This window comes from Magnolia sinica, chromosome 9 (assembly GCF_029962835.1).
Source record: "Magnolia sinica isolate HGM2019 chromosome 9, MsV1, whole genome shotgun sequence".
Taxonomy (NCBI): Eukaryota; Viridiplantae; Streptophyta; class Magnoliopsida; order Magnoliales; family Magnoliaceae; genus Magnolia; species Magnolia sinica.
Genome location: NC_080581.1, coordinates 86,568,347 through 86,640,435, shown reverse-complemented (window position 1 = coordinate 86,640,435; position 72,089 = coordinate 86,568,347). Strand labels below are relative to the sequence as shown.

The 72,089-nt window shown below is 42.7% G+C and overlaps 3 protein-coding genes, 2 long non-coding RNA genes and 2 other non-coding genes across 8 annotated transcripts; 4 read left to right on the top strand and 3 right to left on the bottom strand.

Moving 5' to 3' along the window:
* The first annotated feature begins 4,224 nt into the window (after window positions 1-4,224).
* Window positions 4,225-6,179, top strand: LOC131255317 (uncharacterized). The gene is made up of 2 exons (XM_058256015.1): window positions 4,225-4,674; window positions 6,036-6,179. Exons 1-2 carry the CDS (start codon window positions 4,225-4,227, stop codon window positions 6,177-6,179), a joined length of 594 nt encoding a protein of 197 aa, XP_058111998.1.
* Window positions 6,180-20,744: 14,565 nt separating this feature from the next.
* On the bottom strand, window positions 20,745-25,117 carry LOC131256524 (uncharacterized). 2 transcript variants are annotated; one of them, XR_009176865.1, is made up of 5 exons: window positions 24,056-25,117; window positions 22,535-22,658; window positions 22,251-22,378; window positions 21,476-21,785; window positions 20,745-20,934 (listed from the first exon to the last, which is right to left on the bottom strand). It is a non-coding gene; the product is annotated as an uncharacterized LOC131256524 (long non-coding RNA). The 2 variants fall into 2 exon arrangements; XR_009176864.1 differs by having other exon boundaries at window positions 20,745-21,785.
* Window positions 25,118-35,118: 10,001 nt separating this feature from the next.
* On the top strand, window positions 35,119-37,399 carry LOC131255951 (uncharacterized). The gene is made up of 4 exons (XR_009176531.1): window positions 35,119-35,679; window positions 35,842-35,891; window positions 36,979-37,040; window positions 37,134-37,399. It is a non-coding gene; the product is annotated as an uncharacterized LOC131255951 (long non-coding RNA).
* LOC131257104 (small nucleolar RNA SNORD25) lies at window positions 36,453-36,531 on the top strand. The gene has a single exon (XR_009177123.1). It is a non-coding gene; the product is annotated as a small nucleolar RNA SNORD25 (small nucleolar RNA).
* On the top strand, window positions 36,761-36,905 carry LOC131257272 (small nucleolar RNA snoR136). Its single transcript, XR_009177280.1, has one exon. It is a non-coding gene; the product is annotated as a small nucleolar RNA snoR136 (small nucleolar RNA).
* Window positions 37,400-55,732: 18,333 nt separating the features above from the next.
* On the bottom strand, window positions 55,733-56,596 carry LOC131255316 (uncharacterized). Its single transcript, XM_058256014.1, has 2 exons — window positions 56,330-56,596; window positions 55,733-56,224 (listed from the first exon to the last, which is right to left on the bottom strand). The coding sequence occupies exons 1-2, from the start codon at window positions 56,594-56,596 to the stop codon at window positions 55,733-55,735; spliced, it is 759 nt and encodes a 252-aa protein (XP_058111997.1).
* Window positions 56,597-57,061: 465 nt separating this feature from the next.
* On the bottom strand, window positions 57,062-58,534 carry LOC131255315 (uncharacterized). The gene is made up of 2 exons (XM_058256013.1): window positions 57,897-58,534; window positions 57,062-57,806 (listed from the first exon to the last, which is right to left on the bottom strand). Exons 1-2 carry the CDS (start codon window positions 58,532-58,534, stop codon window positions 57,062-57,064), a joined length of 1,383 nt encoding a protein of 460 aa, XP_058111996.1.
* Window positions 58,535-72,089: the final 13,555 nt, after the last annotated feature.

Sequence of the window (72,089 nt, the reverse complement as noted above, 5' to 3'; positions counted from 1 at the left end):
GAAGAGCCAGAAGCCGTCTTCTGGTCATTCGAGCCTTCCTGGTCCTTCGTCAAATCAACCTGGGGCCTGTGTAAAGAGTCCAGGTAGCGTAGAGGGTGGGCGAAGTGGGTTTGGCATGCGAAGATGTCGCTAAAAATTTTTGTTTTCGTCTAGAGAGTGCTCAAGAATGCAATCCTGGTGGATGAAGTAGTCTAATCCAGAGGCATCCCGCTAGTGTCTAGATGTGCTTGTTATTCGAGGAATCCGCTCGTTCGACCAGTTTGTGAGTCCTTGCATCACCTCTTCCTTCAGAGCAATCTAGCCGAGTCAGTTTGGGATCATTTTCCAGTCCATTTTCGGTCTCCCGCCCATGCCCAGTCTCTCCGTGCAACACCGACTTCGGCTATGATGTCAATTTCAGCCACCTTCGGGCCTGCCACACATCAGGGGAGGGTTGGCCCTGTTCTTCATCCTGTGGGAGATGTGGATCTCTAGAAATGCCTCTAAATATGATGGGACCCCCCTCCCCCTCCCCTTTGGTAGCTAGAATCATTGCTCGAGTTACATGCATGGATGTTGTCTTCATCTTCCTCGCTACCCCAAGGCATCTCAGTTCGTCAAGCGGCCAACTTTTCGGCCCTTTATGCTCTGGGTAATGGGGATTGTTTTAGGCCAAGGCCCCATTTGAAACTGGTGAAATGGAGAAGGCCTAGGTGCGGCTGGGTCAAGCTCAACATCAATGGGTCTCCAATAGGTAACCCTGGACCCTCGGGGGGCATTAGCAGGGGAGCTGGTGGAGGGAGCTGGTGGAGATTTCCTTTTCGCTTTCTCTTTGGCATGTGGTTTTGGTTCCAGCATATGAGTGGAGCTTCAAACCGTCTACAATGGCCTTGTTTTCTATAAATTGATGGGATTCTCTAATGTCAAGGTAGAGTCAGATTCCATGGTGGTGGGCCTCCTAAATGGGGCTTTGAAGCTAAGCTGGCATTGGATGTATTAGTTGTGGAGGATAGAAAGATTAAGGGTCAGTGGTCAGGTAACTTTTTTCCACATTCTAAGGGAAGGGAATGGCCTAGCGAATGGTCTGGCCCGTCTAGGGTCCGAGCAACAACTCTCCTTCCTAGTGAAGGCCACTTCCGATCTTCCACCCCACATCAAGGGGCTAATCATTTTGGATAAAGTTGGCCTCGAAAGGATTAGGGAGGAGTTTATGTCTGCCTAAGTCCGGTCTTGTTTTGTCCATAGCTTTTATTTTCAGTTTTCCTACATGATAGGCTCCTTGGGCTTTTTATCGAGCAACCCGAAGAGGTTGAGGTCTCTGTATATGTTGCCTTCTTCTTCTTCTTCTTCTTTTTTGTTCTTTTCTTTACTTTTCAAAAAATACAAAACTAATTTAAAAATAAGCTAAAATTCAAAAATTAAAAATTAAAAAATTAAAACTAAAACAAAAAAAAATAGCAATTGCAGTAAACCACACCCAAAAACATGAATCTATAAATGAGCACTATATATATATATATATATATATATATATATATATATATATATATATATATATATATATATATATATATATATATATATATATATATATATATATATATATTTCATGCTTCAATTTTATGCAAAAAATATATATATACTTTTTTGGATTTTTTTTCATAAAATACATTATTCATCTAAAAATTAGCCGGAGTTTAAAAAATAGCAATTATTATAAAGGTAATAAGAAAAAGGTGTAAATAGGTACATACAAGCATCCTACACCTATTCTATACATCAACATTAAGTTTTAAAGATTTTTTTAGTGAGTTTTCTGTAAAACATACTATTCATTTGAAAATCAACAAAAATTATAGGAAAAATAGCAATTGTGATTGTTGGGGAAAAATATACAAGTCCGAAAGTTGGCTTATTGAATGGACCAACTCTTCTAAATGAACCCGGACCCATTGTGGTCCGAGCCTAGTATGACCTCCATATGCAAGAGCAAACTGCCCTCCTAGAAAGGGTAACAACGCCTATGCGAATGCCATAAAAGCCTTAAGAGGTCGAAAGGCCGACCCAATTACTAGGACGGCCAAGGGTCGATTAAGGATTGACCATAGCTTGGGCAAAGATCAGCCACAAACTGACTATAGCTCGGTTACAGGCCAATCATAAGTCAGCTATAGATCGGTCACAGGAGGATCACAGACCGACCATAGCTCGGCCATAGATCGGTCGAATATTGGACATAAGATCAGCCACAGACCGACCATAGCTTGGTCACAGGCGGACCACATGTCAACCATAGATTGGTCATGGGACGATCATAGACTGGCCATAGCTCGATCATAGATCGGTCGAAGATTGGATACACGATGATCATAGACTGGCCATAGCCCAGTCACAGAAATGTCGTAATCCATAATAATTTCCTCGACAGGGTCGAGACATCTTGAAAGATCTTAAAGCTTGATTTACAAGGAGGGCTAAGTCATCCAGAGTGGCTCCTGCCTTAGATCCGACCCAAAATCGAGCCAATGTCGAAAGAATCTTACGAATCCCGAAGATCTCTCCTAAGATCTCGAAGAGATAAAGATTAGATCCCGATGTTCTCGACATCCTAAAATCTTGGGAAGATCCCATATCATATCAAATCTCCAATACAATCGGAGAGAGTCCCTTTACAATGGATCTCTCCCTTCCCTATAAATTAGGGATGCACTTCGCCAAGAAGGTACGTTCACAAAAAATCCTAATCACCACTTTGATCTCTTTTCTGGACATCCTTCCTAGACCATGAGCCTGACTTAGGCATCGGAGAGTCCCCTGAATGAACCAGGGCCTCCTTTATCTCTCACCTTCGCTTGTGCAGGTTTAAGGGAAAGACGCATAGAAGGTCCGTCAGAAAACTGCATCAACATCTTGGCGTTGTTTGTGGGAATGATAACAAAGCTATTCTAGTTCTATCAGTGAATGTTCAAAATTCAAAAAATGGCCAAATGAAAGAAGAAAGCCCAGTCTTCACCCTTGGCCATCTCGATCGCCACCGTTCCTACTTCCATCATGCAAACCCCGAACCCCATTGAGGCCCCTGAGAGACAGGAGAGCCGTCGTGGCTCCCCTCAACACCAGGCCACTTCAGGTTCGAGTCGACGTCGTCAACAAAGGCATGACAGAGGCGGTCGACGAGACACTCTTGAAAGAGAAGTTGGAGACATGAGAGACGATTTATGTTTTCTGAAGTGGATGATGGAAAATATGCAACCTCTGTATGCTCATTAGCCAAATTTCCAGGGAGAGGGCCAGTCGAGCTATCCTTGACTGCGTGCCGACCCCCCTTAACCCTCCGTGTTGCATATCCCGTCACAACTGACCCCGCAGTCTGTTCCTGCTGAGCCCATTCCATCTCACATATCAGGGACGGCACTGCTGCCTGCCTCCGACCTACGGCACGATATAGATTGGCAGCGACGCAACAGAGCCCTAGTCGAGGCTACTGCCGATAGTGAATAACCTTGGAAAAATGAGCTGCAAAACTTGCAGCGACAAATCCCCGATATGAGGCAGGGCTACGGAGGCAATGTGATCGCCCCCGAAGAGACAAAATCTCCTTTCATGGTTGATATTATGTGAGCATGACTACTGGACAGGTTTTAATTACCTTAAATAACCCCCCACACAGGGAGCACTGACCCAACAGAGCACATGGAGTTGTTCTGGACGTACATGGAGCTCCATGATGCCACTGATGCAGTTATGTGTCGAGCCTTCTTACTGACCCTAACTGGTGCGTCACGACTCTAGTTTAAGCAGATAAAACCAAGGTTCATCCGATCGTTCACCGAGTTCAGCGAGGCCTTCGTCACCAACTTCATCGGAGGGAAGAAGAGACTCAAAGTGCCAGCACAGCTGATGAATATAGTCCAGAAAGACGGAGAGCTCCTAAATGACTATATCAAGCGTTTTAATATGCAGGTGCTTCAAGTGAGAAAGAACTCAAACGAGACCGCTCTTAACGCCATCATGACCGGACTGAGGGACAAACCATTCGTCTTCTTGTTGAACAAAAATCCCCTTGCCACATTGGCCGAGTTCCTGAATCGGTCACAGAAGTATGCGAAGAAGGAACCAGACTCGGCCAATACGAGAAGAAAATGAAAAGAGGATCGGTCTCATGACGATCGTAGGTTGAATAAACGACCCGACAACAAATTTACCAATTACACCCCGCTGAACAAATCTCAAGAGCAAGTGCTAATGGAAATAAAAGATGAACGTTTTATCCAATGGCCGAACAAGTTGCGCGGCAATCCCGATAGAAGGAGCAAGAACAAGTATTGCCATTTTCATTGGTACTACAAGCACAATACAAGCGACTGCTACCACCTCCAGTACAAGATCGAGAGGCTTATCGAGGAAGGCCACCTCGGCCAGCATATAGATCAAAAAGAAAACCGAGCCTCGGCGACCGAGGAACAGCCGATTGACAACAAACCAACTGGAGAAATCCGGACAATCTTTGGTGGTCATAAGGGCAGAGGAGATTCAAACAACGCATGGAAGGCCCATGCGAGATGCATCAGACGCCCGGAAGTGAAAATAATGATCCTCGCCCGACCCTCGAAAGAAAGAAAGCTGGACGGATACAGCGTGATTTTCACCGATGAAGATGCTCGAGGTGTTCATCATCCTCATGACGACACACTGGTAATCACGGTCATTATAGCCAATCAGAAAGTATTCTGAATTCTTGTCGACATAGGGTTGTGGGCTGATGTGCTTTTCCCCAAGCTTTCGATAAGATGGGGGTCAGTAAGAACTCTCTTCGTTCCATCAAAACGCCCCTGCTCGGATTCTCCGGGGGCAAAGTTATGCCAGAGGGAGCTATTCAGCTCCCACTCACAGACAGAGACGACCCAACTCAGACCACTGTGATGGTCGACTTTCTTGTGGTCGACCAACCATCTATTTACAACGCCATTTTGGGTTGACCATTGTTGTGCCTCCTCCGAGCAATAGTGTCAACTTACCACCTTGCCATGAAGTTCCCAATTGAGCGTGAGGTAGGACTCGTCAAGGGCGACTAACAAGAAGCCCACCAGTGCTATGCTACAACCCTGAGAATTCCCCGCGAGGTAATGACGATCAAGTCTCTGGACCCACGAGAAGAATCCCAAGTGCGTGGCCAACCCATGGAAGACCTTATTCCGATCCTCCTAGACGAGTCCAACCCCTCCAAAGCGATATAGATCGGGTCGTCTTTAACACCTCTGGTGCACAACGGGTTGGTAGCTCTCCTTCAACGCTTCACCGACATTTTCGCATGGTCTCATAAAGACATGTCCGACATAGACCCCACTATCATGACTCATTGGTTAAATATTAATCCGTCTTACCGTCCAATCTGATAGAAGTGACGCGCCCTCGGACCCGAAAGGTATGTCATAATTGGAGAAGAGGTCAGCAAGCTCCTCAAAGCCGGATTCATCGAAGAAATCTACTACCCAGAATGGGTGGCTAACATCATACTAGTGAAGAAGGTAAATGGAAAATGGCGAGTCTGTATAGATTACACCGACCTGAACAAAGCCTGCCCAAAGGACAGTTTTCCTCTTCCCAGAATCGACCAATTGGTCGACAGCACAGCGAGGCATGAGTTAGTTTTATGGATGAGTACTCAGGATACAACCAGATTGTAATGCACCCAACTAATAAATCTAAAACTACCTTTATCACAAACAAAAGGCCTTTACTATTACCGAGTGATACCTTTCGGTTTAAATAATGCAGGAGTTACCTACCAGAGGTTAGTTAACAAGATGTTCGCACAACAGATAGGTTGGACCATGGAGGTCTATATCGACGACATGCTCGTCAAGAGCGTAAAAGTCGATGACCACGTGGCCGACTTAGAGGAAATGTTCCTCATCCTCCAAAAATATCAAATGAATCTCAACCCGAGCAATTATGCCTTTGGCGTAAGCTCGGGGAAGTTTCTTAGATTTTTTGTCAGCTAGCGAAGAATAGAAGCCAACCCTAAAAAGATAAAAGCCTTTCTCGACATGCAGTCTCTGAGGACGATAAAAGACATCCAAAGATTAACTGAAGAGTGGTTGTTCTCAATCGTTTTGTATCTAAGGCCACCGATAAGTGTTTTCCCTTCTTCAGCAGTTGAAGGGGTGGCAGCTTGTCGATTGGAGCGAAGAGTGTGAGGTTGCTTTTTAGCAGCTCAAGGAATATTTAGGGTCGCCCTCGCTACTCTCCAAGCCTGAGCCTGGGGAAACACTTTTGCTCTACCTTGCCGTGTCTGACATAGCAGTAAACTTGACATTAATAAGAGAAAGCGAGGGAAGGCAACTGCCTATCTATTACGTCAGCAAAGCATTAATTCCAACTGAGATAAGATATCCGACCCTGGAGAAATTGGCCTTAGCCTTGGTTTCATCTTCCTGGCGATTGTGACCGTATTTTCAAGCCCACTCGATCAAGGTCCTAATCGATCATCCACTTCGGCAAGTCTTGCAGAAACCCCAAGTCTCAGGTCGACTAACCAAATGGGTGATTGAATTAAGAAAGTTTAAAATCAAGTTCCAGCCACGTACAACAATAAAAGGCCAACCAGTAACTTACTTCATTGTCAAACTAATGCATTTGCCCGAGCAACAATCGACCGAAAGTCGCCCCCTAGCCGACCTCGATAGACCCGAAGTTCTGCCCAATTAGTCAGCCACTAAACATGAAGATGCTTATAAATTTTCCGACCCCCCACTCTGGACACTTTACGTCGACGGATCATCCAACTCCAAGGCAAGTGGGGCCGGGATAGTCCTAGAGACTCTTGACCATACGTGCATACAGTATGCCTTAAGATTTGGATTTCAAGCCTCCAATAATATAGCCGAATATAAAGCTCTGATTATCAGCCTCATGTTGGCAGCAAACATGTGGGCTCGGAACCTCAAGGTTTTCAGTGACTCACAGTTGATCATCAACCAGATAGCCGACGTTTAACAAGCTAAGAAAGATCGCCTGAGAGCTTATCTCTAGAAAGCTAAAGAACTGATCACGAGCTTCCAGAAGTGTCACGTCGCCCTAATCTCTCGAGCGAAAAACACTAAGGCTGACATGCTGGCGAAGCTCGCTACGGCAGAAGAGGGCGAGATTCCGAGGTCCATCCCGATCGAGTTCTTAGCTAAACCAAGTATCCCAGAAGCCAACCCTACTCCCGTTCTTCTCGTCAGTTTGGAACCAACATGGATGGACCTGATCATCCAATAGCTTGAGAACGGCAACCTTCCCGAAAATTTGGCAGAAGCGCGATGCATGAAGGTCAAGGCAGCCCGATACACTATGCTCAACAGCATACTTTACAAAAAAGGGCTCTACCTCCCCTACCTAAGGTTTGTTCGACCAGACGAAGCGGACTACGTCCAGAGGGAGATCGACGAAGGAATTTGCAGAAATCACTTTGGAGGGTGATCTTTGGTACACAAAGTCATTCGGCAGAGATACTGCTAGCCAACCGTCCAGCACAATGCCCGACAACTCGTCAGAACATGCAATAAATGCTAGAGATTCACCAACATCCCTCGACAGCCCCCAGAAGAGCTCACACCGATGGTCGGGCCCTGACCCTTTGCTCAGCAGGGGATTGATATTGTCGGTCCTCTCCCTACAGGCAAGGGTCAGACAGAGTTCGCCATTGTCATAGTCGATTACTTCATTAAGTGGGTCAAAACCAAGCCTCTAGCCAAGATTACTGAGCAAAAAATCAAAGACTTTGTCTGAAAAAATATTATATGCAGATTTGGAATTCCTCCACTATTGTCTCGGATAATGGAAAACAATTCGACAATAAGCAATACTGAGAGATGTGCAAGAATCTTGAGATTCGTAACATCTACTCGTCGCCTTGACATCCTCAAGCGAACGGGCAAGTAGAGGCCGTCAACAAGGTCATCAAACACCATCTTCGAACTAAGCTCGATAAGGCTAAGGGAGACTGGGCCGAAGAACTCCCCAAGGTCCTATGGGCTTATCGAATGACAGCTCGGACCGCTGCCGGAGAGACCTCATTCTCTCTGGCCTATGGGGCAAAGGCAGTCACCCCAGTAGAAATTGAATTACCATCGGCTCGGATAAGTTCGTTTGACGATCCATTTAATGATGAGCTCATGTTCCTCAGCATCGACCTTCTCAAAGAACGAAGGGAACTGGCTCGGCTTCGGACCATCGTTCGCCAGCAGCAAGTGTCATGATTCTATAACGCCCAGGTCAAGGAAAGAAGATTCCAGGTCGAAGACTTAGTCCTCCGAAAGGTATTTCAGAACACTAAAGAAGAGGGGGCAGGAACCCTAAGACCAACCTGGGAAGGACCCTACGTAGTGTTGCACACAAGCCTTCTCAGATCTTATCGACTGGAAGACCTTAGTGGCCAGTTACTCCCGCACCCCTAAAACAACGAGCATCTGAAGATCTACTATCCGTAGGAAGAACGAGATAATGTTCATTCTCCTTTGTATTGATAAAAAAGAAATGACAAAGAGCTTTATCAGATCTATGTCTAATCGATATCTAGCCTATTATCGAACTGAGTCTGAGAGAGATCCGTTCGGGGCCCGACCAAGGCTCGGTCGGCAATAACGACCCTGGCCTGATCCAAATTGGTGCCCAGATAGTAACTCGGCATCAACTCAAATAATCGCATCAAAAATTGAAAATGTTATTCTAATAGATCGGTCTGAACACATGCAGGTGGACACAGATAAGTTGAAAAAATGCCTTTCATTGATAAAGATCCAAAGGCCTATTTACATTGGCTTTACATCGGTTTTACATCAACTATAAAGTCAAAGGTTATATAATAGAGGACGACCCAGAACCCGAAGAGGAAGGAGGAGCCCAAAGAGGAAGAAGGCGTAGCATGTGTCTTAAGAGACGCTGGATGTGCCTAAAGTGCTTGAAGCTTGACCTCTCGGTGTGCTTGAAATGCCTGAAGCCGAAAAGGTCCGAACTCTCAGACGTACTTAAATTGCTTAAAACCGAGAAGATCTGTAAAATTAACTTCAAGACTCAATCACCGCTTCAGAGGCCATCTGCAAGGCCACCTTGGGAGCTACCTCAAGAGCTGTCTCGGGAGCTGCTTTGTCACCTGAGCCATCGGTGCCTGACTCGAGCTCGTTGAAGGTCAAGAGATCTAGCTCAGGGAAGTTCTCCTTCATTATCATCACATACTAAGCATAACCTTGATGAAAAAGAGTATCCCTTTCATCCGAGAACGCTTGGGTGGGATAATTGGAAGTCCTTCACAACATCCCTCCACGAGATGGCAAGGATCGCCTTGGTCTCTCTCTTCAGCCGATCTAGCGTGGTGGTCGTGTCAACGAGCCACGTGCGGCAATCATCGTACATTACCTAGCCTCACGCAATCGCGAGGTCATCCCAGCCTTCTCGACAGAAGCTGCTTAAAGGGCAGCCTTCATCGCCTCTAGCTCGACCTCCATAGTCGATGCCCGAGCTTCAGCCTCCTTTACCCACTTGTGAGCCCAATCAAGATCGACGCGGGCCTTCAACGCGCACAGGGCAAACTGCAATAGAGAAAAGGGAAATAAGAACAAGCTATCAGAAGGAAAACAACAACACCACATATTCACTATATCAAAAACTTTAAGTACAATGTGTATAAAAGGGAAATACAATATAATGAAAGTAACAGAAACTCCAGAAGCTTGGCTGCACGCTCCAAGCCCAACGCTGCTGCAACCTAACGTCACCTACACATATCTATCGTGCATAAGCTTATAAAAAGCTAGAGGGTGGTGAAAGTGTGTGTAAGGCGAGTGTCAAGTGTACAATATCAGAGTAATACGGAAATATGCGGTAAGTCCATGAATGCTATCAGCTATACCAAAGCTATGTGATGCAAGGCATGAATGCTATTGGCCACACCAAGGCCATGCGATGCGAGGCCTATGTAGCTAAATGTCATATGCGAGATGCAAAGCAAGCGTGCCAGTACTCATCAAGTACACATATCAGTACAGTTCCTCTCTGGATATCACCGGAGTCTAATACACCTTACACTAACTGCCTCTTCCCTAGCTGTACAGTCAAGCAAGTGGAAGAGACCACACTATCTGCTTGACCAGTAGTCCGCCAATACTTACCCGGCTCGTCGATAGCGGACTTATTTGCGAGCTGGTCAAACTCAGCCTAGCTTATAGCCCCCTCACTCGGGCGGATAAGGCCACACCCCCTTCCAACCGACCACGACATAGTGGGAGACGCAGCCTACTGGTATTCGGCACTCTGGCACTCGTGTATCCACTCGGTCTAGACGTTGGAGCATCTCCTGGTACGAAAAAGGTTCTAGGACTTTCACCCAAGGGCATCCTAAGTGCTCACAGTGCTAGAACCAAACATTTTCAGTATCCGATACGGCCATCCACGATGTGTCTGTGGAGCCACCGCCCTGATGTCGCTAGGGCATGCAGTGATCAAGTCACACATATGCGAGATGCATGAGTCATACCGTACAATCATGCAGCAATCCTACGCGTACCACGCAATCATGTGGGGCACTCCATCTCATAAGGAGTCCCATAAATGTCTCAGCCCAATGGCTTATGCTATAGTCAAACATTCCTCATATCAAGCATACATATGATGCGTATGGGCATGAATCATGGAACTATACTAAGCATGTTATAAAGCGATGAATTATCAACAAGTATGGGCCTATCAATGGGCCCTAAGGAGAGTCGTAATGCGGACATTTAACCAACATTATACTTGCAATGTGGACGTCAAACCAACATTGCTCCCAAGGCATAGCCTGCCACAAACCATGGAGAAATCACGCATTGCAACAGACCCTAAGGACAACCCATTGGGCCTCGACCCATGGGCCCTAAATACATCAAATGGGCCGTATCACATGGGCCTTACATTCATCAAATGAGCCGCATTAATGGGCCTCACCAATGGGCCTTATGTACATTGCAATGGGCCATAACCCATGGGCCATGAATACATCAAAATGGGCCTTATAACATGGGCCTTACATTCATATCAAGGTGGGCCTCAACAATGGCCACAAATACATTGAATGGGCCTAATCACATGGGCCTTATGTACATCAGATGGGCCACACCAATTGGGCCCCATGTCTATACTCAAGTGGGCCCCAACAACGGGCCATAATACCTCAAGATGGGCCTAATCCTATGGCCTTATATATATACCAAGGTGGGGTCCACTTGGACTATAGGTCTACCTTATTTTTAGTCTTAAGCTTGTAAAAAGAGCTTTCAAAATGGTTGGACAGTTTGTATGCAACACAAGCATCATGGTTGGGGGGGTCCACATGAAGGCCCACCATCAAATATATATATTGTGTATAATATAATATATAATTTATATACAGTATATATATATAATATTATATATAATATAATATTATATATATATATACATACATATATATATATATATCTACACACACGTACACACATGCACAGACACACACACACACGCACGCGCACACACCATCTCCTGGACGGTATGTATAGAACACAAGGGGGGCTGGGGGGGGGGGGGGGACTGGTTCACCATCCACTGTCAGTGGACGGTGAGAATGAACACATACATCACTGTGGGTCCCATATGGGGCCCACCATAATGCTTATATGCCATCCCATCTGTCCATAAGGTCACCCAGACCTAGATGAAGAGTAAAAACAAATTTCATCTTGATCCAAAACTTATGCGGACGCAAAACTGGGTTTCAATAGCAAACAGTTCAACCCCACTGTTTCCTCTGATGTGGGCCACCTGAGTCTTGGATGTGGCTGAAATTTGGAGGGAGCCCACTGATGGAGGTGGCCCACCATATGAACGGGTTGGATGGTAAATATACATCAAGGTGGGACCCACGGCAGGGGCCATGGGTCACTGCTGTCCGCCCGCCCGCCTGGCAGCGCGCCTGACATAGCAGCAGCAGTAATGCTGCTGTTGGTTTTTTTTTTAAATGAGATTTTCTGTAGTTTTTCGTGTATGGGGCCCGTATCAGCTGAATCCAGCCCGTCCATTGCACTCTATGGCTCAAGACCATCAAAATGAGTCCAATAACTAATATTTTTCAGCGCATAAAAAAATTAAAGTGAATTTAAACGGTGAAATTCACTATTTTCAAAGGTATGGCCCACCAAAACCTCGGATTGACTCCGTTGTTCGGTTCAACGCCTAAAATGAGGTAGGAGAGGGGATGGACGGCTTGGATTAAAAATATACATCAAGGTGGGGCCTGAGTGAGTGACCCACCCCAAAATCTAAAAAGAATCCTTTTTTTTTTTTTACAGTTCACGTCCAGCGTCTTTGGACGGCTTGGCACAACACATAAATATAAGGTAGGCCCTACTCAGGTGGGCCACCAAATGATGGATAGTGTGTATACAATACATATAAAGCGGGCCTCACCTACAAATGACTTGGATTCAATACATGCTTCATGGTGGGGTCCATCCAAGTGGGCCACACGGCCATATCATCACACACAAAAATAAATAAATAAAAAGAGAGGGAGAGAGAAAGAGAGAAAGAGGGACACGTGTGATGGAGGGCTACGCCACTATGAGCCCTCCCTTGCAAGAAATCATACATCAAGTGGGTCCCATTACACGTGGGCCCATCAAATCAAGGATCAACGGTGGAGATCCCTTCTCCACCCAGAATGGACGGTGTAGATGACCTCCTTTTATGCAAGGAAAATAAACATCATGATGGGGTCCATGGAGAATGGCCCCATTATGAATGATCATGAGCATCAAGGTGGGCTATCGGCCACACCTAGGGTCCAAAGTGAGATCCATAGCATCAATCAGTAGGCCTCACTTGGCCCATCATCAAAACATGAAAAGCCTAGCCTAATGAGCACCCACCTTCGATCTTCTCGGTCTGTTGGAATGCCGGTTCCCTTGTGTTCCTCTTTGATGGTGGAAGATGAGAAATGAATGGTTAGGATGCAGGTTTTTGGCATGGGAAGGTGGGCCACACAAAATCACTTTTCTCTCCATGAGAAGCTTGGACGTGAGCTCATTTTGGTGCTTAGTTTTTGTGAAGAGAAAGAGAGAGAGAGAGAGAGAGAGAGAGAGAGGGTGGTTGAAAGAGAAGTGATGGGAGATGGGTGATGGATGTGAGTGATGGGTGAGGTAATGGATTGGTTGACTTTGGGTTTGCTTGACTTGTAGAGAAAGAAAGCATGGGTTGTTTTGTACTTGACATGAGGTGATTGATGGGATTGATTTGACATGTTGTAGAGATTCTCTTGGGATTGCAAACGCGCGGCGTTTCTTCGAAATAAACGCCGGCCCGCATCTTCCTGCCAGGGTATCGGATCGGTGCATAAGACGTGGCGTTGGAACCGCGACGACGGTGCGGTCGCAATGGTACAAGTCTCAAGTCGAGTTGACTCTGATATACGGGACACGACTCAGGATCATGCGCAACTGCTATCTACGTGTCGCAGGTCACCGGATTTTGACTGGAAGGACCGCGGAAGCCTACAGAACAGTATGGGCTAGGATACGAGTCTTACACACGTTCACACCCTCATCCGCGATCTCTATGACGATCGGGCAAGAAGGGGCGACTTTCCCCTTGCTCTTGAGGACGTCTTCTACTTGTTCTTCTTTGAAGCCTGAGTCTTGTCCCGAGGAGAAGCTCGCAGCCTGGAAGGGGGCCAAACAGTAAGCCGAGTTTGGGACATCTTTGCATCAAGACCAAAAGCAACAGTATATTAGAAACATCTACCCGACTTGGAGACTAGAAGTTTAGTAGCTCGGCAAAAAGGCCTTACCAAAAATCGTACCTGTCAACACTGTATCCAAGCCTGACCAAAGGAGACACCTAGGTTAGAGAAGTACTCTCCAAGATCTCCTCTCCCAGCTTATGGCCCGCAAGTCCCTGATCCAAGCTAAGGACCCGGTGTCAAGCAAGGGTTGGCTCTTCGAGACGACTGAAAATGCAAAAGAGAAAACAAGGTCAGCAAACACTATGAGCCAACCGACAAAAGATGACCCATCATGAGGATACGAACTCGGCGTAGAGAAGGTAGAGTCCTAGCTTCCATATACCCAGAACTAGCTATCCCTCCAAAGCTTGTTGGAGGAGGAAGAGTCCGTTAACAGGGGACCGCCGATATTTCACCACGTGGAAAAGTAATACCAACCAGGCTGAGAATGGTTTGGTCTTACCTGATATAGATGAAGGAACTCCTCCATCGTCAGCTCGGGCTAATCATGCTCAGCCCATAGAACTGCACATCCGAACAAGTCCCTCCACCCGTTCGGAGTTAGCTGCCCATGGGCCAAGCTGAGGCAGGCTAGGAGACGCTGAACGATCCCCTGGTGCAGAAACTATAGGCCGCACTGAAGGGTGACCTGGAAGATCGCCACTGCTCCCTTAGGAGGTCAGTCCGGAAGATCCTCCATCGACGGAAGTCCGAAGATCACAAACTCGGGGATATAGTAATCGAACCTAATCTGGACCAAGTCGTCAGCAGTCAAAGTCGAGGGGACCGGCCCCTTCGGATCTTCCTCGGCCGTGCCATCATCATCATCGGGAGGATTGCTTGCCTCGACAACCCGTTCGGGCACCGAAGGCACACTGGCTCTGGCACGCGAGAGGTCCTCTCATCTCTGGACGATAAGCCCAGCGCCCTAGCGGCGAGCGCCCTCACAATGGGTACTAGCCTCTGTGCTGGAGATTCCTCCTCCGCTCTTCTAAAAGATGAAAATCGAAAAGTGGAGGCCACTGCTCGCCCCACTTTTGCCACTAGACATCTCGTCCTGCGAGCTCCTACACCCAGACATGAAAATCAAATCGAAAGGGAGAAGAAATGGAGCTCACAAGGGACAAGAATGGTGGAATGATAGAGGATTGCAGCAGACACGATCTCCGGAGCGCGTTTGGGGAAGAAAGGGAAGGAAAAGAAAATGGAAAAGCCGAAGGGAAGAGCCCTAGAACGCTAAGGCTATCCTTATATAGTAGTACCACATGGCAACGGCTCAATGACACATCAATTCCACGCCATACGGGCGTCCCATATTCCCCCCCGTGGAGCCACGTGTCACAGCCGCACACGGCGCCCGTCCAGATAATCATTCGCCATGCCACGCGCAGCCGCCTTACTGGCCAGTCACCAAAATGACAGCTCCGCGCCCACCTGACATCGAGCCACACTACGACACGTAATGAACGACGCTTTGACTATCATGCTAGCTGCCTAGCTTAGCATTAATGATTACGTAGCCTGGCTCGGTCCACATATAACCCGACCAAACAACGGCTGAGCTTACTTTCTGGGCCTGCTCGAAAAGCAAGGGAGGCTTACTGTTGGGGAAAAATATACAACTCCAAAAGTCGGCTTATGGATGGACCAACTCTTCTAAATGAACCTGGACCCATTGTGGTCTGAGCCCGGTACGACCTCCATGTGCAAGAGCAGACTGCCCTCCTAGAAAGGGTAATAATGCCTATAGGAATGCCATAAAAGCCTTAAGAGGTCGAAAGGCCGACCCAATTACTAGGACGACCAAGGGTCAGTTAAGGATCGACCATAGCTCGGCCAAAGATCAGCCACAGAACGACCATAGCTCAGTTACAGGCCAATAACAGGTTAGCTATAGATTGGTCACGGGACGATCATAGGCCGACCATAACTCAGTCATAGATTGGCCATAGATCGGTCAAATATTGGACATAAGATCAGCCACAGACTAACCATAGCTCGGTCACAGGCTGACCACATGTCAACCATAGATTGGTCATGAGACGATCACAGACCGGTCATAGATCAGCCATAGATCGGTTGAAGACTGGATACAAGATGATCATAAACTGGTCATAACCCGGTCACAGATATGTCGTAATCCATAATAATTTCCTCAACAGGGTCGAGACATCTTGAAAGATCTCAAAGCTTGATTTATAAGGGGGGCTGAGTCAGCTGGAGCGGCTCCTGCCTTAGATCTGACCCAAAACCAACCCAACGTCCAAAGAATCTTACAAATCGCGAAGATCTCTCCTAAGATCTCAAAGAGATAAAGATTAGATCTTGATGTTCTCGAGATCCTAAAATCTTGGGAAGATCCCATATCATATCAAATCTCCAATACAATCGGAGAGAGTCCATTTACGATGGATCTCTCCCTTCCCTATAAATACAGGGATGTGCTTCGCCAAGAAGGTACATTCACAAAAAACCCTAATCACTACTTTGATCTCCTTTCTGAAGATCCTTCCTGGACCACGAGCCTGACTTAGGCATCAGAGAGTCCCCTGAACGAACCAGGGCCTCCTTTGTCTCTCACCTTCGTTGTGTAGGTTCAAGGGAAAGACGCATAGAAGGTCCGCCAAAAAACTGCATCAACAGTGATTAACATGACCCCGAAAGGCATAATTTAAGCATCTTACCAATATTTTATGCATCAACCTTAAGTTTCATTTTTTTTAAAAAGTATTTTTATCGATTTGTTTTTTCATAAGATACACTGTTCATCCACAAATCAGTCAGAAACTAACAAAAATAAATAGAAATCTTATCAAAATGTGCAAAAAAGGCACGAGTCTGTATGTTTGAACATACTACATTTTTTTTTTTTTATTTTTTTGCAGCAGAAATTCATTCAGTGATTTTTTGCAGCAGAAATTCATTCAGAGAAGCACTTGTTTCATTAATCTAAAGAGCTGTTTTACAGAAGACATACAATGCTGCAAACATGCTACATCTAATCCAACAAAAAACTTTAAAAAATATATATTTTTTTCAAATCTTTCCCAAAATGGATCAAGGAGATTCGATTTACCTAAATCAGTAAATTAAAAAAAAAAAAGAAAAAAAGAATTTGTTTTAATCCTTAACCACGCTGCAAATAGTGGTGAAAATTTGATTTGGATTGCTTGAATATACGAGAGAATTAAAAAGCAATTAAAAGCGCTGTAATTACCTCAATTTAAATAGAAAAATAAAAGAATTATTTTCTGACCGTTACACACAGGGGGAAGGAAGTATCCGACCGTTGCTTCCCCTATAATGGCTATCACAGTGCCATTTTTTCCAAGAATGCCTATTGGGTCCTGTTGATACCCTTACGGTAAGGCTATTATGTAAAGAACCAGCACACCATATTATAAGTAACACATTCGTTTCCTACACAACTCAGACTAGTACGATAATTAATAAAAACCATAGAATAAATAGATAATAATGGTAAGTGCTTACCTCTTATTTTTCTTGCACTATCCGGAAGAAGAAGAAGAAGATTTACCAAAAAAATAGCAGCTGCTGCAGCAATTCAGTGAAAACATATGAACCAGTTTTTCTTAACCAGAGGTGCAGAGACTATACAAGTAATGGGGAGGTGTAGACACAATAGAATGAGATGGACGGTGGGTTTATGGCAGACGTGTACAAGATCAGATCCATTCATCAACTATGGCATGATGTTTGTATATCTTAGACAAATATATAGGCCAGTCAGGTCAATAGAATAGACAGGCTTATTTTTATTTTTATTTTATTGAGGCCAATTTCTTCTTCGTTGGGAACGCCGAACTTTGTTTGAACTTCCTTCTTTCGTGACCTGATCGATTCATATGGAACAAATGTTTGATTCATGCAAGCCATATATCTGATTCCCTCATCATGGATGAACCAAGCTCAAAACTTCTTCGAAATTGGAAGATCCTAACCATCAAATCTTTTTCATTTATGATGGGACCATCAGTTCAATGTATTGGATAAACCAAACATGCTCGGCATGTACACCTTAGGTACCAAACAGGGAAGTTTCTTGACCTCAGGCTCTTTTTTTGCCTTGGGAGCATGTGATTTGTCCGCTTGATTAGCAGACCCGTCTGATTCTTGGGCCTACCGGATTAATGGCCCAGATTTGAATCGCAATCTTAGCGGTCTGCTTGTGTGACACGGGAAACAAAACTACAATATTCATGGAAATGGATAATCCACGGTATGAGGTTCAACTCATGAGCACGATTGGCCTGCGGGCTAGCTTAATTCATTCAATCCACAAGTCGAATGTTAGGGATTAAATGCATGTGTGCCATTTCTACACGTGTGAATGCTTGGGTTTCTGCATGGCGGCAAATAGTATTCCTCTCGTTGAAAACATGGAATAATGTTTTAGTTGAATTTGAAGATGAGCAACATTTTCATTACAGCCAAATGCTTTTGTCCGCTTTCTATTAATTAAAGATGGGACCCTTTCAATGGGTGGGTTTTACAAAGCTTGAACATAAGAATTGCTACAATGCTCACGAAACACGATAGGTTAAAAGTGCTCCATGTTGCATTGGGACACATACACCGCCCAATGCTTGATCTAGGCTGCACATTAGGTTCAGCACAGATTTTATAGGCTACAAGGCAAACATCGTGATAATCTGACAGTTGTACCTATCTGTTATTTACCATTTAATTTGGGCAGGCTAGATCATAGATTGCTTATGATTCTAACGAGTCACTTTGGTCAGGAAATCCTAATCAGCCATTCCATTGCTTGGAAAAGCATGGCTAAAAAAAAAGAAAAAGAAAAAAAGAAGTCAAATCAGGGGTGGATTGGATCAACTGATTAGTGTTATTTTTACATGGTTGCAAGCAAAATGCATCTGGACTTAATATACAGTTTAGATCATTCAATTGCACAGTCCCAGTGACCGATGTGGGAAATGGTACCATGAGGTCGACCTCATGGGAACTTCCCATGAGGTCGAGCTGTGTAGGCCCCTCCGTAATGTGTATCTAGCATCTACCCTGTCAGCCAGATGCACCATTCATGGTGGGCCACGGGCTTAAAAATCAAGTCAATCCATGACTTGGACAGGCCACACCACATACAACAGTTGAGGGGGATTATCCTCCAATTAAAACATTCATAATAATTTATTGGGCCCACTGAGATGTGGTTCATAAATCCAGCCCATCCATTGTGTGTCCCACTTGGAGAAGGGGTCAAACCAATTTTATGCCGCATTGAAAAATCAGATGTGCCCCAACAAGTGCTTTTATATGTTTTAAGCATGTCCTCGCATGGTTTTAGATGGTACGGCCCACTTGAGTTCCGTATATGATTGATTTTTGGGATATCCCATAACCTAAAGGGGACCCATCAAATGGACGGTGTTGATGTTCGACACATCACAGTAAGTCCCACACAGCTCGACCTTATGGGACCCACCGCGATGTGTGTCGGCCATCAACACCATCTTTGATGGTCCCCTTTAGGTTATGAGATATCCCATTTGATGGGTCCCCTCCAATACCAATTTCGGCCTCAGGTAGCAACCTTGGCCTCGAAGGTTGACCTCGAATATCAACCACCACCTCGTAATACAAACACACTTATAATATATTAAGATAGGATTATCCTTTGAGATATTTACCAAGGATCTCAGTAAGTCAATCACGATATGTCCAGAGGAAGATCTCTTCCGTAATACGCAATCACCATCTAAGAGGCATTGCCATGTACGTCCCTGAAACCAAATATTATAAATAAAGGCCTCTGTTATCGTAAAAAGGTATGAAAAATATCCTGATTCTATTACGTCTACTATGAGTCCATATCATGACTTAAACATCTTAGGGTTCCCCGCCTTAACCGGCACCCCTAGTGTCTTCTCTTGTTTTCCAATAAATTGCAGGTACTCTGGTTAACAAGAGGTGAGACAGTATCGACTAAATTTTTTCATAACATTAATTGTTTTTGGTTCTTACGTCCATGTCCGAAGCAGAGCATTACTGACAATTCTCAACTTCTCTTTTCAACATGACTGAGGTAGGCTCGAGAGCTTTTTGATGCTAGTTCTTTTATGGGTTTGGGTTTGTTTGACCAGAGTTTTTCATTCTGGCAAGGCCTTTTTGAGGCAATTCAGGATATTCCCTGACAAAAGAAAATGGTTGTCAATAATGGATAACATTGGCGGGATCATTAGGCCTTCCAGGTCAAGTTTGAAATTCGATAAAGTAAAAAAAAAAATTAAAAATTAAAAATTAAAAAAAAAAAATACCAAGACAAAACGAAACAAAACAAAAAACAAACGTAGGGGCAGTTAGCAGATTCTTCTTGATTCTGATTATTTGTGATGACGCATTCTATAAAATGACACTACTTTTGCATCATCTAAGCTATGGAAAGATCACTTCTCTTTGCTCATGTTGGATGACTTGGCTCTGATTTGCTGGTATCTTCATTTTGTTTGTGAGCAATGCTACTTGTAGATAACTATCTGCAAAGGCCAAATACAAGCGCGCACACATCAAATTCAAGAGGGCGTCGCAAAAAATTAGGAACCGCTTTCAACCGTCGCAAATTTTAAAAATTAGGAACGGTTTTCAACCGTCGAAAATTCTAGAAACAACAACCTTCAGCTTTTTTTCAATTAGAACACACACACACACACATATTCGAAACCCAAAAATTATTACAGTACAATAATTATTATAAAAAAAATAATAATAATAATTCAATCCCTGATTATCTAGTTCTTTTCACCTAGAGTTTGCAACACAGCAGTAACTGTTGAGGAAGCCAACAATAGTTGGACTAGGGCCTCGTAGCTTTCCTTTTATGGAACTTGGTAGAATCACGTCATTTATGTTAGGGCTGGACTAAACAAATACCAAGTTGAAATAATAGAACTGATGCAAATAATATAGAGCTTATTTGTACCAAAATAGATGTACCAATAAGCCCAATTCAAATTAATGAAAGCAATAAAAAAAAGAGTTAACGAACTGTCAATCTGAATGCATGAGAGCATTGTTGGAGTTGGCCATATGAGAGTAAATTTGTAGCTATATGAACAAGGCTGGTATGTTTGTCAGCAAATGACCGGAACTTCTGATGGGCCAGCCATCATGTCAACAGTAGTCATGGTTGCAATGTTCTGCAATTTAAAGAACACTACAAGGTATCAACAATTTAAAGACCACTATTTCAAATTCAAATAAATGAGGCCTAGCTTAGTCATCCTCAATGACCATGCCCTTCATAGGCTGCTGAAATGGGTGACTCCTAGGCTAGTTATTTCTTCAGGTTGGTACTATTGCTTACTGCAAATGAGGGGTCGTGGTCCTCACAACCTTTCTACCTCTGTAAGTAAGACATGCATATGTTGGATGTGACATGATGTCTCATTCATCCACAAGGTCAAGACGCTCTAATAAAAAATAAGCAAACCAGGATATATAGCAGACTTGTGTAGGTCCATTGTAGCTATTGCAGACTAGCGTTTTTAAGTAATCAGATCACACTTAACGATAGTGACTCCAACATATGATATATAGCAGTTAAACTAGGAAATGGGTATGTACCACATATGGAATCACACTTTTAAGAGTAATCCGTGAGTTCAAAAGCTAGGATGTATATCTTAAATGCACACAAGTACCTACCAAAACCCACATTCCTTTTCTATTCATACATACCTGGTAGACTGGGCATGTCCTTTAATATTGGTTGACATGACCATAAAGTGCAATATCAACCTTGTACTTCTGCCAAAGGTTTTGTAGGCTCTCTCTTCCCATTGGCTCTGCAAATTCACCACTCAGGCCGTACCAGTACCCTGAACTGTAGCCAAGAACACGATGACCAGCAAAGATCAACCATGGTTGTTTCTGCCTATCCGCTGACGAAAGGCAATGCTCGATGAATCTGTACTGTTCCGAACCCTCTCTCCAATCATGTTCACTGTCCGCTATGCATAAATGGAACAAACCATAGTCTGTAGAATACCTGTAGAAGATTGGAACATTAAGCATGGTGAAAAACGAGTAATGTTCATTCTTCACATACACCTCAACATTAAAAAAAATAAATAAATTGTATTGGCTTTACTCACATGTGTGTACGCCATATGAGCCATCCCAAAGGTGGGCTTTCACGTTGATCCACTTATCAGGTGGGCTACCCATGCGGGTTGAACTAGATCATTGTCCTCTTGTTGCTTTTGTATCATGTGGCCCACTCGATGAGTTGGTCAGTGCAATTTCCACCTTTTGGTTGGATTAGGTCATATAAATGCGGCATATCTTCCAAATTTAGATGAGTTTTGGATTGTGTCACATGTGATGGAATTATAACTCCAGTCATCAAGCCATGTCGCATGTGGGCCCCATTGAACAGATAGTGCTAGATAAGCATGAATCATGACTTGAGCAAAATGAAATTGTGCAAAAAACAAACACTTTTATTTTTTACCAAAACTTGGCTCTGTTGTCAGCTGGAATTCATAGAACATTGTCTCAGCCAGCACGCCATATTCCCCACCAGAATCCGTATTTTCATAGAATGATCCTGACCCTGGCCAGTCACGCTCATGATTCCCACTGCAAGCAAATAAGATCGCAAAAGTTTCAGGGATTAACAATATTACAACATTTATATCCTCTTCAAAGAAACAAAAATAAGCAAACCAGGTCAGAGCAAGCAGAAAAGGGAAATAGGTGATCAACAAAATTGTTTGTGGATAAGTGAGATGATACCTTGGAATAAATATTTCATTGCAGAAATCCTCCATATTCTCAGCTGTCAACTCTTGCTCCAGAAATATTTTGACAGCAACATCTGTCCCATTCCATACGCCACGAAAAGCTTCCCCAAAGAACCCTAAAAATGAATTAATATACAAGTATTTAGCCTGAGAAACCACCATTCACCTTAGTTTTAGCAGTTAAAAGTATTACTCAATATAGAAACAAAGTAGCGTGACCATTTCAGCACACGTGATTTTAACAGAGGTTAAAGTAAGACATATTCAGCAGCCTAAAAACATATGGTAACCATATTTTAGCTATTCACTCCACTGTGAATGTTGCCAAGTATTTGAACAATTTTACTAATGTGACATGCCAATTAACTGACAGAGATAGACATGTGGCAGTCTAGTCCCAGGGAGCCAACACCTTGAGGTCTGGTGCAGGGCACAACAGCCCAAAATGACATGTTTGGTAGTTGCATGTTAGAAGAAATGACATATTGCCAATGTGAATGTTGCTAACTATTTGAACAATTTTACTAATGTGACATGCCAATTAACTGACAGAGCTAGACATGTGGCAGTCTAGTCCCAGGGAGCCAACACCTTGAGGTCTGGTGCAGGGCACAACAGCCCAAAATGACATGTTTGGTAGTTGCATGTTAGAAGAAATGACATATTGCCAATGTGAATGTTGCTAACTATTTGAACAATTTTACTAATGTCACATGCCAATTAACTGACAGAGCTAGACATGTGGCAGTCTAGTCCCAGGAAGCCAACACGTTGAGGTCTGGTGCAGGGCACAGCAGCCCAAAATGACATGTTTGGTAGTTGCATGTTAGAAGAAATGACATATTGCCACCTTCATGCATACTATAGCATGTATAGGTATGCATGTCTCATCATCATCATCATCATGGCCCTGTCCCAACTACATAATAGTACGGGTCCTCTTTTTAAGTTTTTTTGTTTTTGTTTTTTAGGGCCTGTTTGGGAGCTCCAAAAAATACAAGTGACAGTTTCATGAAAAAAAAATATATTTACCAAGAAAGAATTTGGAGAGAATTAATTTTTTTAAAAAAAAAATTAAAAATAACAAGGGAGGAGATGAGAATATGTTTTTTTTTATATATAGGAATTAGTCTATGAAAATGTTTTCCGCCAAAAGGTGGAACTCCCAGTCAAGGAAAAATGTCATTTTCTGGGAAAGTATTTTCCACCCAAACACTTTCCAAGTAGCAAGCAGGCTGTGAGAGAGAACAATAATTTATTCAGAAACAAAGATGGAGAAAAAATAAGGGTGATAATGGAGGATTGTCGCCCCAATACAAAAGGCCGAGAGCCACTTTAACCTCAAGTAAACCCAAGAAAATACTGTCTAAAAATCTTTAGTCATTCCAATTTAATATACTTGCTATTGATATCAGTATGATGTGAGAAACCAAAACAAAAGTAGAAAAAGTTTCAACGATTGCAACTCTCCTAAAGACATAATATAAGTTTCAAAAGCAAGAATAGTGCTTACCAATCTCAACACGAGTGCCAATGGATAGTTCTGAGAAATCAATTTTCCATTCTTGAAAAGGTGACCGGGGCTTATTTAGAAATGATGAAGATTGCAACCCTTTCTTCCATGTTGAGACCAAATTCTGATACAAAATGCCCTTCCTATGTTGAGACCAAGCATTTACTCCTTACAGCATCCTGCCAAAATTCCGATACAAAATGCCCTTCCTATGACCTTGCCATTGGCAGTGCCATTTAAGATATGCCCACTCAAGATACTTCAATTATACAAATAAAACTCAACAAAAAAGTTTCCATGCAATGATCTAATGAGTCTAAAAAGCAATATCTGTCAGAGAATATAATGAGAACTGATGTAACAAGATTTCATGTTCCATGTGTTCAAAACAGTCTCAATTGCCCGAATACAACAATTTTGCTCTAATTTTTGTGATAACAGAGATTATTAAGACCAAGCTTGTTGTCAAGAACTTAGGTTGATAGGTTCACTCTGGAAAAGACACCACGGGAGAAAAATACATTGATCCACTTGATGTAATCCACTAATCATTTCCACTTTGGATCGATAATCATTAATTCCTTGCCATTTTATTAGAGCTAGAGAAACATCCAAGACATCCATTAAATGGATTTGGAGAAATATCCAAGAAATTCATTAAATGGATCTGGCCATGTAGATGATCTGTCTCAAAAATTAGGTTGTTTTATTCTTCAAGCAAGCAAAATGTCAGGAACAAGTTGATGGCTTGACAACATGATCGTGCACCAAATATCTTTAAAACAATTGCATATATGTGCAAGCCACACACAGATAGATTCACATTGCATGTGTGTGCATGGCAACATGATCATGCACAAAATATCTTTAAAATACTTACCTCGGATTTGTGGTCGACGAAATTACAAAGTCTATTTGAAACTTACTGCGAAGGTTGATTCAGTTCACACTAGATAAACTGGGCTCAGAAACTGAGCCAAGCTAATAATTAGATATGAAGAATTACAACTACTCAGAACCAAAGAAAATAACATAAAGAGGATGGAATAACTCAAACCATCCCTCTTGTAATGGTGTTACAAGAAACTAGTTCCTTTCAGGCATTTCATCGAACAACTGGCAGGCATCAATAATCATCCCACATTTCACATGCATTAACAGCATCTTGTTCCTCAAAACCTCCAATCACCATTTCAATCTAATCCTTACCATCCCTTGTAACTCCAATAACTTAAAGGGAATTTCTATGTACAAAGGGCTCAATGGATAAGCTCCTCTTTTATCAAACCATTCAATACAATTTCAAAGATCAACAATCTATATAGAAACCATAAACCAGGTTTAATACGATTCAATCAAAACCAGTGCCCATTCGATGGATCGGAATTCCGATTCAGTTGGAATCTCATTTTTATTTTTTTATTTTTTTTAAAAAAAAAAAGAGGAAGAGGGCAAATAGATAAATAAAAAAATTAAAAAATTAAAAAAAAAAAAGAAAAAAAGAAAGGAAATACCTCTTGAAATCGTTGGAGCGAGAGAGGTAGAGCTGTGTTAGGGTCGGCACTTCTCAGAGAGGGGAGATGTGTTAGGGTCAGCACTGCTAAGAGAGGGGGAGATGAGTTAGGAAGATAAATGGGGAGCGAGAGTGATAGATGGGAAATGTGTTAGGGAAAGAAATTGGGAGTGAGAACGAGAGGGGCAGAGAGATGGAAAGGGAAACAGATTAGCTGGTGTACCACACACCACCGACCTCAGTATTACTATGTTCTGTGGGCCCCACTACGAGGCATGTGTTATATCAAAACCATCCCTCTATTTGATGAGGTCCTTTTAATGCTTCAGTCCAAAAATAAGGCAGTTCCAAGATCAAATGGATCACACGGCAGAAAGCAGTGGGGGGTTGAACTTTTACCATTGAAACCTTTTGGGGGTCAAAGAAGTCTTGGATTAGTATGATAATTTGTTTTTCCTCTTCATCCAGGTTTTAATGACCTTATGAACAGATTGGATGTAAAATAAACATTACAGTGGGCACTACGAATGTTTTAATGGTGTAATCATTGTCCCATTGTTATTTGTGGTGTGGTCCACTTAAAGTTTGGAAATGAATCATCTTTGGGATCATACACTAAAATGATCTCGCCAAGTGGATGGACGGTGTGGATATAGTAAATACATCATTTGGGGCCACTTACGTTTGATCTCCTATGCACTACGTACACACCAACGGGTCGGTGGTGTGTGCTACGCCAGCTAATCCACCTCTGATGGAAAGATTTTGGACGGATGCAGATTTCCTGTGAAAAGGCTTGTGCAGGAAGTTCCTCCATTGAAACTTAGGCCCACTCTGATATTTGTGAGAAATCTACCTTGTTCATCTATCGTTGAAATCTCCTTGGGGTCGACAATGATGTTTACATGCCATCCACACCATTCATAACATCATTCCTACTAAGATGTATTGAAAACGCTAATATTATCTTGATACAAAACTTCTGTGACCTGATGAATATTTCAACTGTGGATATTCAGTCCTCACGTTTTCGGCACACTTGAGTATTGTTAGCCGATTATTTTGTCTTAAAATGATCTAAAAAAGCAGGACAGGGTGGATTTATCACCAACATCATGGTGGGTCTCAACTAGATTTCTAATCCCTACGAAAGCTTTAGCAAAAAATCTGTCGGTTTTGAAATGATAAAGATGGATTATAGTGCTCCAAAATCCTTATCGCTAATTTTACATTTAAAAACGGTTTTAAACCGTTCTAAATTAGGAACGGCTCAAATACATATCCGTCCTAAATATGTGATTTCGACGTAGTGACAACGTGCATGCAATGGGGTGTGCGATTTGAGATCAGTATCGGTCTTCAAGCAGGCCTCTTGGACCTTGGTGTATCTGCCCTTGCCAACTTCAAGCAGGTCCATGTCTAGTGGGCTGTGCATGTATGTTGAATGTGAATGTTTTGTTATCTATTTAACTGTGGTTTTTTTCATACACGTGGTTCAGTTGAGGTGTGAACTGGCTTGAATATTTGAGCTAGGATATATTTAATGCGGGACCCTCAGTGGACAGCTTGAATGCTGCACAGATATGCCTCGTTCACACGTGGGCAACTAGTGTTCGGTATTTGCAAGTGGGCGACCATAAGTAGCATTTCTCTTGGGTTCAAGCACATATCTTGATGGTAGACAATGTGCTTTTCAACATAGGTTGGGTTGGGCCCAGCGAACCTATAACCAATTAAAAGAAAAAGAAAAAGAAAAAGTACAATTTGTCTTTGTTTGCTCTTCATCCAAATTCAACCATATGACAATTTAATTTGATAGAACTGAATGGAATGTCTGTCTCCTTGCAATCAGATGACCAAATTTATCATTAACTGTGAACTCTGAATGATGGTCTTTTCTTCTTTCTTTTTATTTATTTATTTATTTTAAAAAAAGAGTTTGCGCTTCATTAATACGACAAAATTTACAATCCTAGGCTATTCGGGCAGGAAACAGGGGCAAAAGGCCTGTCCCACCTATCGTATCCTATACAGAGGAGTTTCTACGATACTCTCTAATGGAGCCTAAACCGCTTTATCCAACAGGTAACGACCCTTAACCAGCTGGGAAAGGGAGGAAACCTCACTCAAGGACCTGTCGGTTTGCCCCTAAACTCTGAATGATGGTTATCCATGAGAAATATGCTTGATGGTCACACATGCCAACCCACTTATTTGGATCAGATCTTTCTTTTATCTTTTTGTCTATCATTTTAATTAGCATTGCCTTAGTTCCTCAATAGTTAGTTAACCATTTATTGGAAGTGTAAAAAAAAAGAAGAGAATATGTGCTTCATTAATAGGGAAAAATTTACAATCCTAGGCTATTCGGGCAGGAAAATAGGAGCAAAAGGCCTGTCCCACCTATCATATCCTATATAGAGTAGTTTCTACGACACTCGCTAATGGAGCCTAAACCTGCTTTATCCAACGGGTAACGACCCTTAACCAGCCGAGAAAGGGAGGAAACTTCACTGAAGGACTTGTCGGTTTGCCCCTAAACTCTGAATGATGGTTATCCAGGAGAAATATGCTTGATGGTCACACATGCCAACCTACTTATTTGGATAAGATCTTTCTTTTATCTTTTTGTCTATTGTTTTAATTATCATTGCCTTAGTTCCTTAATAGTTAATTAACAGTTTACTGGAAGTGCAATTTTATTTTATTTTTTTAAAACTCTATATATGTATATATTAACAAAGGATGTACAAATCAAAGATAACAGGGGCTCCACAAAAAGGATATGAGCCCCACCTATCAATGAGCGAAAAAACAAAAACTGGAGATGTGAATCAAGAAGGCCAACCCACCCTTAAGATCCCCAATTTGCCTCTCCAGTCATAGGAAAAAGAAAATGAAAGAAGAGAAAAGAAGACTACAACCCCTGCTCCACCACTCGATAGGGGAGCAAGCTACTACCATGCAAATAGCCCAGACCCCTCAGCCACCATCGAACTGGATATGAACGGCCCCCCACAATGACCATATCTCCGCCAACTCAGACTCTGAGTAGCGAGGACTACTGAAGCAGCCACAAAGACTACCTACCTCTGAGCCCGACTAGCAGTGCCCAACTAGTCAATATAATTACAGCTTCGGGACAACACCTAGAGACCATACTGAGCAGAACTTGACAGCTCCAAGCGCCACCCTGTTTAGGAAAAGGGAACCCTAAGCAAGGGAGGGGAGGTTAGCAGTTGTAAGGAGAGAGTCCTCCATTGGACTTCACTCCCAAATTTGGCTATCCCATCAGCCACTCCATTGGCCTCTCTTGGTGAGAAGGAGATCCTCAAGCTGACCCTCTTATTAAAATAAGAGATTCTGGCCCAGATATACCAGTAGGTCCATCTCGGGTTACAATCTTTGTTATGCAGATCGACTAGACTTTTCGAATCGCTTTCCATGACGATACATGAATAACCTTTCACCACGGCCATAGATAGACCCTCCGACAAAGCCCTTGCTTTTGTCCTGAAGTTTGTGTCATATCCGTAACTTGAGGAGAAGGCAAAGAGGAAGTCCCCACTACTCCCTCTACAAATTCCCCACCACTTGACTACCCCGGGTTCCCTTTGGCTTATCCGTCTACACTTATCTTCACCCAACCCTTGTCATGCCTTGCCCACCTCACGACCGATGGTCCCTTACTGTGAAGAGGACTGGATTCAATACCCAATGCCTGAAGGGCCAACTGGCGGGATAGGTTCTCAGTCTTGGGATTGGGTAAAGAAGGGCTGATAAGCTGAATCTAATGGAGCACCCTGTTGATCGTGTGGTTCCCACACACTGGCCTCGCTTCGAACCTTGATCTGTTCTTGGCTAGCCAGATCTCCCAGAAGATCAAGCAAGGTAGGATCTTGGAGGACACAATCAACTTACTCTTGAGCTTATTGACCCTTTGACCTGACACCCTTTTAAATGTGAGCAGAGAGTCGTTGGCCGCCTTCAGGGAGTTGCTAGTCCCATTTACGAACAACACAGTGTCATCGGTAAAGAGTAGGTCAGAGACGAGAGGGCAGCCTCCCCTCAATTGGAAGGGCCTATAGAAACCTCTCTCTAGCATCCTATGGAAGCTCCGACTTAAGGCTTTAGCTAATAGGATGAACAGACTTGATGAGAATGGGTCTCCTTGTCACAGACCCTGAGAAGATTTGAAGAAACTACAACTTTCATCATTAATAATCATCGAGAACCAGCAATTGCTCCAGCATTTCTCTACCAGCTGGATCCACAACCAACTGAATTCGAATATGCTCGACACTTCCACTAAGCAGCTCCACTCTACTCTATCATAAGTTTCTCTATATCCAGCTTTAACAAGATATTGCCTCCCCCCACCCTCCTATACATATCCCGAAACACCTCTTGGGCTAGAGCTATGCTTTCTGCAATGGAGTGACCTCAAAAAAAAAAAAAAAAGCACCTTCTTCTGCTGAGATTAGCCTAGGCAGCAATATATTCAACTTGTTAGCAATGACTTTGGAGAAAATTTTATAAACGCAGTTACACAGACTGATGGGGTGGAAGTCTAAGAACTTATCTGAGTTGGTTGATTTCGGCATGAGGCAAATGAGGGAGGTTGTGAAAGCTCTAGGCATTCTTCTGCCTTTAAAAAGAGATGTAACCGCTTGAAGCAGGTCCTGACCAACGATATCCCAACACGCTGAGAAGAAATCACCAGAAAAACCATCGGGGTCCAGTGCACCATCAGTGGGAGTGACTGGACTGCAGCCCACACCTCCTCTATGGATGGATCCCTCAAAAGAGCAGCATTGTCTTCAGCCAAAACCACCTGCGGGATGGGCTCCAGGATGTCTCCAATTGATTTAACTAGTTCAGTCGATAGTAGGTTAGAAAAATAGTTGATTACCTCTTGTTTGATTCTCGTCCGTTCAAATGTCCAACCCTTGGGTCCCAGATTAATCTCTGCAATAGATGTCTCCTAGCTCAAAGCGAGGCCATCTAGTGGAAGAATTTGGTGTTGCGATCTCCCTCAATTAGCCACCTGTTTTAAGATTTCTGTTTCCAAAAAACCTTTTCTAAGAAAGTGCTGGAGGTGTTCTCGATCTTGCTTCCTTTTCTTTGGCTATGACTTGAGAGTCTTCATTAAGTTGTACCTCATTCTCAGCCCCATGAAGTTCTTCCTCTGCTTTCTTGATCTACTGAAAGATGTTACCAAACACCTCCTGATTCCAAACTTTCAACGTGTTCTTCACATTCTTGAGCTTGTTCTGAAGGACATACATTGGTTGACCCATAATGTTGGAAACCCAAGATGCTTTGATTACATCAAGGAAACTTTCATGGAAAACCAACATCCTTTGGAAATGGAAGGGCTTCGGGCCTCCTTGAAACTCTACCGAGAAATAAAGGAGCAGGAGGGGGGAGGGGCCTGGTCTGAATTGGTCCTGGCCAGGTGTTGGACTTGAAATGTAGGGAAGCAGAGCAACCATTCTGAATTGCACATCACACTATCTAACCTCTCCAACATATGGGATCTCCCCGGATAGTTGTTGCTCCATGTAAACTTACTACTCGTAAAACCAGCATCCAAAATCCTCGCCTGGTCGATGGCTTCAGTAAACTCTAACGAACCGCCTGGATCTGGTGGGCGACCCCCTAGCCTCTCTATAGGATCAGTTATGGCATTGAAATCGCCCCCCACTGCCTAGGCTCCCTGACTATTTGACGTAATGACTTCTAGATCATGTCAAAGCTGCTTATGAAGCACCTTGGGGCACTTAGCATATGTTATTGATAAAAGTATTTTTTCATTGGTCCCTTGATATGATTTGGTTGGTAGCTAATACTCACTCCACTAGCAATGGCGAATTGTAGATGATCCAAATATTCCTTCCCTCCTCAGCATTAGACAACGAAGAGTGATAACCAAGACGCAACCATGTTATGATTCTCTTGGTCTTCCCCAACATGGTTCAAGAAGAGCTACAATTCGACGTTTGTACTTTGTTATTTCCCTCTTTGCTGATCTGATTGTCTCTGTGCTGCCCGCTCTTCGAACATTCCAGATTAAGACATAAAATATCCATCAATTACAAACCCTGAGTCAACGGCCCAACGTTTTTGTCTACTCTGTCTAGCACTCCATCTAGGGAGAGGGAATTAGGTATGAGGTCAGACTAGTTCTAACTGATGATGATCGTTCTATATGCTGGTTAAGAGCCGCAACAATAGGTTGACCCTTGTTATCCTCTCCAGTAACCAGATTAAAGCTCGATTCTCTGACTTGGTGATCCTTCTGAAATTGGGTTGTTGGAACTAGTTGGTGGGAACTGTTGGTGTTGGGGTTCCAACCCCACGTATAGCCTTTTCCTCATGCAACTACCCTATTTTGGCTTTGAGCCGCTGATAGGGATTTGAGGATCAATGTGGGGCGATGGGACTAGATCTTCCTTATCCCCTATGAGTTGAGCACAAATGTTGGCCACACAGCCCCTGCTTCAACTAGGGCTGAAAGTCGGGCGGGTTGGTGCTCGACCCTAACCCAACCCAAAGTTCCTATGCCTCAATGCTAACCCAACCCAACCCAACCTCAGATTAGGAATTCTCAACCCAAGCCCAACCTAAGTGGGCTCGGTCAGGTTGAACGGGTTGGTCGGGTGTATACGTGCTAATATTTTCGTTATTACATTAGTTTATTATATTTCAATATAGGACTCGTTTTTTGTATCTATGATTTTATTAATTATATATGTGATTATTCATCATAAAGAACTTCATTTTTTTCTTTAAAAAAACAAACTAAAATATAGGACAACTACTCCTTTAAAAGTCATGTAGCATAGCACGCACTTTATTTGGGAGAGATAAATCTGGCATATCTTGTTAGCTTGAGTTATTGGAAATGACATGGACAAATGAGACCCGAAATCACTAGTGTGCCTTCGACACAAACGATCCACACTCAATTATAATTTATAAGTAACTTATATATTGATTGGGTTCAGGTTGGGTCGGGCAACTCGAGACCTCAACCCGAACCCGATCGAAGTTTTATCGGGTTGGTGTTTGTACAGCCCAAGCTTGAGATCGGTCCCGATACATCCTGCCCGAGCCCAACCCAATGTCTGGTCGGTCACGGGTCAGTCGGGTTGAACTCGCCCAACTTTCAGCCCTAGCTTCCACTACCAAAAAAGGGGTCAAGGATACAGACCACGTTAGTTTTTTGTTATGGATATAAACCTTAACTATAGTTACTACGGTTTTAATCCGTAGCAAAAAAGTTGACACATCATTAATAATTAATGGTGTTGTAAGGGGCTCTATGGGGCGTAAACAAAACTATATGTTCTATCTAAGCTGTCCATATATTTAGAAATATTACATTAGAGGATGAAATAAAAAATCAGCTAGATCGAATGCTCAAGTGGACCACATGGTAGGAAATATGGATATTAAATCAAATTTGCTTCTTATGGTGTGGCCCACTTGGGCCTTCAATCTATCTTAAATTTGGTATCATGAACTAAAATAATTTAATAAAATTATGGACCGGAATGGATAAACCAAATACATCACGGTGGGCCCCATGGAGCCCCTATCAGGACCGTCCACGTCTGTTCGTGAGACAGACGCCCAAATTTGGGCGCGCGCTCAAAACAGAGTCGCGCCCAAAAAGGCTATTTCACTGTCTCTCTTTCTCCGTTCCGCATTCCCTAATCTCCTTTTCCTAATCCTCCCTCTCCCTCCCGATCTCTGCTCCATATCTCTCATTCTCCTCCTCTCTCTCGCGCTCTCTCTCTCTCCCTCTCTCTGAATCTTTTTTCTTGCTTCTGCTGGATTTCATTTCTAGAGTCTCTACTCCTTCTGGATTGATTCTTGCTTCTTTCGGAGGTCGACACTGCTGCCTTTTTCAGGTTGGATCCCATGGCAAGGACGAATCTCTCTCTCTCTCTCTCTCTCTCTCTCTCTCTCTCTCTCTCTCTTTCAATTATTTTAAGAGAATTTCTATTCAGTAGTTATCTGTATTTTCAAATTCATGGAAATAGTTTTTTTTTTTCTTTTCATATGGGAAGTGGAGAAATTTTGGGGTTTTGAGATGCTGATTGGTTAAATGAATGGCAATGTGATGGGTTGGTGGATGCATAATTCAGCAGTGGTGATTGTTTTGGGCTGGACAGTTTTGATGTTTCTGGATGGGATTGGTTTTGAATTGAATTGGTGCTGATAGAGATTCTGTTGTGGTGTTAATAGATTATTGCATTTTCTGAAATTGAAATATTGGGATTTGGTAAGAACTTTAATTCACTTATTTGTATTTTTAAATTTGTGGAGAAATTTTGGGGTTTTGGGACGTTGATTTGTTAGATGAAGTGGCGTGTTTCTGTACATTGTGTGGGAATGTGATTGGTTGGAGGAGATTTGGCGCGGTCAGAGATTAACACAGACACAAAGGGGTTCGACAGGAAAGTCGTTTCGATCCATGTGTAATTGAGCGGTTGTGATTGTTTGGGATGAACAGTTTTGATGTTTCCAGGTGGGGTTGCTTTAGGATTGAATTAGTGCTGCTAGAGATTCTGTTACACTGTTTTGCATTTTTCTGAAATTCCAATTTCAGGATTTGGAAATTTGCCTATTTTGCTTGTTTATTCTTCTTTGATTCTTGCTTTATTTCCAATCCCATGTTTTGATGCTATTGAGGTGAATCTGAGATGGTTCTTTCAATGCATGTTCCTAATCTGACTTTAGAAGCTTTTGAATGTTCCATGAAATACCTTTTGTGAAAAGATTGCAAATTGATTTTGCTCTGATGATTTTGCCTTGTGATTGTTGGGTATTATTCCCTTTGGAAAGTTCGATGTTTGTATTTCTCATGTGTGTATCTTCTGTTAAATACATACATTTTTTTTTTATTTGTTTTATCCCCTGAATACAACTTTACCGAGTCGCATGACATCTCTATTGTCCATGTGGCACTAGTGCAAGGTGATCAGGACCATTGATTTTGTAGTATGCCATATGGATGGGCCACCCTATAATCCAGGGTTCTGCTCTGTAGTAGCCATCCGATCTGAGGCCTGAAAATGTGACTGTTTGCTACAAATCAGCCAACCATCCTCTCAACATGCAAAGCTCACAACAAATGGGTGGTCAGAGTTGTCGAATCTTATGGGGTTCCTCTTAAAATTGCAGCATTTACGTAGCTTGCTGGTAGGGATCAAATTCTTACAATTGACAATTTTCGGAAAAAGAGTAATGATATTGCCAAATGTCAGTCTTCTGTGCCTTGAGGATGTGGAGTTTGTCGATCATCTTTTTATTCACATCACCTTTTCCTAGGTGTTTGGTCTGGTATTTTTATCCATTTGAAGGTTTCTTGGGTTATGCCTAGATCTATGGAGAGCTCTTCCAATATGGACCCAATGGTGGAGGGGGACAATTTGGTAAAGCCAGATGGAGGGTCATCCTTTTAGCTGTTCTCTGGGTCATTTGGATTCTGTAAGTTTATTATATATTACATTGATTTCTTTGTGGGGTTTGTGTTGCTTTTCTTTTTTTTTTTAATCGCTCGTTGGATTTTCTGTTCGTATTTTGTGCAGAACTCATTAGTTCCTGGAAATTTGGTTTGTTTTGATTTCCAAATCTTCCACTGAATTGTCTGCTTGGGTTTGATGGTGGCAGTTCAAGGTTAGTCATGAATTCCAAAGGCAATGCTCTTTTATTTCTTTCTCTTCTATTGTTTTTCAAGGTTCTCTGCTCTTCTTTTGACATTTCACTAGGTGCGAGGTTGTCGAGCTTTGGCCAAATAAAAAAAGAAGCAAGAATGTATTTAGGAGTTTATGTTTCTGCATTGTGAGCGTAGGTTTTTGGTAATTAATTCTATTGTGGCTTGCTTCTTTTGATTTATAATTTTGACTGGATATCCTAATGAAGTGTCTGCCTTTTCATTTATTAGGCATTTTTGTTGGCTGTATAATTTATATTGGAGAATCTACTTGTTTCTCTTCATAGTGTATCTTCTAACTTGTTCTATTGGATCCCTGACACGACAGCAGAACTCATGTTTGAAAAATACAAAGTCCCTGCATTATTTTTAGCCAAGAATGCTGTACACTCTTTGTCCATCTCTTGATTGCATATCTGAATTGAAGTGACACTAGTACAATTGAAAACCCCATCACGGGTTATGTTGCATTCCTCATTCCACTTTCACCAGACCATTATATTTTTTGGTTGTCCGGGAATTGATGGTTTTATTTTTCTTTGCCAGGTTCTAACGTCTTTTGCATCTGGTCGTGCTACCTCTTTGGTTGTTGATAGGTGAAAGTTTTTATACTTGCTTAAAATTTCCACTGCTTTCTTCAATTTTGCTTTAGCAATTTATATTGGTTTTTTTTACTTGGATTGTTGCATATTTAGGTGTATTTTAGTTCGAATTAGCATCTTCCTGCATCATGTTGCATATTCTGCACTTGCTAGGATGATACAAATTTTGTTTTGTTTGATTGCTTCTAGCCTTCTACAGAATATTACTCCTGTTCTTTTGTGGCCAAATTTAGAACATAATTCAAAGCATTTCATTTTGTGGAATATATTCATACTTCATCATCAAGGTTAATATTCCCTTGGAAATTATTGCTAAATACAAACAAGGAATAATAGCTTCTTTTTTTTTTTTTTGTGGACCATACACCGTTGGGCTCACCACTCAAAAATGGATGATTTGGTTCATGGTGAGATTTGTATGTGTTTGAACTTAGTCCAACACTGTAATTAAACCTGTGCATGCATTGTAGGTCAGATGAAATCCCTGTAATATATTTTCATGACCCTTAGTTTTGCTTTTTTATTTTTTAGTAGGCATTAATTTTCCATTTGCCATATGTCGATGATGACTCCATAGACCTGTACTGAATGCGAAGATGATCGGAACAAAGAACATCTAAGGGGCTGAGACTTTTTTTTTTTTTAAATAATTATTTCCCATATGTGAATGAATTGGAGATCTGTGCTATCTATACTCTCCTTTTTTTATGCATGCACTTTTCTTTTTTTTTTGAGATTAGTTATCATGGTTTGGCTTATTGTATCAGCCTGGTACAGCCGTTTTTGACTGGTCTGGTGCTACGAAACAGATTTGCAAACCTTGTTAGAGATTGTGTATTGCAGTTGCAACAGTTCTTGTGAATATCACAACTTCTTTTGTGTATTCTTTTGGCTGCTTGAATGGTTCCACTCTTGCAGCTATTCATTGAAGTGAAGCAAAAAAGAAAGCTCCCCTCGCTATCCAATGCAGCATTTTATGTTGTATTTGGACATTGGGAAGCAACACATAAAAATCATTATTTTTTAAAACCTGAATTTTCTTTATTCAGCTGAGAATAGGATCTTCTATTTGCTTTTTCAGTCCATCGTTCCAGAGGTTTGCAGTGATGACTTCCAAAACAATAGAAGACATTTCTAACTAGGGTAATGCAGAATGTTATTTTCACCATCTACAATGTGTTTGTGTAGTGATACATTCTCATCTAGAGTCTTAACAAGAGTTCTTGCTAGCTGCAGCTCTAAAGAAAAGACGAGAATTAACTGAGCAGTTGAAGGATTTGTCTAGCAACATTGAGGTAAATTAGGACTGTCCCTTCCCATTTTTGCCCTGAAGAATGATATGTTACTTCCAAGACTAAGTTAATGGTATACTATATTTTTCAATTTGTACAAGTGGGACTGTGCTTTAGTTACATTGGATTGATGGATCTTGGGACACAGATGCAACAACCAAGTGGCTGTCCACCCTCCTAATTGGGCAAACTGAGAAACTCTTAAGCACTTAGGAAATTAAGGGCCCAGCTGAAGGATAACTTGATCCCCTGTTTTGGATTTGGAGATGGTAGTTTCTTTTGAAGTGATTTGTTAAATTAATTATTTTAAAGAGATTTTTTCTCGATTTTGGAGATGATGAGTACCTTCTATATTTTGGCAGCATTGACTCATGATCAAGATGTCTTCAGCGTCTACCCAGATGATAGACTCTGTAATGGATTTGATGAAGCACTGATGCGGTACAGAGAAATAGTTCCCCATCTGCGACTGGCTGGTTGTTATTCACTCTTTGTTGCTTTATTCTTGTTTTAGGATTTTCCGAAGCTAGTCAGTGATATAACTCGTGATTTTATTGTTTATTTAGAAATGAGAATGTGGGATGCATTGAATGATTTGATTGCTATTTGTAATAAAGGCATCAGGTTTTTTTTTTTACTGATTGCATTTTATGTACTATTCCGATCAGCATTAATCTTAGATGAGTTATCAATCATAGTAGGTTCTTGCAATGGAAACAGGCACCATTATTATAATTTTTTTTTTTATAAATTTTCAAAAAGTAGCTATAGATTTTAGCCGTAGCTATTATTCTGAAAATTGGAGCTATTATGCGTAGCCGTAGGTACATTTCGTACAGAAATTATAGCTACGGACTTTATCTGTAACTATTGATATCTATTGCTACGGATTCAATCTGTAGGCATAGCTACATTCCGGTACTGAAATTATAGCTACGGCTTTTGTCCTTAGTGATTGATATCTATTACTACAAATATAATCCGTAGCCATATGTTTTTTTACCTTTAGCTACCCCACCAATAGCGACGGACGTGCTACGGACTAGATCCGTAGCAAAAGGTCTTTAGCTACGGTTTTTGGCCGTAGCATTTGCCCTTTTTCTTGAAGTGTTCTACCCACAACTGACTCTGGATACTGCACCTAAGCCGAATGCCATCTGCATTGACCCTACTGCCAAATTTCCTCCCTTCTGTTCCAACCAAAACTGGGTTCGCTTCAGTATAGTCTAGCGTGAAATATGGGAACAAATCAATAGCTAGGTGAGGGCATCCCAATTCCCTACCTTGAATTGATGGGAAAACTGGAATCCACCCCCCTAACTAAGAGAATTCCCATTCACCTAAGAAGGAGAACTAAAGCGATCTTTGCAAAGGATCTGCAACTGTGACGGCCTAAAGGGGGAAGCCTGCATACCAAATTCCATAGGACTGTCACCTACCGAGATGGATCTAAAATTTGTACCACACGACCTAAGGTAGCGGTAGGATGCTTCACCTGCCATATGTTGTTCCTTAGTAGCAAAATTGGCTGGATGGTCCGAGAGAAGTTCCACAATGCTTCTATTTCCATCTAGCAAATAGATAGGTTCCTCTACTGGGATCCTTGACTGATATGGAGTAGCAAAGGTGGAGGGGAGGCTAGGCCCTCCCTTGGCAGGAACAGCCATGTTCCAGAGGGACGGTTGAGCAGTAGGAACTGAGGATTTTGCCCAAAGCAGTGAAGAAATGCCATTGCTCATAGGCTGCCATTGATCTTGATGGGGACCCAATGGTGGCACCAGCGTGATAGGATCAGGATTGGAGATGTCCCTGGGTGAGCCATCTGGATCATTACTATGAACAGAATGGGTGATCCCCTCCTAGGTGGTCGGAGGTTGCACATTGTTGTCTTGAGTCATCCGAAAAGATGATTGTTGAAGGGTGATTGCAGCGTTCTCCCTCCCTAGGGATCCATCTGGGGGAGGGGCGTTGCATTATGTCGAATATCTGGTGGGCAAAGCTGTGAGGTCCTTTCACAAACACTTGAAGGGTGGTTAGGAGGAGTCATGTTTACCCATTCTCTAGTTGTCTCTTCCACCCTAGCTGTGGGCATTGGGGCTGACGAGCGGTGAGCAAGAACCCCTTATATTTTCAAGGATACCAAACACTAGATAGGATCTCCCAGCCAATATGAGCTCCTACACATTGTGGACATTCGAACCTGGCCTAAGAATCACTCGCACTTGAGCAAACACCTAGAAGATCCCTTTATTGGCAACACTATAGACTTCCACGACTTCCTCGAAATATCTGCAAGGTCCATGATCGTAGATTTGAACCAGGAATGAGTTGGGATACCATACAGGTAGATTTAAACTCCGTCTCTACCGAGAACTGAGTCAAGAGACCAGGTCTCAACTCTGGATAGTCTCATGCCTAGATGGAGGGTTGATTCTACAACGAAGGCACACATCTCCTCTCTTGATTGGAATAGTAGCAGGAATTTGTCCAGGGAGTTTCTGGTCATGAAGTGACGCAAGGATGAACGTGATGAGGATAAATACTCCAAATCCACAGAGCTTCTCTGGACTCCTCACAGAGACTTCTCGAATCCACGAGGAAAGAAAGCAGAAAAATAGAAATAAATTCTAATAAATTCGAAATTGTTTAATTGATCCTTAAAAACGAGTTCACAACCCTTTAAATAGGGGTACCAAGCAATGTGAAAGAAATCAGAATCAAACTACAACTAAAACTCCTAGAAACTGCGACTTACTATAAATAGTAAACTTACTATTTATAGACGGTCGTGATGTCTACTAGTGCGCAAGGTTTTCGGCTAAAAATAGTAAGTGTCCTATTTGGCTTCACCAAACCGTTCTCCTAATTATTCTAAAAGCTCTTTTCACGTTGGGCGCAACTCCTAAAGCCCGACAGATGAAGAGTTATAATTAAACTAAAACTTACTATTTACAGTAAAAACGAAATTAAAACAAGGAAACGACCGTCGATCCAGGGGTTTTTCATAATTCTGGGCTGCGCAACCGGGCATAGCAGGGTTGGTTGGCTTCAGTAGCTCGTTTTACCCCAAAATCATATATTTTATGTCAAATAACTCATTCCGGATTGCAAGATACGCCCCATTTAAGGTCCGATGGTCTGGATCACTTCTGTCGTCGACCAGGCCTTTTCTGATCCATCTTGGCCATGTAACTGTCCACGACCTACTCTACAGCATGAAGTCTATCTGTAAAGCTGTGAAGTTGGAAGCACGCACAGAGTCAATTAACTGTAGGAAAAAAAAAAAAAAAAAGGAAGAAGAAAACAGGGCAGTCGATGGCCCTTTTTTTTCATTCCAAACTATTATCAAATATACATTCGAGCTTCCCCAGGAGAAAAAGACCTAGGAAGAACGCCTATCATTGCTGACACTGAAGAGGAAAAAAAGAAGAAGAAGAAAAGAAACCAAGAAAACCTCAAAGCCCCTAGGAAAAGGCCAATCGATAGAAGAGAGGCTCCCTAATACTCCCTAATTGCCCCCAACCCCACCTTATCTAGGAAGAAGAGCCCTATGACCTATGGAGGAAGATCAACAAAATGAATAAACCAAGAGGAGTGACTGTCACTACCCAAATGGGCCATTGCATCAACCGGAGTGTTACCTGTTATATTTTGTTTTAAAATAATATTAAAATTTGAATTTTCAAATTTTCGGTGATTTCCCTCCACATTTAAAAAGCTTTGGTACTTTTGTGTTGTGGGTTTTGTCCCACATCGGATTTGAAAAGGTAAACTATCTTGTATATAAGATAGTCTTTTTGCTTAGGGCTTGAGCCCCTTTCAGGGGGCATGTGAATTTGGTCCTGTGGGGGGGCTATGCCAATAGCTCTAATTTATGTCATTGACCACACACGCGCGGGCGCACGCGCCGAGCCGAGCCGTGCCGTGCCAAGCCGAGCCGAGCCGAGCCGAGTTCGAGTCCGTGTGCGCGTGCGCGTCGCAACGGGACGGGACGGGCTGGGCTGGGCGCGGGCGCGGGTGCAGTGTGTGTGTACTCGTGTGGGTGTGTGTATGGGTACTCGCAGGACTGTATGTGTGGGAGTGTACTCGCACTTGCGCTTTTTCGTTTTAAACCAGAGAGATACGTCCCTTCCGGTTAGTCGCCTCTGTTGGGTTTAAACCCAACAGACCTAACCTTTTGAAAAGGGTGCTTATGCACCACTTCAGAGTCTATATAAAGATTACCGATTCCAGTTTTATATATACGAAATTATTATCTCTCTTATAAAACTTTCTCTGATACAATTTTAAGAATTTCACTGAGTTCATCGCTGAGTCAACTTAGCACTTTCGGATTAAACTGCAAGTGGTTCGTGCCCGTGTACAGTGAGTGTACCGCTGGGACCGGGTCATAGTCGTTGTATCCTGGAGGTCGATTGCTCTGGAAACCTGTTGCACTTGGGACGCTGTCCAAGGGGAGCAAATTCGATTTCAAGCCGAGTGACTCAGTCACGCCTCGACTCAATTCAATAAGTTCTTCTTTCTCAAAATTTATTTTCCTTTTTTTTGGTTCTCGACTTTTAATAGTCTATTTAATTCAACCAAATATTCCAACATTACCTTCCCTGAAAATATGGACAAACTGAACCTGACCTCTTAGTTTGAGCCTCTCGATTCTGTTAAGTCAGTATCTCCATTTCCAACCTGGGTGGGAGCCCCCATTCAGAACATTCACCACCAGTTGCGAATCCGATTTTACAACCACTTTGGTGTATCCCCTGAATAAGCAATGGGGAAGACCATCATGGATTGCTCGGAGCTCGGCAATGGTGTTCAAGCCTTCCCCATAACCTATTGAGAAAGCAAAGAGGAACTCTCCTTTGTCACCTTTGCAAACACCTCTACCTCCAAATTTACTTGGGTTTCCTTTAGATGACCCCTTAATGTTAACCTTTGCCCAATCTCTAATCGGTTTAGACCACTTCACCACCATTGGTTGATAGGAAGGTCTCCCTATAGTTGCTGGTCCCCTAGCAGATGTGAAACCTCGGAAAGCTGTTCCAGGAGCAGTGAACTCCCTATTAGGGTTACTGATATAGCCTATCCACTAGTTGACATGAGCAAACAGGGCAGATGATGAGGTTGGTTTGCCTTCAAAGACAGCTACATATTTGGACTTCCATATTTTGACAAAGAATTAAACACGGGGCCAGCTTCTGGACTGTGGATTGCCACACCCTGGATTTGGGAGCACTCCACCACTGTGCTAGTCTTGCTTCCGCCAACATTGCCGACATTACATTGATACCGAACATCACCCTGAAATGAGTCCATGTAGTTATCGCCAACTTGCTACCAAGGAATAAGTGATGAATGGACTCTTCTGAGGGACCCTGATTAGCAATATCCCCGCAAAAAAAAAAAAAAAAAAAAAACATTTTGACGCCAAGTGAATGCCCCGAGCTTGGAAGGCACCATCCAGTGGAATGACTTTTTGCAACACTTTCCAAACAAATAGAGAAATTCTTGGAGGCAGCTTCACATGCTAGACCCACTTATAGCCCAACCTTTGCGAGGCCAGTTCGATCTGCATATATCCCATGCTGATTTTACCGAGAAAATGCCGGAGGGAGTTAAAGGCCAAAAAGAAATATCTAGGCCTTCGGATAAACAAAAACCCACCTGAAAACTAAAGTCCACTACTTCCTACGGAAGGAATCCGAAAACAGCTGAAGGAGGGAGGCGGCCGTTGATATCTAGAAACTGAAACACATTCATAGACAGCACCAAAGCAGGAATTGGCCTAACTACTAATTGCTGGGGAAGGCCCAGTCCTGTCCAGTTCACACGCCAAAGACTACACTTGCCCTTGCCTAGCTTCCACTGAACCTAGGACTCCATCAAGGGGAGTTGTTGCAGAATTCTCTTCCACAATGGCGACGCAAAACCTGCTGGATGTCCCAAACCTGTATGGGGCAGATCCTTGCTATATTTTGCAGACATAAAGAAGCTCCATAAGCTGCCTTCCTCCCTGAATTTAATCACCTAGGCCATTTTCAGATGGAACGCCTTCATGACATTGGAGAATTTCTTGATACCAAGACCGCCTTCTTCTTTTGGCAAAGCAATCACCTTCTAGCTCTTCCAATGCAGCTTCCTCTTGTCATCTATCCATCCCCAAAAGGAGTTGGCAAATCGACTTTCCAACGACGCCAAGACCTGAGCAGGCGGGCGGGTTGAGGACAAAGCTTCCCGCTTCGTGGCCACCTCCCTCATGTCCGCCATTATAGAAAAGGTCCCCTGACGCGACATCTGCTTATGCCTGCCAAGAACTGGTGAAGACCCCTGGGCTATTCCCTGGCCATGAGGAAGTAAATCCCCTCCCTTGGCAACCTTCAAAAAAGGGTTAGGGCATCTAGGGGCCACTGGCATTTGCAAGGGGGAAGGGGCTGGGGACTGAGGATGGGGGCTACCAGTCTTGATCCTACCTTATTAACTGATACTATCCGGCCATCGATCCTTTTCCGTTGAGGACACCCATCGCTGCATTGGCCTCATCTTCATACCTGAATTGAACAAAGGTAAAACCCTTAGGGTGCCGCGAGATAGAGTCCCAAGGGAGTGAAAACGTCTACGATCTTCCCATAACGCTGGAAGATTACTCTCCGGTCAGTTCCATTATAGTTGAAGGGGAGACTCCCCACGAAGAGGCTGAATCCATGGGAACTTGGCTTCTTGGAACACACTCACTTCCAGAGATAGGCCACTTCACTTGCCTGCGGTCTCCCTCTGCTCTTCCTCCGGTGGGGGTCTGGGTCGATAGAGCGACCTCTCCTGGAAGGAGCTCTCCCCCGAAGCATTCTAGACCCTTTAGTGCAGTTTTAATGCATATATACTTCACTAAAAAGCTTTCTTAATATTTTACACTTAATTATCATTGCCTTAGTTCTGCTACAAACATTTGCAAGATATAAGCTTATCTTACAAACGGGTAAAAGGGCAACAATTTGTAAGATAAGCTTATCTTATAAACGTTTGTAGTGGATCCGTTCTCTACTGGCAGATGTGATTTTTTAAAAACATAATGGGCCTTAACAGATGTATGACTCAAGTGTCATAAATCATATTCACTGTCCATTTTTTAGTTTCGTGTTTGGATGTTAGTTTCTTTTCCCTTTTCTTTTCTTTTTCTCTAGAAAAAAAAAATGTTAATAAAATGAAAATAGTAGATTTAGTTTTGATGAGAACTCTAAAATCTTCTTTTAAATTCTAACTTTAAAATATATATATATATATATATATATATATATATATATATATATATATATATAAAACATGTCTCGAGTTCTTCTTCTTTTCTTTTCTTTTTCCTTTTTTTTTTTTTTTTTTTTTCCAAAAGGAGGGGACACGCCTCTATATTTTTTATCAAACGAACAGAGGATGTACAAACAGACTTTCAGGTGGGCTCCACAAAAACTTCAGGCATCACCTATCATATCGCCTAAACAGCAAATACAAAATGGAAAAACAAAAGGCTAAAACCACTCTGACGCAAAGAATGATCCAGACTGGCCTCTCCTCCCAGCAAAGGAGACAAATCCGTGCTCCTCCACTGATCGGGGATCATACCGACGCACAACTAGAAGCTGATACCCTATCTATAAAAACAATGGCATAACCTCCCTTTGAGCCCAAGGATATCCCTGAAGCTTTAATCCCACTCTGATCGAGGACTGCCCTAGCACCAAAGGAACCAGACCCATGCTCCACAAAACCAGCAAAAACAGGGCAGCAGACAGGCCGCAGCTGCTACCAATTGGTTAATAAATTCTAACTTAATTTTACGTAATTGGTTAATATGGTATACGCGAGAAGTATTAGTTTGAGTTAGTTTGGCACTTGGGTTTTTCTTATTTGGAAAGGTGGGACCACACCGCCAAAAAGATATTAAAGAATCCAAAAATAATACACTTATCATGGGGATATGAAGAGAAGGTTTCAAATGCAACCGATTGGACCACTAGTTATGGTCCACCCAGTAGATAACTTCCAACTTACTAAATGTGACATCCAACCCTTGCAATAGGTTGAGCCCACCAAGAGGATCACCTACCTCAAAAATCAGCCCCATTTACCTATCAGGTGAGTACACCTAGAAAACAATGCCTAGCCATTGATAAATAGTCAAATAGAGTAGTTCATTTTTTTTTTTTTTCCTTACATCATCCCCAATTTACCATTACAGCATAGGAAACAAGACCAGATACACACACCCACCCCCCCCCCCCCCCCCCAAAAAAAAGGACCATATATACACACTGAATTAACCCCCGTCAAAATATTCTTCTTAAATTACTATTATAACTGATAACGGTTCCCTAAACCATAATAATAACTGTTACTATATTATTCTAATCATATCACACCACAACTCGAATGTCCTCCCTTGAAACCTTACTTGACGTTGGCGCTGATGGGATCCACTATTTTCTTGGAGTGGTCTTTATAATCTGCTGCAGTATAAGCTCTGGCAACATGCTTTTGGAGTAGGTCTTTGGTGACGGCTCTTTCGAATCCCATTAGAAATAGAGAATCCTCCCTTGCAGAGATGCTCCAAAGTGGCAAGCCGCTAAGAAATCATTGACAACATCGTTCTCTTCTAGCAAGCTCTTCAATGGTGCATCCTCAGATTGAGAAAACGGAGCAAGTGAATTCTCAGTCCGTCCAAATTTTCCCAATGAAATCCTTGGAACAGTTGGTGAAGCTCATTCCAGACCATGGAGAGATGACTAAAACATTTCTTTTGTTCACTTCCTCTCCTCTTTAAAGCCATTGAAAAAACAAAAACAAAAAAACAAAACAATACAATACAAACAAACCAACAAACCAACCGACCAAACTTTGTCTTCATTATTCCATATGTGTCTTTAAGCTGAGAATCGGCAGAATGGTTCCTCTCTAGAGAGACTCCCCAACCAAGTAGATCTGTTTCTACTTTCGTGAGAGGTCGTCCGAGAGAGTATGCCTTTTGGACGATAGAATCGCTCCAGTCAGTATCCATCTGGATAGACAACACCTTAAAGGACTCTGTAAGGTTCTTCAATGTCTGATCTCTTATTTCCTCCATACCATCAGCGGCCTTCGTGGAGGATATAGAATCCTTCTGCGGGGAAGCTACTGGATTCTTTGGACTAGTTTGAAGTTCTGTGGAGGGCTCTTTCGTTGGCTCAATAAAAATTCGGTCTTCTCCCGGAATGTTACCAACCATGTTCTTAACATTGTCATCAGGGTCTATGGCTTCTCCCAGAATGTTCTCAACAACATCATCAGAGTCTATGGTGTCAGGGTCCATGGTTTCTCCCAGAATGTTCTCAACAATGTCATCAGGGACTATGGCTTCATCTAGAATGTTCTCAACGGTGTCATCAGAGTCTATAGCTTCTCCCAGAATGTTCTCAACAATGTTCTCGACAGTGTCATCAAGGTCTATGGCTTCTCCTAGCATGTTTTCAACAATATTCTCAACAATGTCATCAGGGTCAATGGCTTCTCCCAGCATGTTTTCAAGAATGTTCTCAACATTGTCATCAGAGTCTATGGCTTCTCCTTGCATGTCCTCAACAATGTTCTGGAAAAAATCATCATCAGAGTCTATGGCTTCTCCTTGCATGTCCTCAACAATGTTCTGGAAAAAATCATCATCAGGGTCTATGGCTTCTCCTTGCATGTTCTCAGCAATGTTCTGGAAAAAATCATCATCAGGGTCTATGGCTTCTCCTTGCATGTTCTCAACAATGTTCTGGAAAAAATCGTCATTATGGTCTATGGCTTCTTCTTGCATGTTCTCAACAATGTTCTGGAAAAAGTCATCAGGGTCATTGGCTTCTGCCAGCATGTTCTCAAAAATGTCATCAAGGTCTATTGCTTCTCCCAGATTGTTCTCAACAAGGTCATCAGGGACTATGGCTTCTCCCAGAATGTTCTCAACAATATCATCAGGGTCTATGGCTTCTCCCAGAATGTCCTCAACAACGTCATCGGGGTCAATGGTTTCTCTAAAAATGTTCTCAACAATATCGTCAGGGTCTATAGCTTCTCCCAGAATGTTCTCATCAACAATGCCATCTGGGACTATGGCTTCATCTAGAATATTCTCAACAATGTCTTCAGGGTCTATGGCTTCTCCCAAAATGCCCTCAACTATGTTCGCAACAATGTCATCAGGCTCAATGGCTTCTCCCAGGATGTTCTGAACACTTTCATCAGGGTCTAGGGCTTCTCCCAAATAATTCTCAACAATGTCATCAGCGCCTATCACAGAGCACTGCACTTGCTTCTTTGATTGACATATGGAAGAAGATGAATCCATCACGGTTTACTCCACCTGCAAACGAGTTGGCAAGTCCAGAAACCAGATTGAGATGGTGACTAGAAGTAATGCTCTAATTAGCTTGATTAGGAGTGGAAGTTCTTGCTTTTCTTACAAGGGGGCAGCAATGATTATGGAAACTTGCAGTAGAACAGAAAATTTGAGCATGTAGAACAGACCTAGGACGATATACATCACAAAATAGAATGGCCACCTGCTTAATTAGTGGATGTGGCTTATTATTTGCAGAAGGAAGTCGACCCAATTGCCTACAACCCCCTACCGTAAGAACTTCCTATGCTTAGAAGCTAGGTGCGGGCCACAGTGATGGTTGTGAGAAATCCATCCGGAGTCAGATTGAAAACTTAAGTGGGCTGCATCATAGAAAACAATGATGATTCAACGTCCACCCTTGTAAGATTCATGGCGCCACAAAAGTTTTGGATCAGGCTACTATTTTTGTGTGTTCAGTTCATCCCAGTTGGAATGATCTTTTGAATGGTTTAGATGGCATATAAACCTCATGGTGGACCCATGGAGGTTTCAACAGTAGGCATTTCCCCACCCATTTTCTCCTGTTGTGTAGCCCACTTGAGTTTTGGATTTGCGTCCTTTTTGGGCTCATGTCCTGTCATGAAATGGCAAAACAGATGGATAGGGAGGATTTCTCACAAACATCATGGTGTGCCCCACCTAAATTTCGAGCAAAAGAACTTCCACGACAGGGTGTCACCAGAAATCCACGGCCTAAGTCCAACCTATTGGACGTATTTGATGGTGCAAGCACACGAAAGGTTGGAAGTTAACCGATCGGTAGACTGTATTTTGTGGTCCAACCAATTGAACTTATATCTCTTTGGATACAAAAAAAAAAATACAATTACTAAAATGATTCTTGCTTCTTTGCCTTTTGGGCCATTGAATAGGAAGTTACAATTTGATGAATTGATTTAGGGGTTTTCATTTGGGGATTTTATTTGGGGTTACTATTTGGAGTTTTGATTTGGGGTTTTCGATTAGGATTTTGATTTGGCGTAGGTGCAAGTTGTGCTCTAAAAATTGTATTCTAGTCACACTATAAATTAATTCAAATAAACCATCCAAATTGTAAGACCTTAGGTGGGTTAAACTATTTTAATCACTGATTCTTCCTCACATATGTATCGAATATAACACTGCCAGATTTTCAAAGATTTTCTTTCAAAGGTGGGGCAGTTCATGGGCCCTTTTTTTTTTTTTGGAGGGGGGGGGGGGGGGGGGGGGGGGGTGGGGGTGGCGGTATATATATATATATATATATATATATATATATTTTCTATTACCTCAATTGGTACACAGGATTCATCTTGTGTCGGCACCTACTGGGGCCCACTTTCTAAGATGGTATGGTTATTTGAATCGTCCACTTTTTGTCTGTTAGTATGGGCTGAGCGCTTTATTTTCTGCCTAGCACTCCCTGGCTCGTCTATAGTTTCTGGTTGTCCAAAGTCGTGTGGGTGAGCCGGTATATGATAGGTGGAGCTTTTTTTCTTTTTGTTGGAGTCCGCCCGAAGGGATGTACATCTTTTCTCTTTTGTTATTAATAATATTTGGTGGCTCGATTCCACCTTAAAAAATAATAATAATAAAATAAAATAAAATAAACCATCATTAAGTTGTTAACCCATATTCGCCCTTCATTGGTCACTGTAACCTTTGACTTCTGAGAGTTATTTGATACTCTAGCAAAGTATGATGCTTGATAAGCAACCAAAAAAAAAAAAAAAAAAAAAAAACATCTACTCAAATCGCCCCTCCGGGTCGATTGGGAGCCCGTTTTGAAGTTACACTTAAAATCCTACAAAGTAGCATTCTGCTATCTTAGGTAAGGGTGTCTATAGATGCCCCCTTTAGTGATGATTATGTGCAATCCAACATTAAAGCAAGTGGACACCCCACTGTCCTGGTCAAGCATAAGCATAGACGTAAAATATGCTTGGATACTGAACTTCGATGCCTTCTGAGGGTTTAGCAAACCATTTGATTTGTCCCTGTATTTGCAATACGGGACTTCAAATGACAACCCTTTTCATGTCATGATTGGTAATATACATGGGATTTTTATTTATTTTTTTTTTCAAAAAAATTTCATTTCAAAAAGGTATAGACTTTACAAGGCTCTGCATAGAAAGTATCGGGCCCCTCACAACAAAATAAAGAGAGGGCCAAACGAAAGGGGACACAGGCGCCCACCTAGCAACTAGAAAACGCAAAGGAAAAAAGAAAATAAAGAAATGGAAACTGAGTTAGGCATATGATCTGAGCGATCCTAGCCCGGCCCTATCTAAGAAGATCATTCCACGGACGAGAGGAGGAAGGGACCTAGAATGAAGATAAATCGAAGACTGTTGAAAGAGACTCCCTTCTCGAGCCATACCATCTGCCGGCCCATTACCTTCTCTGAGAATGTGAGCGAAAGAAAAATTACCCAGCCGACATAAGCGGTTGATTCTAGATAGCCAAAGTTTCCACTTCCATAGGGTCTTGGATTGATTTGTGAAGCTATGAAACACCAATTTTGAATTAGTTTCGACAATTATCCTGTCTAAACATTTTTTCCAAACAGAGTGTCATTTCGTCGTGAATAGCACAAATTTCCACCATATTGTTAGAACCAACCCCGTAGGCCACGGTAAAACCAAATAGAAAAGCGCCTTTGACGTTCCTGAAGATGTCACCCCCACCTGAGGGTCCAGGATTACCTAGTGCCGAGCCATCCACATTTAATTTGACCCAACCTGGAGACGGCTGCCTCCATTTCACTAGAATAAAGCTAGAACGACGCTGATTAACAACCAGATTCATTGGCCTAAACCCCCGTGACCCGCTAACATTGTCCATTAAATCTGCTCCAATTACCAGGTTTGCCCACCAACTTACTCAGGCCATTGATTTCCTGATGAGCATAGGAGAGTTGTTGTAGACTGCACTATTTCTAGAGCGCCAGATCTCCCAAAAAGCAAGAATAGGCAGCAGAATTCTAACTGAGTTTGGAGCAGTTCCTGGTGCCAATGCATTCCTCCAATGGTTTAGTTTACTGGCTATTGAGCTATGGAGCAGAGGAAGGACACCACACATCCTACGGAAAAAAGCCTAAAGAGCTTGAGCATGGCGACCGAATAGAATGAGATGAGAAATAAATTTCGACTGAGAGGTGGCATTCATATCTTCAAGGCAACATATACACCTCGAAGCAATGGCCACGCCTTTAGCTTGAATGCAGTTATCAACGGGGATCGCAATATGAAGAACTCTCCACATGAAAATGGAGAATTTAGGAGGGAGAGGGCCGAGCCAGATCCACCTTGCCCAATGGATGGGCAGGGACGGAGATCGTAGCAGCTGGCAAGCTAACCGAATAGAGAATCTTCCCTGAAGACTTGAGCGGCCAGGAGCACTCTGGAGGTTCATCAGAAGTTGTAAACCCGCCGTTGAAAATTTCATCAATTATCTATTAAGGGAGGGAGAATACCCAGGCTGGAGGGAGGGGACCTGAGCGCCCAAGGACCTCTTTCAATTGCAGTTCCTGTAGCTCAGGAGGAATTGGACCGTCAAGCAGGCGTTGGAGGGGACCCTGCCCATCCAGTTTTCTGACCAAAAATTAAGATCTTTATTGCCGACGCACCACTGAACTGACTCCGAAAGAATAGGAAATAGGGACCTTACACTCTTCCAAAGAGTCAACGAGTTTGAAGAGGATGGCACCAGAGTATTGGAATGAAGATCCCTGATATATTTACTTCGCATTAACTTTGCCCAAGGACCTGGAGGATCCCCATGCTTGACTGCCCAAGCTAACTTAAGACGATGCGCTTCCATGACTTCTTTCAACCTTCTAATTCCCAACCCGCCTTCCTCAATGGGTCTTGCAATCTTTTTCCAAACCAGCCAATGGTGTTTCCTGCTCCCATCGGCCCAACTGCAGAAGAAATTAGAAAAGCTTCTTTCAATGTTGTTGATCACCTGGCACGGGGTATGCATAGATGACATGATATGGATGGGAAGACTACTCCGAGCATGACGAACAAGCATGACTCTACCTACCTGAGAAATTAGTCTACTCGCCCAACCTACCATCCACCTTTTCCACCAAAAACTGAAACGCCGAAGATCTGATTCTGCCTGAGCACAGAGGGGCACTCAAATAGATGATATCGTCCCTGGCTATCTGGAACCCGAGAATGCGCTCAATTGATCTGATCCTGGCTGGAGTTTGAGCATTTAAACAAATGAATCTACTCTTTCGGAGGCTGATTTTTTAGGCTGTAATTGCCTGAAATAATGCCGGAAAGTGATTGAGCTGAAGGGATTTGCCTGCAAGTCTAGATTTTAGTGAAGTAACTGCCTCTGTGCTTCACAACCTTATGAGGGTTTAACTACTTCATTTTAAATTAAGAAAATTGGTTCTGATGCTACATGATCTTTTATGATCACTTGTAAGTCTTGCCATGTTAAATGAATAGTTGCGCTGCCCTTTTTTGTGGCTTTGAGGGTCTATTGCACTCTAGCAAGTTAGATTTGACAAGTCGTATAGAATAACATTAACTTTTGAATCAAACTTTAGAGGAGGTCCTCTAGCTCAGGAGTTAGATCATTAGTTTCCACGTCCTTAACCTCTTCCAAACCCATGAGTTCGAAGTCCAACTCTACATCAACATAGTAGTTGTTGACCTCAAACTCATGTTGCTCGATAGACAGACTTGGCACCTTATTGTTTGGCAGTTTTACATGATTCTTTTATTTTTTTTGGAGTTCTAAAAATATTTGGTTTTTGTGTGTTTTTTAAAATTTCTAATTTTTGAGAACCTTCTAGAGTTCTTATTTTTTGGATGTTCTATTTAAGATCTCCTTACCAAGACGACAATACAAACCAAGAATGTTGGCTCAGCCTAGGGCGCCAAGGGCTCTTTACAATGAAGTTTTTTATAAACCGATGTTCGTGAGAAGTCAGTAGCCTACTATAGCATTAGGGGCATTGTGAACTATGCACTCCCCACTCCACTCCACTCCACTCCCTCCCCTCGGAAGATATGGCTAAAAAGAGCTGAGGGAGTGTTGTTCTAATACCCTAGCTCTCCAATACTTGGGTATTGGATGTCCTCAGGTGTAACTAGTATATTTTGATTGAAATAAGCAATTGCACGTGCTTACATGCGTGTATACTCGAAGACCTAGTGATTGTGAGCCTAAACTTAAATCTAGAAACTTGTAACTTAACTAGATATCTTACCTTAACTGATCAAACCATATTGTAACACCAATGGGGCCCGAACCATCGGGTCTACCGTCCATCTGAACCTGGAAGCTTAATCGAATGGAATATATGCTAAGATGCATTGGATAAAACATTGCGTTTAAACAATTAGCCAATAGAACAAATAGGCTAAAACCCTTGGACTCTAAAATAATGAAAGATCCCATTTGTAAGGTGAGATCATGCACTATCTGTTTGACCTACAACCTTGTTAATCTGACCAACCTATGTAAGCCTGAAAACCTGAGGAATCCATGTTCTATCAGTTTGACCGATAGAACTATCAATTCTTATCAGTCTAACCGACAGCCTCGGCTGATCTGAGCAATAGCCCCAACATTTCAAGATTCACAACCATCTAACTTCTATTTGGGGCTATAGGCACCCATATGCTTATTTTCTTTCATTTCTTAAGACCTAAAGCAGTAGGAAGAGAGTGAGTGTGAGAGAGAGATGGAAAGAGAATAATAGTGTGGGAGTCAGATGGAAAGAAAATAATAGTGTGGGAGTCAGAAAGAGATTGGGTGCGAATCACTTCTTCAGACCGTTCTTCTCTAAATTTGTATCGTGTGAACCATCCCATGTCTTCCCCGACAAGATAACCTTTGATTAGTCAGGTAAAACGTCCTCTAGTCGTGCATGGTTGTTGTTTTCTCCAATTTCTTACAACTTGTAGCAAACAGGGAAAGAAATCTTTCTTGTCCATATGAATTTTAGAGATCTTTAAGTCAGGATTTGTTCATTCTAAGTTTTGAGGTCCATGCAAGCAATTAGAATCAGTTTGTCCTCATCTTGGGGTCATAATTAAGTGCAACTTCTCATGAGCATTGGTTTTGTGCCAAGATTGGGCTCCATTCACTGAATCGAGTTAGGGATTGTTCGAATTGAGGTAGGTAAAGCTCTAAACCCTTATTAGAAGTTTAATTAGGATAGAATCAAAGTTACTGATGACAGATTTGCCATTAAATTAGGGCATGGAAAATTTCCCCAAATTCTTTACCCCTATGTCACATTGGAACTAAGGGATTCCAAATTCTCTACCCCTATGTCTTGGTATCGATTCCCTGGTGGGTGTGGGTAACAGTGAAGTGTGAACTGACAATGGGGTGTACTAACAAGCTGATCCAAAAAAAAATAAAAAATTAATTATATTATTTTTATCTTGTAATAGTCTCAATATTTAACAACCATGTTGATTTGCTCATAATCATGAGATAATCCTTATAATCTATGGTACATAAGTTAATTTTACAATTATTTAAAAGAATCCTTAATTTTAGAAATCCGTACAGGACACATAACATGCTTAGCTCTTTTCATAGTTTGATTCACACACACGCACTCCTTAAGATGTGCAATCACTTGAATGAAATCTTGCCTCATAGGATTTACATGAATATGAATTATAACATGCTAGTGTAAATTATGTGTAAATATATGTCAAAAGGTTTGGAATTCATGAGAATGTGGCATGTTTAAAATATTAATGTTGAGAATGTGATTTATACAATTATAACACATATATGAGGTTGTACCTTGAACTATTGGCCACCTTTTGTGATTGGTTAAATAAACTTTTATTGTAGACTTTATTATCCTCATGGATTATTGTGCCCTATGTTGGCTTTTGTTGAGTGAAGTCCCTTTGGTTGTGTCCCAAAGTGAACTTTGTACCTTGATGGTTTTATTGTGCCTTATTGCCTTTAGTTAGGAGGAACCATTTATCTTGAGAGATTTTATATGAATTGGGGGATGGTAAGGTCTACTTGTTAGATTAAGGTTGGCCACTAGTTGTACATGTTTTTTCTAAATGGGTTATTTGTGAATCGGACTAATAAAGGTTGCATAATCATGTATCCATAGTATATGAGTGTTATCGGGTGGCTAGATGTTGTGGTAGCACGTACATAGTTTACTTTCATTGTCTCCTAGTTCATTGTTCGAACGACCCTTTTAGTGTGCTAGCCATTGTGAACACGCGCGTACTTAATTTTACTTTCATTGGCGGCTAACCGCTTTTGTTGTGAGCTACATACTATGGTAGCACATACCTTTGGTTGAGGTATTTTTGTTAGTTTCTAGCCACTATTATTATTATTGATGGGTAGTCATTGATAAGGCACGTACCTAGTGCTATTTTCACTATTTGTTGCCTCCAAAAGCTAGGTGGATGTGCATCCCAAGGCTCATGTGCATTCATACATTTATGCATTTAAGTAAGATTGCATTATAATTTTTATTGTTGCATGATTTCCTGTGTTAAGCTATACTTGATTAATATGTTATTGCGTAATATTGGGGATATATTCCTCACCAAGTTGGTTATGAGATTATATTAGATGTTATTAGTTGTATATTTGCCATGCATAGCATCAGTTGTAATTAGACATATGTAATTAGGCATATATAGAAATACTTTAATTATGACTGGTTCTAATTTTTATTTTTATTTACTTAGAAAAGATTGGCTCATTGTTATTGACTATTCCAGGTGCATCTCCTTTTTTTTTTTTTTTTAAAGAAATTCCATTTCTAACATCAAATTTACAAGATTCGGGAAACCCAGACAAAAAGGACCCGGGAATCCTATCATAAAGGACCGAAGCCAAAAAAGAAAGCAAGATGGCCTATGACCACACTAGGGCCTGATGGACCCTAGACCGATCTTGTCCAGGAAGAGAAGACCTCTAACTAGAGGGGGAAGGTCGGTGTAGGATATGAGGATGCGAGAGGATTGCTCTTGACTACCCACCTTCGCCATCGCATTCGCAGGAGCGTTACCTTCCCTAAGGATGTGGGCGAACTTCACTTACCCCGAAGCCACCAATTGGTTGATTCTAGAAATCCAACATCTCCATTTCCAGCCAGGAGAGGCTCTCCCCATGAGAAAGTCAATGAGGAGCTAAGAGTCCGATTCAACAATGATGTTTTTCAGACCCTTGGAAAAACATAGAAGCAGCCCATCGTGAATTGCCCTGATTTCAGCGTGGACATTGGACCCCGAACCGTAACCTTCGTGGAAAGCAAAAAGGAATGCCCCATTTTCATCTCTACAAATTCCGCCGCCACTAGACGGGCCAGGGTTACCCAAGGCCAAGCCGTCTATGTTGATTTTTTCCCATCCAGGAGGAGGCCGCAACCATTTAACCACAGCTAAAATAATAGCTTGCTCGCAGCTAGGGCGTGTCGAAGGGACACCCTGGAGAGGAGGGGTGGCCGAGCTGAGAAAGACCCTGCTAGAGGGCTGACCGCTTGAAGAATGGGCTGCCATTGGAGTAGGGACTGGCAAGGAAGAGAAGCTCTTGTTCTGGACGAACTGTAGCCACCAGCTGACCCTGTGGGTGAGCTTTTGGATCGAAGGGCTAATGTCGTCGAATAGAGCAGCATTCCTGGCCTTCCAGGTTTCCCAGAGGAGGATGCAGGAGGCTAAAAATTGAGACTTGGAAAAGCGACAACTAGTTGCCTAAACCGCCCACCATTGGGTTAGCCTTTGCTCAACCGAAGACGCGGCCTGCACGCTGATCCCAAACTTTCTCCCCACAAATTCCCACGCTGCATTAGCTAAGCCACCAGAGAGGAACAGGTGGTGGATGGATTCAATATCATGCCCGATTTCACTCTGTGTAGACCTGACGTCATAACAAATGCAGTGGGAAGCCAGTTGGATTCCCCTAGCTTGGATCGACGCATCAACTGGAGCAGCATTCACCAGATTTTCCAAACCAGTAGTCCAATTTTTGGAGGAAGAGAAGAGTGCCAAACCCATCCGGCCCAACTCTTTCGGACCTAGCCTGTTCTACAGATCTCTCAGGCCAATTTAATTGAGAATTTTCCCGAAGGAGTGAACGGCCAGAAGGCCTGATCTGGGCCACTGGAGAGACAGAAACCCACTTGGAAAATGTAGTCAATCACATTCTGCGGAAGGACACCGAAGGCGGCCGAAGGTGGTAGAGGACTAGCTCTGCCCAGCATCTGATTGATCTTCATATGACTTAAGTGAGTGGGGATCTGTACGCTATCAATCAGGATGAGAGGGCCAAGACCCGTCCAATTAGAAGTCCAAAGGTCGCTCTCACCAGATCCAATTTGGAGGTGCTCAGCTGAATCCAAACGAGGGATCTGTTTCATAATTCTATGCCAAATAAGCGAAGCATTGGCTGGGGGGGGCGAGCTACTGCGAGGGGGAGAGGAAGTGTTTGTATTTGGACAATAGCAGTCTGCGCCAGAGACTTTAGTCTTCTTTGTGCCTGATGTCCCAAGCCATCTTAAGTCTAAATGAGGTCATGATGTCAACCAGTTTTCTAATCCCTAGCCCATCTTCTTCCTTGGCGAGAGAAACGGCCTTCCAGCTTCTCCAATGAAGTTTGTTCTTCCCGCCAGCCCATCCCCAAAGAAAATTTGCAAAACAGCTTTCTAGGGAGGCTAGAACCTGCGAGGGGAGGTGAGCCGTGGCAAGAGAGTGGACATGAATGCTGCCAAGGACATGTTTGATAAGAACAGTTCTCCCCACCTGAGAGAGGAAACGCGCCTGCCAGCCCATGATACGCCCTTTCACTTTGTCCAGAAGAGGTTGGAAAGCTGAGCATTTTAGCCTGCCAGCCGCTATCGACACCCCCAGATATGTCAATGGACCTTCAGACTTGGCAATATTTAGGGTTCTCTCGATCAATCTACTTCTTGCCAGGGAGGTGGATTTCAAGCATATAAAATAGGACTTCCTGTGGTTGATGGATTGTCTCAAAGTTTGCTGGTAATCATCCAGAAATTTCTTTGTTGCTTTGATGGAGGAAATGCTGCCATTGAGGAAAAGAAGGGTATCGTCGGTGTATAGAAGGTGAGATATAGGAGGACAACCTTTTCCCAACTTGAACGGAAGGACTTGATGATGGGACAGGAGCCGGTTCAACCCACGGCTGAGCACCTTTGCACCAATGATGAAAAGGGCTGGGGACAGAGGGTCTCCCTGACGTAGGCCCCTAGTCAACTTAAAAAATCCTGTAATTTCCCCATTTAAAAGCACTGAGAACCACACCGAGGCCCAACAGTTCTCCACTAAATTAATCTACCTCTGATTGAACCTAAAACGAGCCATAACAGATTTTAGAAATCCCCAGTCGATCCTATCATATGCTTTCTCCATGTAAATCTTGAGTACCAAGTTCCCACCTCTGGTTTTTCTATTAATATCTCTGAAAAGTTCCTGGGCCAGCGCAATGTTTTCGGAAATTGGACGGTCTTGGATGAAGGCTCCTTGCACAGGAGAGATCAGCGAAGGTAGGATCGCATTCAACCGGGAGGCAATTACTCTGGCATTGATTTTATAGAAACAGTTGCAGAGGCTTATTGGCCGGAAGTCCGAGAAGCTCCTAGGCGCAGGAGACTTTAGAATCAGGCAGATTAAAGAGGCATTAACTGCTCTCGGGATAGCTCCGCCATGGAACACAAACGTAACTGCTTTAAGAATATCATCAACGATGATGCTCCAACATCCCGTGAAGAAAGAACCTGAGAATCCATCCGGACCAACAGCAGCCTCCTTTGGAATGGAGAGGATTGCTTGGTGGACCTCAAGCAAGGACGGATCAGCCAGCAGGGTGTCATTTATTTGCTGAGAGATTAGGGGCGGGATGCAGTCCAGCAGGTGGGACTGATCAACGCAGGGGACCGCTGAAAACTGGAGTTTGAAATGCTCAACCGCTGCCATTTTGATTTGCTCCACTTCCTTGATAGTTTCCCTAGTTGGGAGAGTGATACTGCTTATATAAGCCTTTCTCTGCCTTTTCAAGGCTGCCGTGTGAAAGAATCTGGTGTTTTTGTCCCCCACTTCCAACTAGTTGACTCTAGACTTTTGCTTCCAAAAAGTCTCTTCCATAAGTTCTAGCTGTTAAATTTTGGAGGAAATTGCCATATATTCCGCCTGCAGGGAGCTGTCCGCAATTGCATCAGATTGGCCCGCCATCATCCTTTCTTCAACGGAAGCTAAAGAAACTTCCATGAGTGTAATATGAGCAGAAAGATCTCCAAAGACTTCCTTATTCCAAATTTTGAGCTTCTTCTTAATATTTTTGAGCTTAAGGAAGATGTTAAAGATAGGATGCTCCGATTTCTCGGCTATCCACGCAACCTTCACCACCTGAAGGAAAGTCTCATGGAGAAGCCACATACTTTGGAAGTGAAACGGCTTGGGACCAGATAAAATTCAGGATGGGAATTGAAGGAGAAACAAAGTATAGTCAGAGTTCACTCTTGGAAGATGTCGCACCTGGAAATTAGGGAAGGAAAGGGACCAAGCTGAGTTGATGAGGACACTATCCAATCTAGCCCATACTCTGGCCAAGCCGCCTTGGTTGTTGCATCAGGTAAAACGGTTTCCTGTAAAACCTGCATCGATTAGCCCTGCCGCATTGATTGCATCGGAGAAGTCATTGACACTAGCCCTATCAGCTGAGCATCGGCTACGTCTCTCAGAAGCCCGGGTAGTAGCATTGAAGTCCCCTCCCACTGCCCAAGGCCCCTGAATCATATTGGAAAAGAATGTAAGAGAGTTCCATAAAGACCTCTGTATTCTGTTGCAACTGGCATAGACCACCGTGAGATAGGTTGGATTCTGCACTAAAGGGATGGAGGCTGCAAAACAGATAGCCTGGTTAGAAGAAAAAAGGACAGAGGGGGAGATGAAGTCTTTGTGGAAGACCCAAATCTTGCGACCCTCTGTAGCATTAGAGAAAGAGGCGTGGAAACCGAGCGAGAGCCCGGTTCCCACTCACCTGCCTTCCCCAATCATAGGCTCCAATATGGCCATCAATAGGGGATTGAACTTCTTTATGAGGCAATTCAATGATCGGATAGTGTGGGAATTTTCTTTCCCTCGAGCGTTCCATAATAGGATGTTATCCATCAATAACTTTACCAGTGTTAACGACCCTTCTCTTTAGTTTCCTCAGTCGTGATTCCTAGGATCCTCTGGTGTACTGTATCTTGAATATTTTCCTGTGTGAGAGTTCTCGTTCCTTAGAAGGGGGGACATGGTGTTCATGTTCCCTGTCAGGAGACTTTATGGCAGAGAGAACACCGTTGTTGTTTTGGATGACCGAGGTGGGCATCAACGGTCCTGATGTGTCTGACTCTGGGGAATCAGTTGGGGTATCTGGATTGGTCCTGTCTAATCTTGGAGGTGTACAGCTCGTCTGGAAAAAAGGAGATAGATCAACTTCCAAGCTGCCTGTAACTTGGACAGAGGGACTGAGAGGACGGTCTTGGTGAACAGGGGAGGAGACAGTCGAGAATTCTACGTCCAGTTCATTGTTCTGGGGTTTCGGGAGTAACACATCGCAGGAGGACAACAGTGCAGGAATTTCGCGGCTTGAAGCAATATGGGGAATCTGGACCTCTGGAGAGTTCGCCCAGGCCTGATCAGAGCTCCCCAGGAGGCTGTCTAAAGCGGGATCCCTTGAGAGGTTGACGCTGAGTAGGAGATGTTACAAGTGTGTTATGGAAGGCTTGGACATTCGGGCTTTTCTTGACTGGAATGTTGGTCTCTATATGGTGAGCAAGAGAACAACCTTCAGGATCTAGCCAGGGGAAAAGTTGCTGTAAATATTCAGGACGGGTAGGAGGGATAACTGAGATGGGCTGAATGTGTGAAGGACAAGAAGTGTGTTTGCTGACTATGTATTAAGCGGGGACTCAAAGGTATTCCGAGGTCTCTTTAATGGGGACATTTGTCTTGAGTTTGAGAGGGCTGGGGGGTTGGCCTGGGTAGCAGGTACTTGGTTTAGATTGGGAGTGAAGTCAGACTGATGAATCTTTTCCAGAGCCTCCTCGTTAGATTGGTTAATGGGGTCTGTCTCGTGCATACCTTCTACCTTACCTCCTACCATAGAGACTAAATGCTGGGGGTGTAGAGCTTCCGATCTGGTCGGAGGAACCGAGGGTCCCTCACTGTTAATGAGGACTGCGACAGTTCTATCCGGGCTGACCATGGTATCCCGAATGAGGGGAGTGATAAACTCCTGATTGGCCGCTAAATAAGGGATAATTGACATATCCGCATTTCGTCGAACATCTGCTCTGCGCTTTTCACCATCATTGTCCCTTGCGCCAAATCTTCTGAGAACCCATTCCCGGGTACTTTCATGACTCTGATTGAGTTTATTAGGTTGTCCATGCCTGGTAGAAGTTCCCATTTGAAACTGGCTTGCTTCCAGCTCAACCACGATGGGGAAGCTTTCATCAACTACAACCAGATTCAGCACTTTCTGGAGATTTGTTCCTGGTCTGAGTTTAATCTTGACTTTGGCAAACATCTGGAATATGCCATAGCTGTAGTTTGGATCCACCTTAGACACTTTGCCAAAAAAGTTAGTAAGGTCGAGGATGACCGATTGCATCCAAGTGTGCGCTGGTATCCCGTGCAATTGAACCAAAAAACTATCCACAGCAGGGGTTTCTGACTAAGACCAGGGAGAGCAATCTGATAATCCCATGCGTTCTTGTAGCTTGATATCCTCTGAAAACTGAATTAGTTCAGATTTGGATTTGAAGATGATCAAGAAGTGAAAAGGGGATGATCTGGATATGTCCGCTGCTGACGAGCGAAAAGGTGAGTTGCGAAGTTGGTCAATAAGTTGAAGGATGGAAATCTCAGATGAAGAGGCTTGGGCAACTAGGGCCAGTTGGAGTTGGGATAGCTTCCTGTTGACTGCTTGTTTATCTGCAACGGTAGTGACCGTAGAAAAGTCATACTCTGGAACTAGAAGAGGAGAGGGAAGCGGGCCTCTGCTTTCTTTCTTCCGAGTCGCATCAGCGTACGAGGGGTAATAAGTAGGGTTGGTGTGGCATTGGGGTATGAACTGTTAGGCATTTGGTGGGCAGTCGGATAGGGGTGGGAAGGTTTGTGGGAGGTCATCGGGATTGACCTTGCAGGGTTTCTGGGCTTGGCTCTTTGAATGTCAATGGTACAGCCATCTATCTTCCTGCCGTTAAGCACTCCCATCGCTGTTCTGCCTTCCTCCTCATACTGGAATCTCACAAAGGCAAACCCTCTTGGGCGAGCAGAGTTAGGAAATCGGGGGATGTAGATGTCAAGCACCTTGCCATACTGCTGAAAGATTTTGAATGTGTCCTCATTGCTGCAATCAAAGGGGGGGTTTACTACAAACAGAGAGAAACCTCCGATCTTAGGTAGTCTGTTGCGTCGGTTCTGATGATCAAGCAAACAGTCTTCAGATCTGTATCACCCCCTTTTGGGAGCGGCCATTGCCATTGCCTCACAACAGGAACTATATTCCAGGTGCATGATGACATCTAACAACAGTTGATGCAAGTAGAACTGATGACATCTAATATAATCTCACATCTAATGTACAACTGTTGACATCTAATATAATCTTACATTGGCCACTCATAATTCGAATTCATAAAACAGTAGTTGATGCCAGTAGTTGGAAGTGTGGATCTTAAGGATGCCCGCGTAGAGCTCAATGGAGAGTTAAGTGGCCAAAGAGGAGCAGTGCTAGTCGACTAAGCTATAAGAGCTCGAGCTGATAGTTTCTTAGCCTCTCTTTGACTATTGTATATGTCTCATACATTAGGATTGTTTATTATTTGTGGCGGTCCACATGGGTGCCTTTTGGATTCACAAACTTTTATATGGATATATGTTTGCCTAAATACTTTATGGTTTAGTTACCTTTCCTTATCTTTGGATATTGGCTGTAATGATATGTGTTATTCGGATGTTCATGTATAGATGAATGTTAATCCAACAACATGTACATGTGGAAAATACCCCCTTGTGCAACATCCCTAGGTGACACTTGGGTTTACACATTCAGAGCGTTGTACTCAAGCAATGAACACTCGACCATCATAATGCTAACAACCTTGAATTCTTGATTTGAGTCTCTATACTCAAGTGTCGGGTGTTTTTGGTGTTATGGAGTTGGTATCAGATCAAAGTATTGAGATAATTGGACCTTGGGCATGGGACTTACGCAAACCATGATACCCTAATGTTGGGATATTTAGGATTAAGAAACTGGATTTAAGAAAGGCTTCCCTAAGGGTAAGGAAACATGATGATTTAGAGACCCAAATTTTTAGGCTCCCTTATACATTTCTAGGATTTCATGTCCAATTTGAGCAAAAAATCTAAGTGCCATGAGAAAATGATTTTCCCACCCTTTTTTTATGGGAATCTATTTAAACTTACCCCTCAACGATCCCATCAAATTATATGGAAATCCGAGTCCTAAAAAGATATAGAAGGTCCAATGATGGACTGAAAGCAGAAATCCACTGGCGGTCTGCAGGATTGTTCTATTCTATCAGAGATGAAACTATTGTTAATGCACCAGATAGTCCGTGAATTAGATTTTAACTTTCAAGCTATTTCCATATATTCCATTGCAAGACTGTGGAATTGCGTATATTCTTAAGAAGGGCTAAAATGATTGCGACCATGAACGTATGGAACCATGCATAAGCGAAGTATTCATGGCCGGGCCTTGCTAGTTAAATGGGAGGTGCCCCTCTTATAGATGCGTTAAAATTAATGTGGACAGATCTGCCAGGGGGAATCTTGCTAGCTCTAGTAGTGGTGGTGTATGCAGGGGAGACAAGGGCGATTTTCTTTTTGCATTTTCTGCAGCTTATGGAGTCAGCTCGAACACCTACGCCGATCTGCGAGCCACACACGACGGTCTATCCCACTGCCTCCAAAAAGGCTTCTTCCAAGTCATTTTAGAATCCGATTCGCGACTGGTTGTCGATTTTCTTAATGGGGCTCTCAGTCAGGCTGGAAGTGGAATTCCTGGTTTAATAGGATCAATCGGTTGAAGCTCAGAGGTCAGTTTATCTTTGTGCATGTCTTCAGGGAAGGCAATTCCCCCGCTGATTCTATGGCCCATTTAGGTAGTGCCTCCCAATCTTTCTCCTAGTTTGATTGTTTTTCTGAGCTTCCCCAGCAGGTCAAAGGGCTTCTCTTCCTTGATAAGGTTGGGTTGGGCATGGTAAGGGTAACTTGATGTCTCCCATTTCGGTTCTATGTTTTTGTGTAGATTTTTGGTCTTTTGCCATAATAGGCTCCCCCAACTTTTTCTATCATGGGGCTACCTGAATGTAAATTTCGATGATATAGTGATATGAAAAGTCCCCCTTTGAGAAAAAAAAAAGCGAAGTATTCATGGTTTGATCCAAGTATTAAATCCTAAACAACCATCAACCGACTCAATGACTGGCTAGGCAGAAGACAGGATTCCACAAGATTATGAAACGATACTATCAGCATCCTACCCTAGCTAGGCAGAAGATTGGTATATCCAGCTCTGATCCACTGTAAATGTCCTTCTATGTTGGCCTGAATCTTTAAATCAGGGAACAAATAACATAAGGTCACCACTTTCTAGCCTCCCTTATAAATTTTGATATAATCGATTAAACATGAAATCTATAATCAGGACTGTTAGAAACCAAGCTCCCTCCTGAGCTTTTGATATGCTTCAATTTTATCAGACGATGTTTAATCGATTAAACATGAAATCTATAATCGGGATCGTAAGAAACCAAGCGCCCACTCGATTTCTCTGCAGCAGCCAAAACATCATCTGATATCAAGGCAATGCCCTGAGGGTGTGAGAGATGACTGCCCAATTCTGCATCCTTTACCTCATCTTCACATCAAACATCTACCCTCAATCGGGCAACTGCACCAACCTGACCTGTTCATGGTCAAAACTTTATACTTAGTCAATTGTCGTTTATAAATCTATTTCCCTTCATCGATCATATGATAGATCATCTCAGTTTTGACATCTGGCCACTCTCCAGTGTTACAATTCGGTCAGCTCATTTGCAGATTGGCTCAAAAGTGTGGCCGTCCAGCAACTTCAGAATGACCAATTCCAATGAAACTTATCGACAATCCATTTCTACAAACATATGCAAAGGATCTTCTCTCTTATTTCTAATATATATATATATATATATATAAGGAATAAAAGACTTAGCTAAGTTTTTTAAGAAAGAAAGTTGTGAACAAGAATAGTAGAAAATATTGTCATTCCTACTCATGATTTAGTGGTAGACTCACAAGGCCTTCAACACTAAGGTCATGGGATCGAGTACCCATTGTGAAATGTGTGGGTACAATGTCTTCTATTTCTGGATAGAATAAGCCTAGGCAACTTGCGGGAGGCCTAACTTCTCGCATCCTTCTTTTGTTCTCCTCAAAAAATAGGGAGGCCTAGCTCTTTTTGTCAATGGGCCCGCCCGAAATGTACCTACCTGTGAAGCCTCTGTGCTTCCCCATTGAATATAAGTTTCCTTACATAAATAAATAAATAAATGTGTGGGTGTGTGGTTGTGACCATTGTGGCGTGTTTGGGTGTGAGTAGTGTGTGTGTAAAAACAAAAAAAACAAAAAAACTTTTCTACCAAGGAAAATAAATAAATAAAGTTTTCTAAGCCATCCCATATCTGCCTGATTGATTGTTTGGAAAGACCAACTATAAAATCAGGCCCACCAGATGACTCGCTTTGATATTGCACCAGGCAGACCGCCGGCACATGCGGTGGAAGCGGATTGCGTACGAAGGAACTCAGTAGGCTAGCATACTGAGTAAACTGTGCAGCCACCATTACTAATTTATGTATTTTATCATTCCATCCATTTTAACAGATAATTCTAGTTCTTGAGCCAAAAATGAAGCATATCCAAAGTTCAAGTGGATCACACCACAGGAAATAATGTGAATTGAACGTCTACTGTTGAAAATTTCCTAGGGACCACAGAAGTTTTGGATCAATTTGATATATGTGTTTTCCCATATCCATGTCTGATTTCTGTGTGATCTTATGAGCAAGTTGGATGACAAATAAACTTCACTGTCGGCCCTAGGAAAGTTTGAACGTTTTATTCCCACTATTTTCTGTGGTGCGCTTCACCTGAACTTTCGATATGCTTCAATTTTGGGACCAACCCGTAAAATGATCTGAAAAAAATGGATGGACGGCTTGGATAAACCACATACATTCACGGTGGGCCCAACAGAGTTCACTTAGTACGACAAATGCGTATTGAATAACTTAGTACGCACGTAATCCAATTTCACATATGGTGGTGTGTGGATGGACTGTCTTGTTGGGATTTCTTCCTCATGGCCTGATTGGTCGACTGCCCTGCTCGACTGATCGAGGGTGCTGGTCGACTAGTTGAGGACTGGCTCAACTCAAACTCCAGCGAGCTTGGTTGGAATTTTTCCGTGGTGCTAGACCGATCAAGTGGGCCGCTCGACCGGTTGAAGACCCTGCTTGACCAATCGAGGTTACACAGATTTGAGTCTGAATCTTGTGCGGACTGAGGAAATTTGAGGCCGTTTGGCAAGAGGTGCGAAAGGGAGTTTCTTAAACTATAAATAGGAGGTACTTAGGGATTTCTAAGTAATGCAAGAGGGTTTCTTAAAGGTTTGCAAGGGTTTACTAAAGGGTTTAGGGCTATCAAAGGTGTGAGAAAGGGAAAGAAAGAGAGAGGAAGTTTGCGGAATGGAGGTTATGCTCATGGAGGTGATCTACTATGCAATCAACATCTCAGCACTTCTACGTCCTCATGATCAGTGAGATCTCTCCATTTTTTTTCTCTATTTTTTTATTGTTTATTCACTCCTGCGTGAGTGAGGAAGGTTTGATCCAAGTGGTGTGTGCTTGTGATCGGTTGTAACATTCTACTTCATAGTGGATTGTTGATATGGACGAGGTCCCGTGGTTTTTACCACTTTGAGGGTTTTCCACGTAAAAATCTCTTGTGTCATGTGGTTTGTGCTTTGATTTATTTTATTGCTTTATTATCCCATAATTCTGGTGTTTTTGGGAGGCTCGATCCTAAGGTTTTGTGCAAGGCCCCCAACAAAGTTGTATCAGAGATAAGTTCATTGAATGAAGTGAGATCGGTTCTGACTTATGGAAGGTGGCTTATCAAGGATGATTAGTCTCAATGGTTCTAACTGGACTATATAGAAGGATAAGATAAGATGGAGGACTTGCTTTATTGCAAGGACTTGTATTCTCCAATTCAAGGCATATCAGTAAAGTCAAAGAATATGTCAGATGATGATTGGAAGAAATTGGACCGGAAGGCAGTGGGGTTTATTAGACAATGGTTGGACGATTCTGTATTCCACCATGTGTCTACAGAGACCTCAACCGCTAGCCTATGGGTGAAATTACAAGGGCTGTATGAGAGGAAGATAGCCGATAATAAGATTTTTTCGATAAGACGACTTGTGAATCTCAAGTTCAAAGATGGTGGTTCTGTGGCCGAGCACATGAATGAAGTCAGCAATATATTGAACCAACTCTCCACTATGAAGATGATCTTGGATGATGAATTACAGGCTTTGTTATTGCTTAGTTCATTGTCTAATAGTTGGGAGACATTGATGATGTCTCTAAGTAACTCCACGCCAGACGGAAAGGTGTCTATGGAATAGGTAACCAGTTGTCTCTTCAATGAGGAGACAAGGAGGAAGTCTCAGAGGTCCACTCAGCAAGAGGCCCTTGTGACACAAGAACGGGGGAGAGGAAAGAATACAAAAGGTGGGAATGCCTGAGATAAATCAAGAGGTAAGTCAAGTACCAGGAAGGATGTTAAATGCTAAAATTGTGACAAGAAGGGCCACTATAAGCGTAAATGTTGTAAGAATAAGAACGACAAGAATGGAAAAGGAAAGGAGAAGAAAGATGAATTAGATTTCACTACAGTCTCTTCAGATGAGGACGTTCTAGTTATTCTTTCAGCAGATCATAATGTTTATCTCACGGCTACGAATCAAGACACCGAATGAGTGATAGACTCGAGAGCCTTGTTTCATGCGACTCCACGCAGGGACTTCTTCACAAGCTATAAGTCATGTGACTTTGAGACCGTGAAGATGGGAAATTCTAGCATATCGAAGATCGTAGGGGTCAGTGATATTTATGTGAAGACCGATGTAAGCTGCACATTGGTTCTCAGGGATGTGAGGCACATTCCAGACCTTCGTCTCAACTTGATGTCGACAGGAAGGTTGGATGATGATGGCTATGAAAGTCGATTTGTTGGTGGACGCTAGAAGCTCATCAAAAGTTCATTGATCACGACCAGAGGAAAGAAGTGTTGCACCCTTTATAAGGCAAGTGTCAGGTGTGCAAGGGTGGGTTGAACGCAACAAAAGATTCAGCTATTGACATATGGCATAAGCGTCTAGGCCACATGAGTGAAAAAGAGCTTCAGGTACTAGTGAGGAAGTGGCTCCTTACAGACGTGACATGTATACCTCTCAAAATCTGTATTGATTATTTATCAGAGAAACGTCATAGAGTTTCATTTGTTAAATTTGCTTCTCATGTTAATAAAGTGCATGTATTATATTTGGTTTATTCTGATGTCTGTGGTCCTATGAGGACAAAAACCGTGGGTGGGGCAATGTATTTTGTCACTTTTAAAGATGATACATCTAGGAGAGTTTGGGTTTATGCTTTAAAAACCAAGGACGATGTCTTTGGTGTATTTAAATTATTTCATGCTATGGTCGAGAGAAAGACAGATAGATCATTGAAGTGCATCCGCACTGACAATAGTGGTGAATACATCGATGACTTTCATGAGTATTGTAAGTCCCCGGGTATACGACATGAAGAGATGGTTCCCAAAACCCCCCAGCATAATGGTGTGGTTGAGCGAATGAATCGCACTATTACAAAGAGAATCAGATGCATGTTATCCCATGCAAAGTTGCCCAAGACGTTCCGGGGATAAGCAATGCACACGACAGTGTATTTGATAAATAAGTCTCCACCAACCCCGTTGAATAGAGAAGTACCTGAGAAGGTATGGACTTGACAGGATCCATTATACAGTCGTCTCAGGGTGTTTGTATGTAGGGCATCTGTTCACGTATCAAAGGACGAGAGGTCCAAGCTCGATATGAAGATCCAGTAGTGTGTGTTTTTGGGGTACGGTGATGAAAAGTTTGGTTACAGGTGATGGGATCCGACCGAGAGGAAGCTCATCAAGAGCAGAGATATGGTATTATTTGAAGATTAGTGTATAGAAGACATTTGTAAGCCAGAGAAGAACTAGCCTATTTTAGGTGAGCTAGAGGACAAGGATCCGGTTATTCCTCTTGTGATGCTTAATGAAGGAGGAGTATAGTAAGGTGCAGAGGACGAGGGAGTTCCTACAGAATATGGACAGGGGGAGCAGCCCTCACTTGATTCACCTGTTGAGCCACAGGTGAGGAGGTCATCTAAGGATAGACAACCGTCCAAGAGGTACTCGCCGCATGAGTACATTATGCTCACTGATGGGGGAGTGCTAGAAGATTATTCTAAGACCTTAGCCGACGAGCATAAGGGGGAGTGGTTGAAAACTATGTATGAGGAGATGCGATCCTTGCATAAAAACCACACCTATGATATGGTGAAATAGATACTGCGGTATTTAAGAGGCTCATATAGGTTGAGCCTATGCTTTTATGACGAAAAACCTATGTTGGAGGGCTACACAAATGCAGATATGGCAGGTGACATAGACTTCAGGAAGTGTACATCGGGGTTCATGTTCACGTTTGTAGGGGGAGAAGAGGCCGAGTACATCGAAGTCAAGAGCAAAGAGCATATGGTGTGTAAGCTGAGGAAGAGCTTGTATGGGCTAAAACAAGCTCCAAGGCAATGGTACAAGAAGATCGACTCATTCATGTTAAAGCATGGGTATGACAGAATGGAGTCGGACCACTGTGTGTTCACGTGCAAGTTCTCAGATGGCGGATTTCTCTTGAGTCGGAAAGGGGGAGATTTATTGGGATTTATTCCTCATGGCTCGATCGGTCAAGTGCCCTGCTCGACTGATCGAGGGGGTTGGTCGACCAGTCGAGGACTGCCTCGACTCAAACTCCAACGAGCTTGGTTGGAATTTTTCTGTGGTGCTCGACCAGTCGAGGGAGGTGCTCGACCGGTAGAGGACCCTGCTCGACCAGTCGAGGTTACGCAGATTTGAGTCCGGATCTTGTGCGGACTATGGAAATTTAAGGCGATTTCGCAAGAAGTGCGAAAGGGAGTTTTCTAGACTATAAATAGGAGGTACCTAGGGCTTTTAATGTAATGAAAGAGGGTTTCTTAAAGCTTTGCGAGGGTTTGTTAAAGGGTTTAGAGCTATCAAAGGTGTCAAAGAGGGAGAGAAAGAGAGAGAGAAAGATGTGCAATCAACATCTCAGCGCTTCTACGTCCTCGTGATCGGTGAGCTCTCTCCTTTTTTTCGCTATTTTCTTATTGTTTATCCACTCATGCGTGAGTGAAGAAGGTTTGATCCAAGCGGTGTGTGCTTGTGATCGGTTGTAACGTTCTACTTCATAATTGATTGTTGATCTGGACAAGGTCCCATGGTTTTTACCTCTTCGAGGGTTTTCCATGTAAAAATCTCTTGTGCCGTGTGGTTTGTGCTTTAAATTATTTCATTGCTTTATTATCCCATAATTCTGGTGTTTTTGGGAGGCTATATCCTATGGTTTTGTGCAAGGCCCCCAACATGTCTGATAGCTAGCCACGTGTGAGCCTGCCGGACATCTGTCGTTCACGCAATATAGCAGTGCCACTGGAAGTAATGTGAATGATATTGCGATAGAAAACACCCAGGCTCTTCGAGTATGGATCAACCAATTGGCCCTACATGAAGCGGTAGATGGCTTCTGTGAATGTTCTGTATTTACAGAATTAAAAAAAAATAAATCAATAAATAAATAGAGAGAGAGAGAGAGAGAGAGAGAGAGAGAGAGAGAGAGAGAGAGAGACCAGCTACATATTTTATTCATAATATTGTATTTTTATAAAAGTAAAATATTACTATGATAAGAGATGTATATATATGGCTGTACGTACAGTTGTCGATGCATATGTTTATCTGAGGATATGGATGTTAGAAGGCATGGAGAATTTTGGCATTAAAAATAAAAATAAAAATAAAATGAAATAAAAAATTCAACTAAGCTCAAATAAAGGTCTAGAATTGTTGAATGTTGGCATAGAGGGTTGAAAGATGAAAGTCAATTAAAGAAATTTGATAAGCCACAGGTGGAGTATAAGAATGGTATATATTATGTTAGAAGTTCTTTTAAGTGGTCTTTGGCTGCTATTGGAGATCGGCCATTCTAACCGAGAGTCCACAAAGGATTTAATTCCACAAGATGCTGTTGCTTGCTATCTGAAGATTGCCAAATCCATGGACCTTTTTCTTTTTTACTTTTCAGTCAGAAATCAGTTGGTTCAATCTCAAAATTAACTTCAGGTTCAGCAGCTTCATTGTACCAACGACACTATGATCCTTCAATAGGCAGCATCGACATCAACCCTAGCTGCTGCTGTTCTGTGTTTTCCATTAGCGGCTGTGGTTTGCTGTATTTAATTGGTATAATGATTTTTGTGGTTATGCTAAATGATAGGCGAGGCCCCTCTTTTCTCGTATCACCCGCCCAAATTCTTGTTCAGTTCTTTTGCCAATCATCAAAGTCTAGGTGGTGTGCTCCCACATTTTCTTTCTTTTAAAAAAAAGTATTGATAGATTTATTCAGAAATTTAAAAAAATAATTTAAAAAAAAAATGGATATGTGGCCTAACTACCGCAACAAAAAGAAATGAACATTGCTGATCAAATGACCATGTGGGCCCCATGGGAGGACAAATGCTCATGAGCCTGAGTGCATTGTAAAAACGTACTCAATGGGTTTGAGAGAACCATACCGGAAATTACCTAGAGATTATAGGATGCTTGCGTTTTGCAGTAGAACTCCCAGCTTTCAGCTTTTCAATGAGAACTTCAGGCATTCAAAATATCAGAAGAAGAAAGGAAAGGAAACAAAACAATCCATAGACAATATGATTTTAAAGAAGGAAATGATGCGTTTTTCTTCTTCATAGACTTTACTTGAGACGTGGGGCTGCAACTCTAACCTCTGTGGGGCCACAGTGATGTTTGTGCTTTTTCTTTTTCTTTTCTTTTGGTTTTTGCCAACTCATTTTAGGACTTGAGTCCAAACACAAGGCAGATCGAAATTCAAGTGCGCCATGCCACAAGAATGGGAGATGGACATGCCCAGTGTTAAGTTCTTAAGGGTAGCATAAGTTTTTTATATCAGGCGGGGCCTTACTATTACTCGGCTGGTGGACTCTCAGGAGTTTCAACACCGGGTCAAGGGTTCGAGTACCCATAGGTGGTGAAATTCCACTGCGGC

Coding starts and splice junctions, on each gene's coding strand:
- LOC131255316 (XM_058256014.1), bottom strand. CDS start 56,596: ATGGGTTTGGCACTCTTCTCTTCCTCCAAAAATTGGACTACTGGTTTG. Junction 56,225..56,329: donor GCGTGCAGGCCGCGTCTTCG/GTTGAGCAAAGG, acceptor GAAACCTGGAAG/GCCAGGAATGCTGCTCTATT.
- LOC131255315 (XM_058256013.1), bottom strand. CDS start 58,534: ATGGCAGCGGTTGAGCATTTCAAACTCCAGTTTTCAGCGGTCCCCTGC. Junction 57,807..57,896: donor CGTTTTAGGTTCAATCAGAG/GTAGATTAATTT, acceptor TAAGTTGACTAG/GGGCCTACGTCAGGGAGACC.
- LOC131255317 (XM_058256015.1), top strand. CDS start 4,225: ATGGAAATAAAAGATGAACGTTTTATCCAATGGCCGAACAAGTTGCGC. Junction 4,675..6,035: donor ATCCTCATGACGACACACTG/GTAATCACGGTC, acceptor CTCGACATGCAG/TCTCTGAGGACGATAAAAGA.